This window comes from Sarcophilus harrisii, chromosome 1 (assembly GCF_902635505.1).
Source record: "Sarcophilus harrisii chromosome 1, mSarHar1.11, whole genome shotgun sequence".
Classification (NCBI taxonomy): Eukaryota; Metazoa; Chordata; class Mammalia; order Dasyuromorphia; family Dasyuridae; genus Sarcophilus; species Sarcophilus harrisii.
In genome coordinates, this window is record NC_045426.1 from 283727076 (window position 1) to 283799164 (window position 72089).

The window sequence follows — 72089 nt, forward strand, 5'->3', positions numbered from 1 at the left end:
TCTGAGGCTACATTTGAACTCAGGTTTTCTTGATTCCAGACTCAGTGTTCTATTTATTATGCTACCTAACTGCCTACCTTTAAAATTTTTTAGTGTATCATTTTATAGCTGGCAAAGATTTTGAAGCCTTGAATCTGGTCGTTTGCATCTGGTAAAGAGTATAAGAATTTGAGTGATTTATTTGTATAGAATTAGTTCAGTAAAAAACTGAATAGCCATTGAATTTTCCACCAAATCATCTGTACCCTTTCCATACATTTTTATCTTCCTGGATCAATGAGAAAAATTTAAACTTTGAACCTTAGAGATATTTAGTGATTGGTGAATGGTCATTGTTTGTTTATAGTCTAAAATGCAGAGATAAATATTTGGGAAATGTACTGCATAGTCACCATAAGTTAGGGTAAGGTCCCTAACCAAAGGTGCCTAGATACATTCAAAGGTGAAAGACAGCTTAAGATCACTAGTTTCCCATGTGCATCTATTTTCTGACCTCCTCCCTATTAGAAAGCACATATCTTTCTAATATGATAAGAGGAGACAAGGTTCTGAGGGTAAAATGAAGAGATTTCTGTTCCTCTTAGATTAAATATTCCTGTTGCTTCTTTTTTTCCCTAAGGCAGTTGAGATTGAGTGACTTGCCTATGGTTACTCAGCTAATGTCAAGTGTCTGAGGTGAGATTTGAACTCAGATCCTCATGACTCCAGGGCTGCTGTCCTAACCATTGTACTATTTAGCTCCTCCCTGTTTCTTTTTTTAAAAAAAATAAGTTTGTTATATTTCTTATATCTCCATAATTATTCCAACTATCTTTCATGAAAAATTGTCCCATATGATGAAAAGTAATTTTTTTGAAAGAAAAAAAATTGTCAGCACGACAGACTAATACATTGAAAAAGTCCAGAAACATGCATAATGTATAACTTCTATTGGCCTCCTAGCTTCATAAATTTGGCCTCCTACCTTCTCATACTTCTTCATTTAAGTCCAAATTGATTTTCATAATTTTGTTTCATTTACCTTTTGATTTTTTGTTCTGTTGTTCCTTATATTTACATTGTTGTGGTTACTGGGTATATTGTTTTTGACTGTGCTTATTTCACTCTGCCTAAGTTCATATAGTTCTTTCCATGCTTCTCTTTATTGATGATTATATCACAGCAATATTCCTTTAATTCACATACCACTATTTGATGTCATTCTTCAATTGATGGGCATCTACTCTATTTCCAATTCTTAGCTATCACAAAAAGTGCAAATATAAGTATTTTGGAATATATGAGGACTATTTTCTTATCAGTGACTTCCTTGGAGTATAAGGTCAGCAATGGCATTTTGGAATCAAAGGATATAGACATTTTAGTCACTTTATTTGCATAATTCCAAATTGCTTTTCAAAATAGCTGTACTATGTAGGTGAGAACAGGGATATCCTTACTCTTTCTGGAAAAGCATACAATATTTCAACCAAGTGTTGTAGCTGAGATGAAAACTTTCCTAAGGTAGTGAAAAGTACAAATGACTACTGAGAAGCAAGATCAGGGAGTCCAGTCTGATAATCTGTCCAGCATAAATGCTATGTCCTGTAAAGTGCAAACAAGAAAACACAATGAGAAGAGGAAAGGTCTTGGAGCCCTCTAACATAGAAGATATAAGTTACTTTGACTATGCATATTACCCTAAGTCTGTATCTCTCAAATTTGTATACTTGTTGAATGTACTCACTCTTCCTGTTGATGGTGTAATTGTTAGAGAGTGCATCCTAAAATTATGGAGGAATGTTTTATATTGGTAATGTTCTTACTGTGCCATTACAACAAATACCTTTGTTGTGAGCTATTTACAACTAGTTGACCAGTGAAGGTAAATCCATTAGTGAAGGTTCATAAGATGTGATTTTTGAAATGCAGACCTAAACTGTACCTTGAATCTCAAGTAGTCATCCCCCTGTAGGACCCAACTGGCAAATGTGAGTTGTGGGAGTGGTAGCCTTGAAGAGATCACATATATTATCCAATCCATAGGAAAAATGTTTTATAAATCCTCAAGTGCTCAAAAAGTATTTTGTCTTTTTTATTTATATCTTAACAAAGAAACATTAACCACCACTCTGAGGTTTGTCTCTGAGGTTTGTTTCATAATTCATTTGTTCAACAAGAATTTATTGAGTTCCTACAATAGACAAAGTCTTATACCCATAAACAATTTTGGAAAAAGTAATTTTTTGACACAAATAATATTATTTTGTATATGTGTGTGTGTGTGTGTTGTATATACACGGACACAATAATAAATTAAACATTTTTAATTTCCTATTTTTTTTACAGAAATACAAGGTGATAGGAAAGATGTACAGTTTAGACAAGGTATTGTCACTCCCTGGAAGAAGTCTACAGTTTAATGGGGGCTATCACAATAATGCAGATAATTATAACATTTACCTGAGGTTCAGGAGGAAGATCATTAAGAAGACAAATAGAAAAAGTTTCCTGGGTGTGGTGGTATTAGAGTTGAGCTTTCATGAGTCAGAAGGCAAAAGATTGGAAGAAGGAATTTCAGGCATAGAGAAAAGTCTTAGAATAAGCCATTGAGACTTAAGAGCATAGTGGTATTCTGGGGCATGAATTTTCCTATACAATCCTGGACAAGTTATTTAACCCACTGTCCCTTTCTCCCTCCCTCCTTCCCTCCCTCCCCACCTCCTTCTCTCCGTGTGTGTGTGTGTGTGTGTGTATGTCTCTCAGTCTCTTGTTCTCTCTGCTCTGTCTTTGTCTCAGAGACAGATAGCTCTTTGTCTTTTTTTCTGCCTCTGTATATATGTGTCTCTGTCTCTGTCTCACTCTCTGTTTCTCTCTGCCACTCCTTCACTCTGTCCGTCCACCCCCTTACTCTCTCTCTCCTTTCTCCCCATCTCTTTCTGTCTCTGTCTCTCTGTCTGTCTCACTTTCTCTCTTGCTCTCTCTCTGTCTCTGTTTTTTTTGTCTGTCTTTGTCTTCCTCTCTCTTTTTCTGTTTCTGTGTCTCTTTTTCAGTCTTTCTCTCTCCCTTTACCTTTCACTCTCTCTCTCTCTGTTTCTCTCTTTGTATCTTTAGATCTCTGTCTCTAGCTCTGTCTCTCACTCTGTCTCTTATTGTTATCTCATCTAAAACACCAGGAGTTGAAATCAGTTTATGAGGTATTATCCAGGTCTTACAGTGGTAATGCTAGTGATATAATATGCTTTTGGGGTCCCCCTTGCCCAACCTTAACACTAGGACCTCGGTTTTATCATCTATAAAATAAGAGGCTTGTTCAGATGCTCTCCAAAATCTTTTCCAATTCTATCCCTACAATTCTGTTATCTTCCTACTTGTCTTTTACTCTTTAGAGTAGAGAGACATGGGGTCTCTGAGCTATGCTTTCAAAGAGTGAATCACTCCAAATATGAACCTGGGTTAATAGCACCCCAGGATTCATCTAAAACTTGGAATTCAGAGAAATCAGGGAAATGAGGGGAGAGAGATACCATCTTCAAAGAAGGCATGGGTATATATGTACTATTTTCTTAACTAAAAACTGAGTCATGTGATCTGACCAAAAATATTCCTTTTGGAAATCCCTTTTATAGGTACATTTTCTTTTTGTCAAAATGGAGATTTCACTGTACGTATGTGCCCTGCTAGGGATGCTAGGAGAATGCTAAAAGGAGTAAAAGAAGTGGGAAGATATTACACAGAATTGATTTATCAGGTTTTAAAAATAGAATTGCTTTTCTGGCATCTGAACACACAGCTAGACTGAAGCCATCTTCAAGCAAAAACATGCTGAATGGAATAGAATAAGTTAAAGAAATGAGTGACAGATGTATTCATTCAATTTGCCCCATGTTAATGCTTCATAATTTAACTTGAGAATTAAAAAATAATAATAACCTATTGTTACTAAAAATGTGATTATATACCTGGAAGCATTTTAACTAAATGCTTTGCAGCAAATTCTATTAGTGTTGCCATTTTGTTCAGGAGTTCAGAACTCGGAATAAAGCTATATATTCTCTACTGCCACCTGGTGATCTGTAGCATATATTATAGGGGAGGACAAAAGTCAAGGGAAAAACAATGTGGTTTCATTTAAACCCCAAATTAACTTGAAAGTTATGCTAATAAAACTTCTGACACTTTTTTTTGGTAATCTCAGAATGTTTAATTTATTGCATTGTACACGATTTCCCATTGTCTTCCTGACAATTCCTGCTCTATTATTACTATCAGATAACAAGAATAATTCTTTGATCAAACCGGAAATAGGGTGAAGTTATCAGGTTCAGGACTGAAATTTAGAGGGCACATAATATAGTGGGTAGAGTATTGAACTTGGAATTAGGAAGGTCTGGGTTCATATACCACCTCTGATATCTGCTAGGTATATGACCTTGTATATATCAATTTCTCTAAATCTCAGTTTCCTCATATCAAATAATTGTATTCAGTGACCTCTGAGGTCCTGCTCTGCTCCAAATCTATGATCATATAATATTATGAATGTTTTCAGTCTTTCATCTGCAAAGAAACAACCTAACAATATATCTAGCTAAAGAGAATTTGTTTGACTATGAAATGACCAGATAGTATATTTCTTCCCTTGATACAGTCATGCTCCAGATAAGCTCTGTCATGCAACAGCATCCTCTCTGTTGTCCTAGTATCACAATGTCACCAACACCACACCACTCCTCAGATACACTAAATTAATGGCATTTTCATGCAAATTAATTGCTATGGCAAATTTTATGTTACTTTCTCTGGATCCAAAAATAACTAGTTATGCCTTTTTTACAAACATATCAAAACTTGTGATTTTTCTCATTCAAATTAATTTTCTTAGGAGTCACATAATGTTTCCTTTGCTCAAAATATTTTTGGTATTGTCTTCTGAGCTTGCATAACATTATTTTGAATATGCTTAATTAGTGACAAACTCATATCCTTTGGCTATAGATTTTATTTTTGGACCCACCTGAAAATTTCAAACAAATCTTGTGAATTAGGTAAATGACCAAACTCCATTTTTTGGTTAAAAATAAATTGTTTCACCAACTATCACCATTACTATTTAATATTGTATTAGAAATGCCAACTTTGGCAATAAGAGTTGAGAAAGAGATTAAAGGAATAAGAATAGGCAATGAGGAAACCAAATTATCACTCTTTGCCAATGATATGATGGTATACTTAGAGAACCCCAAAGATTCTACTAAAAAGTTATTAGAAACAATCCACACCTTTAGCAAAGTTGCAGGATACAAAATAAACCCACAAAAGTTATCAGCATTCTTATATATCACTAACGAGATCCAACAGAGTTACAAAGAGCAATTCCATTTAAAGTAACTACTGATTGTATAAAATATTTAGGAATCTATCTGCCAAGGGAAAATCAGAAACTTTGTGAGCAAAACTACAAAACACTTTCCACACAAATTAAGTCTGATCTAACCAACTGGAAAAATATTAAATGCTCTTGGATTGGGCGAGCAAATATAATAAAGATGACAATACTACCTAAACTAATCTATTTATTTAGCGCTATATCAATCAGACTCACAAAAAACTATTTTGATGACCTAGAAAAAATAACAACAAAATTCATATGGAAAAACAAAGGATCAAGAATTTCAAGGGAATTAATGAAAAAAAATCCAAATGAAGGTGGCCTAGCTGTACCAGATCTAAAATTATATTATAAAGTAGCGGTTACTAAAACCATCTGGTATTGGCTAAGAAATAGACTAGTTGATCAATGGAATAGATTAGGTCCAAAGGACAAAATAGCCAATAACTTTAATAATCTAGTGTTTGACAAACCAAAAGATCCCAGCTTTTGGGATAAGAATGCATTATTTGACAAAAATTGCTGGGAAAATTGGAAATTAGTATGGCAGAAACTAGGCACTGACCCACACTTAACACCATACACCAAGATAAGGTCAAAATGGGTTCATGACCTAGGCATAAAGAATGAGATTATAAATAAATTAGAGGAACACAGGATAGTTTACCTCTCAGACCTGTGGAAGAGGAAGGAATTTATGACAAAAGAAGAACTAGAGATCACTATTGACTACAAAATAGAAAATTTTGATTATATCAAATTGAAAAGTTTTTGTACAAACAAAACTAATGCAGACAAGATTAGCAGGGAAACAATAAACTGGGAAAACATTTTTACAGTCAAAGGTTCTGATAAAGGCCTCATTTCCAAAATATATAGAGAATTGACTCTAATTTATAAGAAATCAAGCCATTCTCCAATTGATAAATGGTCAAAGAATATGAACAGACAGTTCTCAGAAGAAGAAATTGAAACTATTTCTAGCCATATGAAAATATGCTCCAAATCATTATTAATCAAAGAAATGCAAATTAAGACAACTCTGAGATACCACTACACATCTGTCAGATTGGCTAGAATGATAGGGAAAGATAATGCGGAATGTTGAAGAGGATGTGGGAAAACATGGATACTGATACATTATTGTGGATCCAGCCATTCTGGAGAGCAATTTGGAATAATGCTCAAAAAGTTATCAAACTGTGCATACCCTTTGATCCAGCAGTGCTACTACTGGGCTTACACCCCAAAGAGATACTAAAGAAGGGAAAGGGACCTGTATGTGCCAAAATGTTTGTGGCAGCCCTGTTTGTAGTGGCTAGAAACTGGAAAATGAATGGATGCCCATCAATTGGAGAATGGTTGGGTAAATTATGGCATATGAATGTTATGGAATATTGTTGTTCTGTAAGAAATGACCAACAGTGTGAATACAGAGAAGCTTGGAGAGACTTACATGAACTGATGCTAAGTGAAATGAGCAGAACCAGGAGATCATTATATACTTCAACAACATACTGTATGAAGATGTAATCTGATGGAAGTGAATTTCTTTGACAAAGAGACCTAACTCAGTTTCAATTGATCAAGGATGGAAAGAAGCAGCTACACCCAAAGAAAGAACACTGGGAAATGAATGTAAACTGTTTGAGTTTTTGTTTTTCTTCCTGGGTTATTTTTACCTTCTGAATCCAATTCTCCCTGTGCAACGAGAGAACTGTTTGATTCTGCACACATATATTGTATCTAGGATATACTGCAACATATTTAACATATATAGGACTGCTTGCCATCTAGGGGAGGGGGTGGAGGGAGAGAGGGGAAAAATCGGAACAGAAGTGAGTGCAAGGCATAATGTTGTAAAAAATTACCCTGGCATGGGTCCTGTCAATAAAAAAGTTATTATAATAAATAAAAATTAAATTAAATTTTTAAAAAGTGTCAGAAAAACAAAAACAAGAAGCCTTATTAACTTTCTCTTTTACAAAAGTGAAAAACAAAAACATGCATTTTTGGAACATAGACCATTATTCACCTCATTTTACCTTGCTAACTTTCAACTGTAAAATGGACCTAAGAATATTCACCTTAGCTCTCTTACAGGCTTGTTGTTAGGCAGGCAACTTGGAATGCCATGTAAATATTAGTTATTATCAAGGAAATAAGACAATAACCTCGGCCATATTATTACTTAAAGAATTAAAATGATTTAAACACTTGCCTTTATTAATTCATTCACTTTTTATTTTGTTTCATTTTTTAAAACATTTTCTCTAGTTACATGTAAAACAATTTTTTAACATTTGTTTTTAAAACTTTGAGTTACAGATTCTTTCTCTTCTTCTCCCCCTTCCATTGAGAAGGCACATATGAAGTTATGCAAAACTTCTATAAAAGTTATGTTGTGAAAGAAAATATAGCTCTCCACCCCCAAAAAAACCCTCATGAAAAATAAAGTTTAAAAAAATCTGTATTCAGACATAATCAGTTCTTTCTCCGATTATGGATAGCATATTTCATAATAAATCCCTCAAAATTGTTTTGGATCATTGGATTATTGAGAATAACAAAGTTATTCATAGCTGATCATCCCACAACATTGCCATTACTTTGTATAGGGTACATTTCACTTTGCATGAGCTGATATAGGAAGAAAAAGAAAGAAAGAAAGAAAGAAAGAAAGAAAGAAAGAAAGAAAGAAAGAAAGAAAAAGAAAGGAAGGAAGGAAGGAAGGAAGGAAGGAAGGAAGGAAGGAAGGAAGGAAGGAAGGAAGGAAGGAAGGAAGGAAGGAAGAAAAAGAAAGAGAAACAAAGAAAGAAACAAAGAAAGAAGAAACAAAGAAAAAGAAAGAAAGAAGAAAGGGAAAGAAAGAAAGAAAGAAGAAAAGGAAGGGAGGAAGGGAGGAAGGAAAAGAAAAAAGCAAAGAAGAAGAAGGGAAGGATTTACTAAATACTTATTATGTGTTGGGTATCTAACTAAGTGCTGGTATATACAGAGTAAGCTCCCCAAAAATGCTTATTGACTGAACAACAGTCATTAGGCTTATGAACAACATATACAAGACCTAATTCCTCATCTTCTATAGCTCCACAATCTAAAGAATCCTTTGCTTCTTGCTGAAGCTAATCTACAACTTTATATCAGAGGAAAATTTTAGTGGTCAGTTCCATATTTGGGGGAAGAAATTGGTAGACTAATTTACTTAATCAATCAATAAACATTTATTAAATACTTACTATGTACCAGGTATTGTGTTAAGTTTTGGTAATGATACAAAAAGAGGCAAAAGACAATTCCTGTCCTGTCCTGAAAGAGCTTATAATCTTTTAATTAATTGGGAAGATAATGTGCAAACAAATATGTACAAAAATATCTATATACAAGAAAAATAGGAAATAATTTGCAGAGAAAAGTCACTATGATGAAGAGGGGCTAAGGGAAGGTTTTCTGTAGAAAGGGCAATTTAATTTCAATGCCTACTTGGAAAGCAATGTGCTAGACAAGTGATGCTCAGAACTCAGTGTATTTGGCTCTAAGGTTTTCTAGCCAACTTTTTTTTTTCCTGGAAGCAATCAAAGTTAAATGACTTAACCAGGATCACATAGCTAGTAAATCTGAGGTCAAATTTGAACTCACATCCTTCTGTGTCCAGGATTAGTGATACTCTATCTACTGTACCAGCTGGCTGCTCCCTATCTAACTTTTTTCATGATTACTTACCTAACAACATTCCTCATTGCTTTTAATTATGAATGTATTTGGCAATGGCCTATCAAAATGGAACTTCCTTCTTAGCAAAAGTGCTGAACTGAATTTAGCAGTCCACTGCAGCATCACCCCTGGCTGTGCACACTTGTTAGTTTGATGTGAAAGTACTTAAAATGCTATATGCTGACTATTGAAGACATTGCTTTTATTTTTAAATAAATAAGAAAAAGCCCATTTTTCAGCAATAATTTTTCAATGGAAAATTGTTATTAATGGATTTGATCTTTTCAGAACAAATGCATGAATTACTAGAGTCAAAATATAAGAAAATAACTTCAGATGTCAACATAAAGATTTTAACTCCTTCAATTCAGATGTGGAAAACGAGATTAGTTGACTGCCTCATTAAAATACCTGTCATCAACCATTGAAATTTCTCAAGTTCATCTATTTAAATGTATTTCTATTAGACATTATATTTTCCACCTTGTGCACTTAACTAGAAGATTCCATTAATGCAGAACCTTTTGTATTTTAGTAGTTGGCCATAATGTACTTTTTTTTTTTCCTTAAAGGAAAATCTTATGGTCTCTAATGGATAATGATTCTTAGAAGAAAATAATTTTTCTTTTTTTTTTTTTTCTGAGACAATTGGGGTTGTGATTTGCCCAGGGTCATACAGTCAGAAAGGATTGAGTGTCTGAGACTAGATTTGAACTCAGGTCCTCCTGACTTCAGGGCTGGTGCTCTATCCACTGTGCCACCTAGCTGCCCCATGAAGAAAATAATTCTAAGACAATGCAAGTACTTTCTCTGTAACTAAGACAAATTACATCAAGAACATGACAAAAATCTATTTAGTAGTCTAAATACAAAGCTCTTTTCTTTCTGTTGGGAGAGAAAAATAACTATTAGGGTTGATTACATATCAGCAGAGGAACTTGTAAAACTACTGGAGAGTTCAGTTGTGCTTAAGCCTAATGATTTTTTCAATATCTTTAATCTACTCCTGTGATGGTACCTTTTTTGAGGTTAGCAATGTCATTTACAGAATTTTACATATTACTTTAGAGTTAAGATTGGGATAACTAAACAAATACTGGGGAAAGGCAGCAGATTTTAGTATATTGCATATAGATTGATGTATTATTTTATTTTTTTATCCCCAGCAAAACATTATTGACTAAATTTGAATCCTACACCCAAAATTCTGAATAGTATCCTCTTCCTTAAAGATAGGATTATTAAATTAATGTCTTTGTATCCTCAACATTAGCAATGTAAATGCACAAAGTAAAGCATTTATTAAATGCTTGATTGATTGATTGATTGGTCTTCATAATTTCATCAAAATTTGTTCAATATACTATCCATACAGTGTAAAAGTAAAGAATCAAAAAATTAAATGATGGAGTAAAATTTAGCTTTCCTCTAAATATTTTCCTATTCTACCCTGGGTTCATTTATTTTTATTTATTTTAGGAACTTGCTTTTAACTGTGATGTGATTACACAACAGATGAGTAGAAGGCTGTTGCATAAAATTAACTGTCCTCTGAAAAGCAATTCAAAGCAACCCTACAAAAATAACAGCTGAAAAAGAAGAGAGAAGTAAGGGAAGAAATCATTCCCTTCTGCACATTAACATCAGCTTGTCTGGCTCCAAAAAGATAATACATTTTACAAAATAGGCCTCATAAAAATGAATCACACGTATCTGAAAGCCCCTACCCAATAACTTCCATATGATTGGCTAGAACCAGGAATAGGGATTCTCAGCCTATGCCATGGGCAAAGATGGCCCTAGTTACACTAGAATTTGACTATTCCTTCACTGGTTAAGTAATTTATTTAAATAATCAAGTCCAAATATGTCTAAACAAATTCTAAAAAATAAGTTGTAAGATCCATTACTCAGATTGACTCTCTCTTTTCTCCACCTTATCTTACAAAGTGTGGAAAGAATAAAAACAGAAGGATTAGGCAAGTTTTTAGTATTGTAGAAAATAAATATTTATTAAGAGCCTTCAAAATGTTAGGTGACACAATAAGCATTGGGGATACAATTACGTTTTTGTTTTTGTTTTTTTTTTAAAGACAGTACCTACCATCAAAGTGCTTAAAAGGGGAAACCAAAACACAAAAGGAGACAGATAGCAGAGGGAGGAACAAGACAACAGGAGGTACTTGGTACAGTGCTCAGTATCTGCTATATTTCATAGAAAAAAACGACACTGTACCAAGTGTCTGAGAGTTCAATTCCTGACTTCTATAAAGGAATACATTGGGAGGGGTTTGATACACCATCCTCCAGTCCTTCAAACAGAGAAGAGAGGATACTAAGGGAGGTAGAGTGAATCAAAGTTTGAATTAGCAGTATTCAAGATTTCCATAACAAATCTGAAGGAAAATGGAGAGAGAAAGCACCAGAGTCCACTCTACTTAATCTCAATATTGATGTCTCACAACAGGTACCTTGTTGTTTCTGGTCAGTCTCAAATCTAGCTATGCTTTGACTTCTTCTTAAGTTTTAACTTAATAGGACTGTTCATAGAGTCCTATAAACTCTCAGGGGTGATATGATTTCTTTCTTTTCTCTACCCCACTTTTGGTATCAAGGCAATATCATAGGGCTTTCTCCTTCCAGCCATCCTAGAGAAGAAAACCCTCAAAATATAGTCTCTCTCTCTAGACAAAATAGATTAATCAACAAAATCCCAAATAAAACAACTTAAGTGGCCAAACAAAAATCTGCACTGTAATATTTACTCTAAAATGTAATCTCTTGTTGGGGTTTTCTTGGGGTCCCTGGAGGCATCCTTCCTTTCAGTTCAGTAATCACCACAGAAGTAGCCAGGGGTTAAAGTCCAAATCCTTTATTGTCTCTTTCCAAGTCTTGTCTCCTTTCCTGCATCCTGATTAGCTTTCTTATAGTCCAGATCCTTTATTATCTCCTTCCTGGGGCTGGGCAGCTTTCTGGCCAGCCTTTCAGTCTGGCCTTGGTTTTGAGAGTTTGAATCTCGCCAAATGAATCCGGGCTGAGGCTCCTAGCTTATATATGCTCTCTTATCAAAGGTGTGAATCTAGTAGAACTATAGTAAATACAAAGTACATATACTGAACTAGAGAACAGTTAAGCACCATGCTAAATTAGATAACTATTGTCTCTATCACTTCCACTGACTTAGCACCTTGTTTCAAGTTCTGGCCTATAATATGCACAGTTCTCCTTCTTAAAGAAATGTGAAGGAAATATTCATAGTCAATTCAGAATATGTTTCGTGATTGGACAAGTAGTTTAGGATATGATTGTAGAAGACCTTGAAGATTCTATATCTCTCTACTAAATTTCCTTCTTTTTTATTTTTTATTTTTGGTCTGAAGCATCTGGTTTCTCTTGGCTTTTCTGCAGTGTAATTTCCTGAAGAGTGGTAGTTGAAGACTCATTGCTTTTGCCACATATTCCTAAATGATTTGAACCTGATATCTTTGCTTTCCTTTGTAACTTCTATGAATGTAAAATTTCATTAGTGGTAAGTACTCCCTTTACTAATGCAAATCATAGCTGATCCATTGCATCTTGTATGTTTCTCAACCACATCCGTAAATCCTTAGCTAGATACAAGAAATACAACTACATCAGAAGGGCCTCCAATAAAGATTATTTTGTGGGATGATCCAAATCAAACAACTATGATTTCTCCTATGTCTCAGGTGAAGCTAAGTTAGAGTTAAAGGGGGAAAAGCTCACTTTTAGTTCAATGGTAAGACAGCCATGAGATGTGGCCTCCTTTAGATCTTCTGCTAACATATTTGATTTTCAGTCCCTTTCAAGCAGAAGTGGTTGCTCTAAAATCTTAAACCTTTAGACCTTTTCATTCTACCCCTCAGAGAAAGACTTAATTAAGAGCATGAAACATTTATGCTTCATAAACACATTTTTAAAATTGAGGAATCCTTGCCCCTGGTAAACACTAACCAAAAACATGTTCAAATCAGCAGTTTAATGGTACCCATAGAGACAGTTTGGAAAGGGGGGGTAAATCTCACAGCTGGAGAAACCAGCAGGAAATTACACCACTGGAAACTTGTGAACAAACAAACAGCAACAAAGAAATATTGTGAAACTAGGCAATTTGCTGAACTGGCAAGATGATACAAATTGAAGAACATGACCTGCCTGAAAAAACTAAACTTTACTATGTAAAGATTCCCTGCTATTTCATTAATTATAAATTAAAATTATCCAAGTGGTTATTGCCATGGTCCCTTGAAATGTAATAATATAATTTTTTGTACAGCCCAAGAATCATTTAAAAGATGGTCTTTCATCCATATACATAATTGTACATTTTTGTAGAAAAAACTAGAAATAAAATGATTAATTATTAGTTAGAGAGTGATTAAACAGATTATGATATGTGAATATAACAAAATAATTGTACTGTAAGAAATTAAGAAATTGAGAAATTCAAAGGAACATAGAAAGACTTATTTGACTAGCTTCAAAGTGAAGTAAATAGAAGTATCAAGACAATATACATATATACATAAGTGGAAACAAATTATAAATAAGGCCAAATACTGTGTAGTTAGATTAACCAATCTTGGCCCTGGAGAAGAGATAAGGAAATGTATATCTTTCTTTTTGTGGAAAAGGTAGGAAGTTATGGGTTCAGAATATTACACATACTATCAGACACTGTGGCTTTGTTGATTGGTTAGTTTTGCTCAGCTATTTTTCTTCATTATAATGGAAAACTGGCTGAGATGGATGAAGAATAGTATATTTGAAAATGACTGTAATTCTATCTAACAAAAATTATGTGGATAGTTATCCAGAAAGCAGTCTTTTTAGAAATTGTGTGTAGGATATCTCATATCATGTACCAAGAAAAGTTCCCATTTAAATATGGAAGATCAAATTATAAATAAAATGTAAGAGTAAAGGAAAAATGCCTTTTTTATTTATGAAGAAACAGGGAGTTCAAGAACAGACATGGGAAACGGGGTCACAGAAAATAAAATGTCAATTTTGGATACATCTGTTTAAACATTTATACATAAACAAAACCAATGCTGTTAAAATTAGAAAGGAATCCTTTAACTGGGGAAATATATTCATATCATTTCCCTTATAAAGGTCTAATTTCCAAGATTTATAAGAAACTAATAAAAGTTTATGAAAATGATTCATTTCCCAAATGATATGTAGTTAAAGTATATGAACAGGTAGTTTTCAAAGAAAAAAAATTAAGTAATCAATAGACATATCAAAATGTTCCAAATTACTACTATGTAGAGACATACAAATTTTTAAAAAAAAACTACCTCATATTATCATATTTAATAAAATTGTCATATTTAAGAAAAAGGGAAAATTACAAGTGTGAGAGGAGCTATGGGAAATCTAGCATATTAATGTACCATTGGTGGAGCTGTCCTTGTGGAAAGCAATTTGGAACGATATTCCAAAAACCACCAAATCACAATGAACTAGCAATACCATTGGTAAGTCTATACCTCCAAAGAGATCAAAGGAAGAAGAAAAGTATTCATCCATATGTATAAAATATTTACATCATCTATTTTGTAGGACTATTTAAAAGTTGTAAACAAATTGAAAGCTTCTCAACTGAGGAATGGCAAGATAAATTATTGTATATAGATGGAATAAAAATTATTGTGCTATAAGAAATAGTGTGATTATATTGCTACAAGAAATGAAATAATTCAGGAAGAATCACAGACAAGCAGGACAGATTTGAAAGCTATAAACTGAATTTACTAGATGTTTAAAAAGCAAGCAAGTTGCATTTAATAAAGAGAAAACTGTAGTTTAAAGTATAGTTTTCTCTTTCTTCTATGGACATGTCACTTTTATTTGTTAAGTTCAGAATAAAAATAAATTTAATTTTAAATGACTAATGTAAAATAGAACATCTATAAAATTTTTAAAAAATAAAATTAATTAAAAGTAAAATTGTGAACAAAGAGATCACTAATGGATAGAATATATTAACAAGTATATATATATACAGAGAGAGAAAGAGAAAGAGAGAGAATAGGTAGACCAGAGATATTCATAGTTTTATAACTCTTTGGGCATAGTTCCAAATTGCTTTTCAGAATTATTGGGCTTCCCCCCCCCCCACAAGGGTCTGTATTAATACCACTATCAGAGAGCAAAAGCTACTCAATTTTCTGTGATCCAGTTGACAAATCTTGATGATCTATAAAATATCCTATTTTGAAGCTCTTCTTACCACATACAATGTTACAATTCTTGCTCATGTCATCATCACCTCATTACTGAGCTATTGTAATAATCTCCTAATCTGATGCCTTCTTTCCAGTCTCTACCCTCTAATCAGGCCTTCACACACCTGTCAGAAGAACTTTTCTAGGTCACAAGTTTGACCCAAAGTTACTCTCCTATTCAAAGATGTTCAACAGTTCCTTATTAATTATCCTAATGGATAAGACATAAATTCCTCATAATGGCATTTAAGGGTTTAGCATGCAACTTAAAGCAACCAAGCTACTTTTCTAATATTATTTTACATTATTCCCCTTCATGAATTCTGTGTTCTAGACAAAATAAAGTTGTTAACTAAATTTGACATTCCATTTCATAAACAGGATCCTGTTTATGAAATGGAATGTCAAATTTAGTAAACCCAATTAAGTAAATGGGAAAAAATAAAAGTGCCTACCAAGTTAAGGTTAAATTCAGGGCATTGTAGTTCAGAAGAGAAGGCTGATATACTCTCCTTTGCATTTCCTTATTTAGGCAGAGTACCAAATAAAGAGTAAGTACTCTGTGCATATAGAGAAACTGGCAAGAAATCATATGTAAATAAATATAATCTCTTGATGGTTTTTAACCATCCATTATAGGAAGGGAAAAAATAATCAGTGAATCTTCCTGAAAGGAACACTAATGCATACAACCTAAACAACTATTGGACATAAAAAACTATTTCTTGACAGTTAAATGAGGCAGAAGACTGAATCTTACTAAATATATTACACTTTTCATGTCTCCATGTCTCCAAGCAAAAATCAAAAACACATTTCTTCTCTATTGAAATAGAAGCCATTTCTGTTTTGAGTTTTCTCTGCATTTTCCATTTCAATGAAAATCATGCTGAAATAAACTGAGGTAGTAATGTCATGGTACCATATTACCTAAATATGAACCCTAATTCTTCTCTCACACTCTTTATTCAACAATGAACACATCCTCTTCAGTCATCTCCCCTTCCAGCAAGAAATGATGAGCAAAATAGTTTGACCTCCTAGGGAACTCATTCTGAATAGTGTCAGGGCTTCACTAAGTACTTGAAGTACCATCTATTTGTATAACTTGCTATGGTATAGAAGTAGAATAAAAGTCTAAACCACAAAAGATATTTGATTTTGCCTATGTCACCATGTTTGCACAATTTATTGTATTATGTAAGCTATAAATAGCTTTACTATACCTACTTTTTCCTTTTGCTTTATCAGCACTTACCATAATGTCATTTTATGTATGAGGTAAACTTAAAGAAGTTATGACAAAATTACAAACCACTGCTGTGTGGTTGCAATAAAATTGATTTTATAATAACATCAAAAATATTAGATAATCTTTTAGCAAAAATCTCAAATATCCCTTTAAGATTACTGTCTCTATGGGGACAAAAGAGGCTAAGTCTATAGTGTAATAGAGATACATGAGAGAATAATAATAGCTGATATTAATATAGTACTTAAAGCTTTCATAGTGATTTATAATATCTTATGCCATCCTCACAACAGTCTTATAAGGGAGATACCATTATTCATTCACCTCATTTTGGGGTTAGAAAACTGAAACCAAGAACTGCCAAATGATTTCCCCAGAGCCATTATTTAATAGATATTTTATGTCAGAGACAGAATTTAAATTCAGGTCTTATTGATGTCAATCCCAGTAAGTGCTCTATACACTGTGCCAACTAGCTGACCAAAGAGAACTTATCTGATAGAGTAGTTTCAAATTCAAATTAAAAGAGATTCTTAAGGGCCACATAGTGACCTAGAAAATCATGAATTAACATTATTGGGTTATATTTTAATTTATTCCGTTAAACATTTCCAATTACATTTTAATCAGGTTTAGGGAGTGTTGATGGTCACCTGTGGGTAGAGTCTGATACCTGACACTCCCTTATTTTATTGATGAAGATGCCTCTCTGAGGTATTAGAGAGATCAAGTATCTTTTTCAATTTCTCTTAGAACTGTGGATAAAACTAGGTGAAAAGGACTTCCATGTACTCACTTTACTTCAAAAAAATAATTTATTGATTATCAACATAGGCTGAAGTCTATGACAACTACTAACTATTCTCAGTGTCTCAGGAAATGCTAGATAAGTCAGAGAGCAGTTATTTGCCAGTCTATTTTGTTTGACATAGGGAGTTTCTTCACTATTACTTCTTTACATCAAAGAAATCACAAATGTGACTCCTACTTTCCCCCTGTCCCCACCAAAAAAGAAAAAAAATCTTCTTTAAAGTCAGTATAGGATAAAAATAGCAACACATTTATTTCCCATCATTAGGGAAATGAAAATCTAGATATGAAAGCAACTCAGGAACTAGGTAGTCTAAAAATTTCATGATTATGTCCCAAAATTACTAGAACAAATTAAATATCCAAAGACCTCTTTGTACCCAACAGCTAGAGGATGTTTCTATTTACAATAAGAGGTTTAACTCTTGAGCAACCAGTTCAGATATAGAAAAGGGAAAATCTGATCTATGATTTTCCATTCATATAACACCTCCACATCATAATAGAAGAAGTTTGCTGGTATTCCTTTGAATAAGTAAATTAATTTAGGTAGTATTATCATTTTTCTTATATTACCTTGGATATAAGAGGACTGATGACTGTCCATCTCATAACAAAGAGACTCTGGAGTAATATGTAGGATAAGAAATATATTTTTGGACATGACCAACATGAGAATTAAAGGCAGTTTGAAGATAATGTAGATAGAGTGCAGAACTTGGAGTCAGGAAAACTTCATTTCCTGAATTCAAATTTGTCCTCAGACACTTCTTAATTGTATAAGCCAGGGCAAGTCACTTAACTGTGTGAAGAACTCAGTCCTTTATCTTTAAAATGAGGTGAAGAAAGAAATGCTAATCCACTCCTTATCTTTGTCAAGAAAACACCAAATGGAATCACAAAGAATCAGATACAACTGAAATGATTGAATAATAGTGGCAAAAACAAAAAAAGAGAGAGAATTTGTTTTGCTTGATTTTGCTTATATATGATAAAAGATTCTGTATTTTGTTTCAATGAGATATGCGAGAGAGAAACAAAGTTTGATCATTGGAAAAAATAAAATTAGTTCCTAAAAAAGGAAAGAATTCTAAATCAGTTGTTTATTTGAGTTAGCAGCAAGAGCAACAGAAAACTGTGAGCTTCATTGAATGAGAGGAAAATATTCTAATAATTTGCCAAGGTTTTGCTATTCTTGTGTTTATGTTAATATTAAGAAAATAAAATCCATGGCCTCATTAGTCATGAAAGCAAAGATAGAACTTGGGAAGCAAATTTAAAAAAAAAATATCCTAAGAATCAATTTTATTCCCCTACATAAATTAACTGAAACAGAGATTAAGACAGACACAGAATGATAGAGTGATAGACATAGAGAGAACTATCCTCAGAACTCAAGAAAATAATACTTAAGTAAAACTGCAAATTCCAGAAATAAAGAACTTTCAGTTAACAGGATCTAAGAGTGTCCTTTTATTGCATATGCTCTACTTGTGTGCTTCCTTGTCCTATTGTACTTTAAATTTGAGTTCATTCTCCTTACAAACTCTGTGCAAAGGGGAGAGATTATTCTAGCTTTTTGGGGGGGTGGGAGTGGGGGTGTTGTTTCAGTTGTTCTTACTGTATACCAATTTAGGAAATTAGGAAATACCTTTTCTAAAAGATATTGAAATCTAGATAAAATTAATGGGAAATATACAAGTCTGGGCTTAGAAGCTACAGAGTTAGAAGCCAAAAAATCTACAAAGGAATTTCTAGAAACTTGAAAGGGTAAGGATTTTAGTCACTGTCTTATACCAACACTAACCTGATAATATGAACCTTAAGTTGAAAAAGTAATTTCAGAGGGTGTGGTGCATCATCATTGATAATTGTTATGGGCCAGAACTCTGAACTTGAAACAAAGGTACTAAACAAAAAACTACTGATTGATTTAATCCTACAAGGAGATGTTATGGGCCAGAACTTGAAACAAGGTACTAAGTGGAATTGAGAAAACAATGGTTAAATCTAGTTTAACCTTGATTTAATCCTACAACAAATAATGGTTTCCTAGTGATATAATGATTGGTTTGTACTCAGTATGTAGCATATAAACTAGAAGCCTCAGCCAATAAGATTGAGAGATTCAGACAAGCGAACAGAAGGCTGGAGGCTGAAAGCTGAAGCACAAACCCTTGGACTCAGACAGATTCATCTCATCTCACACCACCTTGGTGGAAGACTCTCTTCCTTTGCTTCCCCACTGAAACCAAGACTCTGGAAGGCCTCCAGAAAACTAGCTGAGCCCCAAGTGAAGGAGACAAGACTTTGAAAGAGATAATAAAGGATTTGGACTTTAACCCCTGGCTACTCATGTGGTGATTACTGAACTGAAACGAAGGCTGTTCCCAGAGACCCCAAGAAAACCTCAACAGAGAACATTACATTTTTTCTTTTAATAATTATAACTTTTTATTGACAGAATCCATGCCAGGATAATTTTTTACAACATTATCCCTTGCACTCACTTCTGTTCCAATTTTTCCCCTTCCTCCACCCCCTCCCCCAGATGGTAAGCAGTCCTATATATGTTAAATATGTCACAGTATATCCTATATACAATATATGTCTGCAGAACTGCATATATATGTTAAATATGTTAAATATGTAAATATGTCTGCAGAAGAATTGGATTCAGGAGAACATTACATTTTAGAGAGAACATTACAGATAATAATTTATAAGTAAATTGAATTTTTAAATTTACAAAGCACTTATCCAAATAGAATTCACTTAATAAATATGTTATTATTAAATGTCTACTAATAATGAGGAAGCAGCCAATATAAAGAGAGACTGAAAATTAGGGAGAGAGGTGGGGATGATCCAAAGGACAGTTGGAGGAGAGAAGAAGGGAGGGGATGGGTTAACGGTTATAGAGAATGTGACATTGATAAAAGATGAGAACTGTCAGTCTTTCAAAATGGAGCAAAGGGGGCAGAACCAAAATGGTGAAGAGCAGACAAGTCTCTACCTGAGCTCCTAATGTCTCTCAGATCAGCACCAGATCAAGCCTCTGAACTGGTTTTAAAGTGACAGATATTTGTAGTATAACAAATTTCCAGAAAAATATGCTTTGAAAAAACTTCAAAAGAGGACTATTTCAATTGAGCAGGGGGAGAGGATGCCAATCCCAGATGCAATCCAGCAGGGCAGGCAGCAGGGCACTGTGGTGTGTACACTGGGGAATCAACTACAGGCTCTTAGGATACTCTGTACTGTTACAAGCCAGTGGTTCAGCAGATAAGCATGAGATACCCAAAGTAAGTACAAAAGGCAAAATTATGAGCCTCTGAACCCCAGAAATATATGGGACCTGGTGACACCTACCCAGCACCAGAAGTCAATCAGCAGTAGCAGCTCCACAGCAAACTAAAGTGGTTGTCACCCCTTTGACTTAAAAGCAGACTTCAACCTTTAAAAAAATTGAGCAAAAAAGCAAAAAGATCTCTGACCATAGACAGCTTTTATGGAGAAAGAGGACAGACCTCAAACCCTGAGGATCCTAAGGACAAATCATCTCCAGGTGAAGCCCCAAAGTGTGATATGATTTGTTCCCCATTTCACAAGCCTCTCTTGGAAGAATTTAAAAAGGATCTTAAAAGAGAATTAGAAGACAAAAGGGGAAAGGAAAAGAGATCTTTGCAAGAGGGTTTGGAAAAAGAAAAATGGAAATTATCTGGAGAAAACTCTAATAAACATAGATTTGATGTTGTGGCAGCCCTTTTTGTAGTGGCAAGAAACTGGAAACTGAATGGATGTCCATCAATTGGAAAATGGCTGAATAAGAGTATGGTACATGAATGTTATGGAATATTATTGTTCTATAAGAAAGAATCAGCAGGATGATTTTAGAGGCTTGGAGAGACTTACATGAACTGATGCTAAGTGAAATGAACTAAAGTAGGAGATCATTGTACATGGCAACAAGACTATAGGAAGATTAATTCTGATGGATGTGGCTCCTTTCAACAATGAGATGATTGAGGTCAGTTCCAATGATCTTGTGATGAAGAGAGCTGCTATACCCAGACAGAGGACTGTAGGAAGTGTTCTCATTCTTTTTGTTGTTGCTTGCTTGCATTTTGTTTTCTTTCTAATTTTTTTCTTTTTTGATCTGATTTTTCTTGTGCAACAAGATAATTATATAATTATGTATGCATATATTGGATTTAACATATATTGTTACCATATTTAGCATATATTGAGTTACTTGCCACATAAGGGAGAATATGGGAGAAAGGAGGAGAAAAATTGGAATACAAAGTTTTGAAAGGGTCAATGTTGAAAAATTATCCATTCATATGTTTTGAAAATAAAGTTTTAATAAAAAAGATATTGATTTTGTGGAAATCCATGTGTTAGTCTTTAGGCTTATTTGCAGTTTACAAAAATAAATTTAAATAAATGTTTGACAAATATGGTAATATATTTATAGTGTATCTTGTTGGAAAAAAAGAAAAATTATCCATGCATATGTTTTGAAAATAAAAATCTGTAATAAAATAAGAAGATGGAGGAAAAAAGACAATGGGAAATATCTACTAGTTTTATTTGCTACAAGCTTGTACAGTTGAAAAATCCTTAATTTTCTTGATGATAATTTAATATTTTCAAAAGTAAGAGGAAACTGGGTGCCAGAGTAGAAATGAACTTTCTGGGAGGAAATGAACATACCATCTTGAATTTATGAATTATAGGAGGTAAAGGGGCCAATATTATCTAAAATACTTCCTAGTACTGGGGAACAGAGAGATGTTAAAGAAATCTAAAGAAGGAATGCTAGTATCCTGTGACCTAAAATTCCATTTGAAAAGCCAACTCAAGAGAGAAATCTCAAAAGAGAAACTATGATAAATTAAACCAAATTCATCCATTATGGAATAGAAAGAAATTAAGTATAAAGTGATGGATATGGATCTATCAACCCATTTACCTATTTGAAAGGAACAATATAGAAGTTAAAACAATGAAAAAGCATACACATTACTGAAATACAGAAGTCACATCTGATAAAATAAATAACAAAGAGCAGTAGCGGAATGAGGAAAATTTAGAGCTCATTGTGTTTCATATAAATGGAATGATTTTACTTATAGACCATAGATTTTGATTTGGAATGGAACTTGGAGTTCAGCTATTCCAACTCTCTTGTTTTACAGGTAAGGAAACAGGCTCAGAGAAGTAAACAACTTACCCATGTAAAGCAGCAAATGGCAAAAAAAGTAGATTTGAATCTATATCATCTGATTCCATGTCCAACACTTTTTCCACTACACCAAATTGCACCTTGTTATTTTGCCATTCACCAAAAAGGGAAGAGAGTATATTGATTCATTTAAAATAAATAGGTTTAAAATAAAATAAAATAAATAGGTTGTATATAAAATATAGCTATTATTAAAAAGTATATACATTGAAGATATTAAGATTACAAATATTTAGCATATTTAAATTAACTACCAAAAATACAGAATGCAAAAAATAACATCATACATAGCTAAATTCAAATAAGAAAACATTAAAAAAGATTAAGAGAGGTATAAAATACTTAACAATGTCAATGACATTGAGAAATACCAATATAAAATGTCCATGCTCTTAATTGGACAACAAAATTCATATAAGAAAAACTAAATTGTTTGCAATGAATTAGATATAAAATAGATAATAATTAGCAATCCACTAATGGATTGTGATAAATTGTTTGGTTTTTTAAATCAGCAAATCAAATAGAGGCCATATACTTTAACATCTATCTAAAGAAGTATTCCCTCTACAACTTATTTAACAAAGCAGACTACCAAAATGACTCTAAGATGTCTTCCTCCCAAGGCAGATCATTCTATTTTTGGACAAGTCTAACTGTTAAAAGATTGTTTTTACCCCTTACACTAAGTCTTTATGAGGGTGCATACTTTGATTCCTTGATCAATATACTAGAGACATTTTTCCAGGAAGACATCAACATTAATAATTACCCTTTGGTTCCTCCCATTCAGTCAATTCCAAATACAAACACATAATCATCCAGTCTATATCACTCCATGTTATCCACAAAAATAGTATTAGATTTTATTAATGACCGTAATGTAAGTGAACAATGTCTACAACATCCCCCTAACTTTTTTGCCTTTTGACAGAATCCTAACAAAACAAAGGAAATCAATTTACTTTGAACATCATCTGTTCTTGAGGAAATCATGAAAGTTTTTCTGATCACCTTTTGTTAGAATCCTAGTGTTAACTCAATGGAATTGATACAATGCTTGTGTTCACACCTTTAGAGAGCTCATATAAGCAAGAAGTATTTAAGTACTCATTGGAGTTCACAAGTATGGGAGATTCACAAAGTTAACTTTGCAACTTTGTGAATTCACACCTCCCTTGAAGCTCTTAGGGCCAGAGAGCACTCTGGGAGGAAACCCATAATCCACTCTCATATCCCACAATCCCACTCTTGGAGAAGGAGCATAAATAGAGCTTCAGGGAGCCAGTCAAGTTAGTTACTTCGGAACATTGCCAGGGGTCAGAGAGAAGCACTGTGGGACAGACACAGAGCACTCTGGGAAATTGAGAGCCAGGAACACTCTGGGAGGAAACCCACAAGCCAACTCTTTCGGAAGTAGAGTCAGATCCATTCCATCTTCCACCTTTGTGCTAGCTAGAGGCTGAAGAAAGCAGAGGCAAAGGACAAGCTGCAAGAGCTCTCAGAACCAAGGAAAGCTGAGGCCTCTATTAAAGCTACCCGGGCCAAGGAAGAAGAAAATTTGCATTTTATCAGCTGGCTGCATTTGGGGTGATTATTGATCTGAACTAATACTAGGAAAACCTCCCCAAAAAACTTGCTCCTAGAGAGAACCATTATATTTTAAAGAAGAGAACACCACAATCTTCTTGCTTTCAATATATTCACTTTGAGAGTTTTCCACTTCTCCTTGGCTAACTTCCCTTGCAGAATTTTAGTCCATGGATTTTTCACCCATGCTATCTCTAAACTCTTTGAAATGTATTCTCTAAAAATCTAGATTGCATAATATTTCCTCTCATTATCTATTACAAATTCTATGGTGGAATGATTGCTTTCCCCTAAGATTCATTTCTACTTCAGTAACAAATTCTTCCATGTTGGTTATCAGGCTCAGGATAAGTTTCCTCCTTGATATTTTTTGAAGAATGAAATCATCATTAAGGTAAATCAAGATATTTGTAGTTATTTTGCTCCAAAAGATATGTAAAATTCTGCCTTCCATAATTAGTAATTACTATATCATGTCTCTTTGGCAGGCTTGAGATCTATTTTCTTAACTTTCATCCACTTTCTCTTTTTGACCAGGTGGTTTATAGTATACTCTGATGGCAATATTATTTCTGTTTATTCTTACACTGATTTTCACTCAAATATTCTACACCATACTTATCCCACTCTAGTTTTTGGATTTTCCTACATGAGTTTATAAATAAGCAAACAAACATACAAATGAGCAAATAAATAAAGAAATAGATGGGTAAATGATATCTGAGTGTATATGTGTGTAGGCAGTGTCTTCAGTGTCTTCTTCACTCTTCTTCTCTTTGAAACTCTTTTAATTAGTCTTGTGAGACTCAAATCAGCTCCTTTTCTTTTTACCAGTCCTTGTTATATATATTTCATCTGTAGTCAAGAAACTGCCATTCTCATATTTTAAATGTTTTCCCATAAATCCCAACCTTATTCTCAAACACTATCTTCTTAACCGTGTGTTGATTCCCCAAATTTGTTTCTTCCTCCAAAGCCATTGATGTTGATCAGCAACAGTGAGGGAAATCAAGCCTGTGCCCTTCAAGTACTTGGCTGCTTGTCTAAGACTTCATAATCATTAGCTGCACTGCCAAGGTTTCTTTTGGGTGGGTTTTTTCATGTGATAAATCTGTGGAGATTCTCCATTACATCCTGGATATTTTCCCCAGGAAGTGAACAAATTTCTCTACTGTTGTCAGATCAACAAATTGTTGTCTCAATACTGCTCAGCAGGGAGATGAATGAATGAATAAATGAATCATTTATTAAATGCTTCTTATGTACAAAGCACTGGGGATACCCAGAGAAAAGTAAAGCATTCCCTTGTCTAATGCTGCATATATTCTAATGGAGACAATAGATATGGAAGGTTTCAACTGCAAGTCAGATGAAAAGATTCCAGGGTCTTTAGAGTAAAGTGGCAAAGCAGATGGCCATGCCTCTTCTACAAGTCAGGTCCACTTATAAAATCATATCTGTTTCTGATATTGTACCATTTGGCAGTGCCAAGTGCCTTTCTTTTCTGAGTTTTCAGCAGCTATTGCTGTAGCACCTGCAGGAACAAGTTTCCTATACTAATCACCACTAATGATTTTTTTTTTACCTCTTCTTCCTTGGATTTAAGCACTCTTTCTACTATGTCACTTTTTCATCTTTTAACTTGAAGAATAACTAACAGAGATATTAATTTTTGTAATTGTTATACTATATCTTGATTATTCACACTTGTCCATCTATTCTATGACAATGAAAGATTTGGCAATCAAATGAATCATAGTCCAATAAAGCATATACCTTTATTGATGATGTTTTGTTTTTTTTTGTTTTGTTTTTCTAGGGAAGTACACTGAACATGATGTTCAAGGTGGTTGGGGGGAAAATCTAATATTAGCCAAGGGGTAAAGATGTTTTCTTAGACATTACTTGGACCAATATTTCTAATGAACATTTGTTTTACCTTTTTATGTCTTAAAAAAAAAAAGTTATATGGAAGGGCTTCCCCTTTGGCAACTGCCACAAAGATCATTGACCTGACTCTGCAATGTCCTACAGGTCTTAGATTCATTTAAATTTAATCCATTAAAGTATAACTCAAGTACAAAGCATTTAGAAAACCTGTTATTTCTACTCTGAAGTGAGAAAGTTTACCAGAACACAGAATCACACACACAGTAGGAAAGTTTATCAATGCCATCCATCCTTTCCTATGTGACTTAGGAATTATAAAATATATTCCATAAAGCTTAACACTCAAATTTCCTCTGAGGGAATTTCTAAATTCTGAACTCACCAGGAGATAAAGAATTTTAATTGGTTTTGCATTAGCAAAACTACGATTACTTTTTTCTTAGGAAAAAATTATATGAATTCCTCATGAAGCTCCTCAAGTTTGAAACAGCTCTTAGAAAACATTCAAATGAACAAAATGTAAATGAAACAAACCAAATTTCCCTTAAAATATAATTGAAAATTATATTTTCAATATATTGAATTGAAATTCAATTTCAAATAACAAAAAAATAAAATAACAAAAAGGATAATTCATTTAGATAAGCTTCTTGAGTCATTTCTAAGTATGACTAATTTTTGTTTTAAAAACAGGACTTCCAGAAAAGAAGTGAGTGCAAGGGATAATGTTGTAAAAATTGTCCAAGCATATGTTCTGTCAATAAAAAGTTATAATAATAATAAAAAAATAAATTAAAAAAATTTAAACATTAAAAAAATAGAACTTCAAAGGAGACAATAGTAGCATAAAAATATCTTCGCTATGCATATAATACAATCCATTGCATATATGGAATCTATAAATATTTAAAATTATTCTGTAAGTACAAATTTAAATGTATAAACATTTTTTCATATGAATATAGATAATACAAATGTAAAATATGTATCTACATATGTATTTTTGCACTTATGTAAATATATATACATGCATACACATATGTACTTAGAAAAGATGATATAATTAGTATGGAGACAAAGATATAGATATTAGATTTGCAATTTTATTTGTCTAGTGAACTCTTAGTTTGGAAATTCTTTTTACCAAACAGATCAAAAGTTCTTTGCAACTTCTGTTCTTAGAGTGTCACCTAAAACATTTCTTGCTTGAAAGACTCACCCAGTATTACACAACCATTATGTATTAGAGGCAGATCTTGAACCTATGTCCTCCTAAACAATCAAGGTAGCTGGCTATGCACCATATGACACTTTTACAATAATAACAGAAATGAACATATATATGTAATATTAAGGTTTGGAAAGCACTTTATTAAAATGATATAATTAATCCATTTAATGTGAGAAGAATTTTTTTTTTCTGTACTGGGACTGTGAATTTATTTCTTCTAGGGGACACCTAACTGTTGATGTGTATCAACAAGTACTCTGCAACTTAAAGTCTTAGAGAGTTAAGAGCACTTGAAGTTATATATCTTGTCCAGGATACCAAAGCCAGCATGTAACAGACAAAAGATCTGAATCCATGTATTCTTGATTCCAAGATCAGCCTGTTCCTTATCCCCTACCTCAGGTTCCCTTACAACAAAATTGCAACAAATAACAACTGACATTTATATCACATTAAGGTTTGCAAAATACTTTACACATAATATAGGCCTATCTCAGAGATATTTAAGGTTCAATTCCAGACCATCACAATACAGCAAATATTGCAATAAAGCAAGCCATATGATATTTTTTTTGTTTCCTAATACATATAAAAGTTATGTTTACACTACATTGTAGTCTATTAAGTATGCAATAGTACTATATTTTTGAAAATGCACACATTAAAGTATATTATTGTTAAAAATGCTAATTATTATCTTGAGCCCCAGCAAGTCATAATCTCTTTGCTAGCAGAAGGACTTGACTCAGTGTTGATGGCTGTTGACTATTTTCTGTGGTGACTGTGGAAGGTTGAGGTGACTGTGACAATTTCTTAAAATAAGATAATAATGAAGTTTGCTGTATTGATTCACTCTTCCTTTCACTTCAATACTTATCATTGTAACTTAGTGAATATAGGCCTGAGAAAAAGGAAAATAACTGTTCACTGAAGCAGTCCACAGCACACACCAGCTAGCAATTAAGTTTGCCATTTTTTATGGGAATGGGTAATGGTACCTCAAAACAAATACAGTAGTAACATCAAAGATGACAGATCTGCAGATCACTATAACAGATATTATAATAATAAAAATGTTTGAAATAGTTTGAGAATTACCAGAAATGTGACAGAAACATGGTATGAGCTTGTGCTGTTGGGAAAATGGTTGTTTGATAGACTTGTTATAAACTTTCAATTTATAAAAACAAAATGTACTATCTGCTTTAGCCCAATAAAGTGAAGCAAAATAAAATAAGTTATGCTTGTATCTAGTTTAATTGCTCCATCCCTTTTGAGAAAAGAATTACTATTATTATAATCTTCATTTACAGATACAGAAACTGAGGCTCAGGTGTTTAAGTGATTTGCCCATAATGACATAAGTATCAGAGGAGATTTGAACCTCAGTTTTCTGACTACAAGTCTAATAATCCTTAACTGTACACTAGTTGCCATACTTTGCTGAAAAAAATTACCTTTGAAGAATTTTTTATGATACTATGATTAAATAAGTCAACTCAGCAAAGATAAAAAGTTATAAACCTACTTTATAGATTTTAAGTTTATATTTTAACTAGCTTATAAGGAAGGTTAGTAAACATAGTTTCAGTGTTAACAAAAAGAAATACTACAATCTTAGTAGCATCTCCAGTTGTGTTTGATTTACTGTGAAGTAAAGTTTTGCATAGTGACTCTGATTTTCTCTACACTCTACCTTTGTCTTCCCAAACCATAGGATTTTCATTGTCTACAAACAGAGAAGAATCACTTCTGAAAGCAATCAGATACTAGTCAGCTGTTTAACTGAACTCAACTTGCTGATACAGAAATGCACAAGAGGATACTTAATGATCATTGATCTTTTTCCTTTATGTTCTTATAAATTTCATTGTTAGGGATCATGTAATAACAGAGGGTTTTCTGCTCCAGCTCCATTTACCCAAGCGGACAAAATCATTCTGGATGGTATCTGGGGATCCTAAATCATAAAAGATCTCAGAGTATGATGTACTTTGATCTTTTCAGGGACCTTCATTTTCTTTGGATCATCATTGCACCTTGTTCCCATACCAAATTAATAAAAGGGTCAGAGTAATGCATCCACATCATTATAAATAACAAACTATGTGAGGAATTGTAATTGGGTTCTTTCTCTTTCACAATGATGGTAACGAGAACTGAAAACAGCAGAATACAAATCCATTCTTGTGACAAAGATCATAATAAAAAAAATGGAAATTGTATAGAAGTTGCTATTTTTAGCTATCATAGCCTTAGCATAGACTTGTAATCTTATTTTTTGTTAAATGTTGATCGCGGCTTGTGTGCAAATCTTGGTGGTGGCATTTGATAAAAAAAAAAAAAAAAAAAAAAAAAAAAAACTGTCAGCCATAAAGAAAACAATCGGTTTCATCCAGCATTAAAGTTACAAAGTTACATTAACATTGTTACAAAATGCCCAAGATAAATTTCCTGTTAAAATATTTAGCTTTTCTTTTTGTACTGCTACAAGTTAAGGAATACAGTTAGACTCTAATTCCTGATTAGTATATTTTACATCTTGTGGCTAAGATAATGCTCCTGAGAGAATATCCAATATTTACTTTTTGCTTCTTTATTTAATTTTATCACCTTAACACATCATTAACAAATACTTTGCATCTCATTTCCTTAGGGTTTATTTTTTAAAATGAGGGAAGGAGAAAAGGGAAATTGTAAAATGGGAAATAGGAAAAATATCTCAAATTATAAAAGCAGAAAGCTCAGGCAACAGTATTAACTAAATAGTAGTTGTAGATTATATGTTTATAACACTATAACACTAATTTTCATAATGTGTGTAAAGTGACTAAAAATAGATTTGCTTTTTCGATTTATTCTATTTCAAGTATAATATTTACTCCAAGATTATCGAAGCTTTTTCTCAAGTAAAATTAGACAACAAAAATTTTCTTTTACATAATTAAAGAGGTGGGAAGGAGGAGGGCAGAATAGAGGTAATAGAGAAGGGGACTAGAAATAAAACTATCACAAAACCTGTATGAAAGAAGAAGTGACTCATTCTTCTCTCTTAAAATAAAATGATTATGTTGGCCTTTCCTTATATGACTCTGAAAGACCAGCATAATTTTCTTCAGCTTTCCAACTTTCAGCTCTCTGGAGCTGAGACGAAAGCAGAAGTAAAAATTAATGAGAAAGTTTTGAATAACTGGACAAAGAAAGTTGTAATGGAAATGTTTTTGGTAACATCTTTAGGTCAGGAAGGGATTAATGTAAGCCAGAGAGTTCAGGAAAGTTGGGGGGAAAACAATAACACAACTGTTATTTAACACATATTTTTTTAACACAAATATACTTGAAATAGAATAAACCTACCCACAAGAACACAAAGCTCTTAAGACCAAAAGGCCATCCATTTTACATTGATTTTGTTTTGACACACAGTATTCCTTGGTGCTACAATAAAAGAAGCCATGTAATATCAATGGTTAGTTCCAGAGGATGCACATACAAGGTCACAGCAATAGCAACTGAAGATAAATCTTTAGGGTGGCTTGTTCATTGATAGCCTGACACTTGCATGACACTAGTTGTCTGATTTAAGGATTATTTAAAGAACCGATTTTGAGTTTGCTCAGAGTTTCTAATGAATGGCAATTATTACAAAGTGAAGATATAGAGATTGATCTAATTTCATTGGATATTTCATTATAGAGCATTGCAAGTATAACAAGGGATCATTTGATTGTAGTATGCACCTCTGGGAGAGCCTCATTTCTATTAAGCATTGTCTTACCTAATTTGAGTCAAAATATAAAGAAATTAAATGTTGGGCTTCAGGGCTTCCATGAGGTTTGCCTATCCTGGCAAAAGGATATGAGGATATGAAACAAGATGAAGAGAAATTGAACAGAGTTGGAAGAGAATTAGGAGGAAGACAAGATAGTGAGATACAGGAGCAACAGAAAAATACACTAGGCTAGTTGGGTTTATATGTATGGTCTCCTTTCCTGGTTATAGAACCACAAAGGCAGTAATTTTTTTCACATGAAAAAATGAATAGAACTAGGTTAAGTGACAGTTTCTGCATGATACAGTGGAAGAAACACTGATTTGAGAATTGTAAGATTCAAATCTTTCCTCTGGTGCTTTCTATAATGCTTCACTTCTTTCTTTCTTACTTTCTTCTTACTTCTTTCCTTTCCTACAAAAAGAAAAAAAATGGCATTTGATGAAGGTGATCAACAACAAAGAAAATCATCATTAAGATAACAAAGTGACATTACATATACAAAATCAGAAAACACCAAAGTTACACTTTCTGTTCCAAAATTAACCTTCTTCCTTTATGCATAGCACATGTTAAAGAATACATTCTACCCTAAATTCTCAATTGATGTATTTTGGATCTTGAGGAGAAAAACTCTATCATGTATATATCTATGATTTACTTTGCTACTTTCTTTAAATCTATTTCCTTAAGACTTCATGAACAAACGCTTTGCTGAAAACAAGTATAACAAGTAGAAGTTTTTGATTTTTTCCCTTTCCAGCTTAGAAATGATTAAGAATAAAACAGGTTATGGTTTTCACCTGGAAGTGGTGAGAGATAGAAGTTGAGTTAAGGCATGACATAAATTTTTCTATTACAGATATTACTATGTATTCTCCTTAAGCACACTAAGAGGCAGAAGTATTATAAGTTCTAAATCTTCAAGGAGTTCCTTAGTGGAATAGAGGCAAAAATTAGAGCAGTGAGAATGGAAGAAAACATATATTTATTAAGTGTCTAGAACAGTCCAGGCCTTGTGCTGAGCACTTCACAAATAATTAATTAATAATTAATTCACTTTTCCAGGGTCACATACTTAACATGTCTGAGGCTGGATTTAAACTTAGGCTTTCCTGACTCCAAGCACAATATAGCTACCTTGGGTTATACTGATATGATACATGTTGATTTAGTCTATTCATACAGTTAAGTGAAAATTCTGACTAAAACTAAGCTGTCTTTAAATTGGTAACAATTGATAGCTTTGATGATACCTCTCAACATTCATTTACCTTTTTCATCTTCTTTGATCTATTGTCACACTTGACATTATTAATCATATCCTCTTTCAGATACTCTTTTTCCTTAAATTCTGAAACATTACACATACTGGTTTACTTTCAATTTCCATAGTTGCTCCTCTGTCTCCTAACTAGGTTTTTCAGTTTCTTCTCAATTCTTTATAGTTATCCCAATGGTTCAGTCCTCCTTCAGATTGATAGTTTCTGGTATTTGTTTGTTTATCTCACTCATCTCACTCACCCCACAGCTTGATTTCTAGGTAGATGACTCTCCTAAATCAACACCTCCAGTCCTGATCTCTCTCTCTCTCTCTCTCTCTCTCTCTCTCTCTCTCTCTCTCTTTTTCACATTCTAGCCTTGCATCTAGAATATACTATAAAAATCTCCACTTTGAGCTTATTAAAAAAAAATGCCATTCCCATAACCTCACTATTCTTTGGATTTAATTATTTTAATCAATGATATCACCTTGTCTACAATGTGCCAAAACTGAATTTTATTTTTTACTTTTCCCTTCTTTTATTTTAACATCCAATTACTAAGACATGCCAATTTTATTTCCAGATTATCCCTTACATACAACCTCCTCTTCTCTATTTCCAGTACTATCATCCTAGTACAAAGTCTTAAAAGGGCTATCACAATATCCTCCTAAAAAGTCTTTCTTTTTTTTAATAATAGCTTTTTATTTTCAAAACATATGTAAGGATAGTTTTCAACATTCACCTTTGCAAAATCTTGTGTTCCAAATCTCCCTCTTTTCATTCATTTCCTCTCCTAGACAATAAGTAATCCAATATTCGTTAAACACATACAACTTTTCTATATACATATTTCCACATTTATCATGCTGCACAAAGAAAAATCAGATCAAAAAGAAAAAAATGAGAAAAAACAAAAACCAAGCAAACAACAACAAAAAAGGTGAAAATACTATGTTGAGATCCACACTCAGTCCTGACATTTCTCTTTCTGGATGCAAATGGCTCTCCCCATCACAAGTCTATTGGAACTGGCCTGAATCACCTCATTGTTGAAAAGAACCACATCCATCAAAATTGATCATTGAACAATGTTGCAGTTGCTCTGTACAATGTTCTTGGATATACTCACTTCACTTAGCATCAGTTCATGTAAGTATTTCCTGGCCTTTCTGTAATCATCCTGCTGATCCTTTATTATAGAACAATAATATTCCATAACATTCATATAACATAACCTATCAGCCACTCCCCAATTGATGGGTATCCACTCAGTTTCCAGTTCCTTGCCACTGCAAAAAAAAGTATGCTACAAACATTTTTGCACATGTGGGTGCTTTTCGCATTTTTATGATCTCTTTGGGATACAGACCAGTAGAGACATTGCTGGATCAAAGGATATGCACAATTTGATAGCCCTTTGTGCATAGTTCCAAATTGCTCTCCAAAATGGTTAGATCAGTTCACAACTCCACTAACAGTATCCCAGTTTTTCCATATCCTTTCTAACATTTATCATTATCTTTTCTTGTCATCTTAATCTGAGAGGTGTGTAGTGGTACCTCAGAGTTGTTTTAATTTGCATTTCTATTAAAAATAATAATTTAGAGCATTTTTCATATGACTAGAAATGGTTTTAATTTCTTCATCTGAAAATTATTTGTTTATATCCTTTGACAACTTATTAATTGGAGAATGGATTATATTCTTATAAATTTGAATCAATTCTCTAAATGTTTTAGAAATGAGGTCTTTATATCAGAACCTTTGGATATAAAATTTCCTCCCAGTTTTCTGCTTCCCTTCTAATCTTGTCTGCAGTAATTGTGTTTGTACAAACCTTTTTAACTTGATATAATCAATATTATTCATTTTGAATTTCTTAATGTGCTCTAGTTCTTCTTTGGCCATAAATTCCTTCCTTCTCCACAGATCTGAGAGGCAGACTATACTATGTTCTTTTAATTTGCTTATAGTATCACTCTTTATGTCTAAATCATGTACCCATTTTGACCTTATTTTGGTATAGGGTGTTAAATGTTGGTCAATGCCTAGTTTCTGCTATACTATTTTCCAATTTTCCCAGCAATGCTTGTTGGATAGTGAGTTCTTATCCAGAAGCTGTGGTCTTTGGGTTTATTAAACACTAGATTACAATAATCATTTACTATTGTGTTGGGTGAACCTAATATTTTCCACTGATCGACTACTTTATTTCTTAGCCAGTACCAGTGGAGGGCTTGGCTTGGAGCAATAGAGCTTTCGCAAGGGGATTTGCTTCTGGACAGAGACTTCCGGTCTGAGCCGGGCTCTTTGATGGTCAGCTGCTAATACCCACAGCTCCACAAGGGGCTCTGGCCTGGGGCAGATACTTTCATCTCTTAGTCTCTAGCTTTAGGGCAGTCGCTAAACCACACAACTCAACTGGGCACTTCGATAACTTGGCCAGTGCTAAATCACTTCTGGTTGGGGGAAAGGGAAACTTTCACTCAGAGCACTCCCATACTTCCAGCCGGAAGCTGATTTACATCTCTCCCTGCTCTGCAGAGGAAGCTGGTAACCCCTTTGCCCTGAAGGCATACCCTAAAGGTTTTAAAAAATTAATAAAAAAATGAAAAGGATGATGGACAGTTTCTATACAGAAAAAGAGCAAATCTGCAACCCCAAAGAGACTAATAGCAGACAGGCACCAGACAATACCCCAAAGGGGAATGTTATTGTCCTCTTTTACATAATGCTCTCATAGAAGAGACCATTAAAAGTCTCAAAAGAGAGTTAGAAGAAAAATGGGGGGAAAAAAGAGAAGCTTTGCAAGAGAGCAACAACTTCCTGAAATATGAATTGGAAAAGGGAAAAAATTCCCAGGAAGTGCAAGGAAACAAAATTGGTGAATTGGAAAAAGTAAAAAAAAATCTCTTGAAAGTAAGATTTGTGAATTGGAAAAGACAAAGAACTCGCAAGAAAGTAGGATCTCTGAATTGGAAAAGAAAATAATTCACTAAAAAAAAATAGTGAAGTGGAAAAAAATTCCATAGAGTAAAACAATTCATTTAAAAACTGAATTGGAAATATACAGAAAGAAGTAAAAAAAAAGCTAATGAAGAAAATAATTCATTAAAAATCAGAACTGAACAAATAGAAACTAATGATTCATTGAGACAGCAAGACTCAGTCAAGCAAAACCAAAAAAATGATAAACTGGAAAAAAACCATGAAATATCTACTTGGAAAAATGACAGACCTGGAAAATAGATCTAGGAGAGATAATCTGAGGATTATTGGACTTTTTGAAAATTATAATGAAAAAAAGAGCCTAGATACTATTTTACAAGAAATCATCAAAGAGAACTTTCCAGAGGTAATAGAATCAGAAGGCAAAATAGGCATTGAAAGAATTCATCAAACACCTTCTGAAAAATACCAAGGAATATTGTGGCCAAATTTCAGAACTATCAGATTAAGGAAAAAATTTTACAAGCAGCCAGAAAAAAACACTTTAAATACCGTGGTGTCACAATAAGGATCACCCAAGATCTGGCTGCCACCACATTAAAGGACCAAAGGGCCTGGAATCTGATATTCCAAAAGGCAAAAGAACTTGGAATGCAGCCAAGAATAAACTACCCAGCTAAGCTGAGCATTTTCTTTCAGGGAAGAAGATGGACATTTAATGAAACAAATGAATTCCATTTGTTTCTAAGGAAAAAACCAGAACTAAACAAAAAAATTTGATCTCCAACCATAAGACTCAAGAGATGAAGAAAAGGTAAAAGGAACTCTTGAGAATTGTATTTCTATTGTGGAAATACAAAAAGACTACATGTATAATTAGATTTTACTGATATAAAATAAAAAAGGGAACTAGATATGGAAAAGGGATAATGGCAGGAAAGGAGGAAGGGGAGATAAAAAGAGGGAAACCACATCCCACAAAGAGGCAAATGAAACTAATCATATTTGAGGGAATTTGGAGAGGGGGAGGAACATGGGGTGAATCTTACTCTCATCAGAGTTAGCTCAAAGAGAAAATAATTGACATACTTGTTTTAGAGAAAGTCCTCTCTCACCTTGTTAAAAAGGGGGAGAGGAAAAGGGAAAAGAAAAAGAGTAATAAGGGAAGGATACAAGAAAGGGGAAGAGAGTCAAAGGCCGGGAGGGAGGGATTCTAAAGAGGGTGAACATCGTGATACAAGTGGGGCACATAATTTAAAAATAGGGAAAGAAGGTTGGGGGGAAAAGAAAAAGAAAAGCATAATGTGGGGATATTAGGATGGCAGGGAATACAGAATTAGTAATTTTAATCGTAAATGTGAACAGTTAACTAGATAATGGATGAACTCTCCTATAAAGAGTAGGCAGATAGCAGATTGGATCAAAAATCAGAACCCTACAATATGTTGTTTACAGGTAACACCTTTAAAGCAGGGAGATACATAGAGTAAAGGTAAAAGGCTGGACCAAAATCTATTATTCTTCAGGTGAAGTCAAAAAAGCAAGGGTAGCCATCCTTATCTCAGACCAAGCAAAAGCAAAAAAAGATCTAATTAAAAGATACAGGAAAGGAAACTTTATCTTGCTAAATGGTAGCATAGACAATGAAGCTATATCAATACTAAATATATATGCACCAAGTGGTATAGCATCTAACTTCCTAAAGGAGAAGTTAAGAGAGTTGCAAGAAGAAATAGACAACAAAACTGTAATAGTGGGAGATCTCAACCTTGCACTCTCAGAATTAGACAAATCAAACCACAAAAAAATAAGAAAGAAATTAAAGAAGTAAATAGAATATTAGAAAAATTAGGTATGATAGATCTTTGGAGAAAATTAAATGGAGCCAGAAAGGAATATACTTTCTTCTCAGCAGTTCATAGAACCTATTCAAAAATTGACCATATATTAGGACATAAAGACCTCAAAATTAAATGCAAGAAGGCAGAAATAGTAAATGCTTTCTTTTCAGACCATGATGCAATAAAAACTACATTCAACAAAAAGTTAAGGATAAATACACCAAAAAGTAATTGGAAATTAAACAATCTCATCTTAAAGAATGATTGGGTGAAACAGCAAATTATAGATATAATAATTTCACTCAAGATAATGACAACAATGAGATACCAAAATTTGTGGGATGAAGCCAAAGTTGTAATAAGATCCTTAGAGGCTTACTTGAATAAAACAGAGAAAGAGAAGATTAATGAATTGGGCTTGCAACTAAAAAAACTAAAAAAAGATCAAATTAAAAATTAATTAAAAACCCCCAATCAAATACTAAATTTGAAATTCTAAAATTAAAAGGAGAAATTAATAATATTGAAAGTAAAAAAACTATTGAACTAATTAATAAAACTCAGAGTTGATTCTATGAAAAAGCCAATAAAATAAATAAGCCTTTGGTAAATTTGATTAGAAAAAGGAGGGAAGAAAATCAAATTAGTAGTTTTAAAAATGAAAAAGGAGAACTTTGCACTAATGAAGAGGAAATTAAAGAAATAATAAGGGGTTACTTTGCCCAACTTTATGCCAATAAATTTGATAACCTAAGTGAAATGGATGACTACCTCCAAAAATATAGACTTCCTAGATTAACAGATGAGGAAGTAAATTGCTTGAATAGTCCCATTTCAGAAAAAGAAATAGGACAAGCTATTAATCAACTCCCTAAGAAAAAATCCTCAGGACCAGTTGGATTTGCATGTGAATTCTACCAAACATTTAAAGAACAATTGGGCCCAATGCTATATAAATTATTTGATAAAATAGGAAATGAAAGAGTCCTACCAAATTCTTTTTATGACACAGACATAGTACTGATACCTAAACCAGGTAGGTTGAAAACAGAGAAAGAAAATTATAGACCAATCTCCCTAATGAATATTGATGCTAAAATGTTAAATAAGATATTAGCAAAAAGACTACAGAAAATCATCTCCAGGATAATACACTATGATCAAGTAGGATTTATACCAGGAATGCACAGCTGGTTCAATATTAGGAAAACTATCAACATGATTGGCCATATTAATAACCAAATTTACAAAAAAACCATATGATCATCTCAATAGATGCAGAAAAAGCATTTAACAAAATCCAACATCCATTCCTATTAAAAACACTTGAGAGTATAGGAATAAATAGACTTTTCCTTAAAATAATCAGCAGCATCTATTTAAAACCATCAGTAAGCATCATATGTAATGGGGAAAAACTGCAACCATTAGCAATAATATCAGGAGTAAAACAAGGTTGCCCATTATCACCATTAATATTCAATATTGTATTAGAAATACTAGCTTTGGCAATAAGAGTTGAGAAAGAGATTAAAGGAATTAGAGTGAGGAAACCAAATTATCACTCTTTGCTGATGATATGATGGTATACTTAGAGAACCCCAGAGATTCTACTAAAAAGTAATTAGAAATAATCCACAACTTTAGCAAAGTTGAAGGATACAAAATAAACCCGCATAAATCATCAGCATTCTTATATATCACTAACAAAATCCAAAACTCAGAGTTACAAAGAGCAATTCCATTTGAAGTAACTACTGATAGTATAAAATACTTAGGAATCTATCTGCCAAGGGAAAATCAGGAACTTTATGAGCAAAATTACAAAACACTTTTCACACAAATTAAGTCTGATCTAAGCAATTGGAAAAAATATTAAATGCTCTTGGAAAGGGCAAGCAAATATAATAAAGATGACAATACTACCTAAACTTTGTTTAGCACTATACCAATCAGACTCCCAAAAAAACTATTTTAATGACCTAGAAAAAATAACAACAAAATTCATATAGAAAAACAAAAGGAAATTAATGAAAAAAAATCAAATGACGTGGTTTGCTGTACCAGATCTAAAATTATATTTTAGAGCAGCAGTTGCCAAAACCATTTGGTATTGGCTAAGGAAAAGATTAGTTGATCAGTAGAATAGGTTAGGTTCAAATGACAAAACAGTCATTAACTATAGCAACTTAGTGTTTGACAAACCCAAAGACCCCAGCTTTTGGGATAAGCACTTGCTGTTTCACAAAAATTGCTGGGAAAATTGGAGACTAGTATGGCAAAAACTAGGCATCAACCCACACTTAACACCGTACACCAAGATAAGATCAAAATGGGTTCATGACCTAGGCATAAAGAATGAGATTATAAATAAATTAGAGGAACACAGCATAGTTTGCCTCTCAGACCTGTGGAAGAGGAAGGAATTTATGACCAGAAGAACTAGAGATCATTACTGATCGCAAAATAGAAAATTTTGATTATACCAAACTGAAAAGCTTTTGTACAAACAAAACTAATGCACACAAGATTATAAGGGAAGCAATAAACTGGGAAAATATTTTTACGGTCAAAGGTTCTGATAAAGGACTCATTTCCAAAATATATAGAGAAGTGACTCTAATTTATAAGAAATCAAGCCATTCTCCAATTGATAAATGGTCAAAGGATATGACCAGACAGTTGTCAGACGAAGAACTTGAAACTATTTCTAGCCATATGAAAAGATGCTCCAAGTCATTATTAATCAGAGAAATGCAAATTAAGACAACTCTGAGATACCACTACACACCTGTCAGACTGGCAAGAATGACAGGGAAAGATAATGCGGAATGTTGAAGAGGATGTGGGAAAACAGAGACACTAATACATTGTTGGTGGAATTGTGAATACATTCAGCCATTCTGGAGAGCAATTTGGAACTATGCTCAAAAAAGTTATCAAACTGTGCATACCCTTTGCTCCAGGAGTGTTACTACTGGGCTTATATCCCAAAGAGATCTTAAAGAATGGAAAGGGACCTGCATGTACAAGAATGTTTGTGGCAGCTCTCTTTGTAGTGGCCAGAAACTGGAAACTGAATGGAAGCCTATCAATTGGAGAATGGCTGAATAAATTGTGTTATATGAATATTATGGAATATTATTTTTCGATGTTGGTGTTCTTTTTCCAAAACACAGCCAGGTGATAAAAGTTCAGATCTTTTATTGTGTCCTTCAATATAGCTCAGTTAGCTCAGAGGCCTATCTCTCCACTTGGTTCTAAGAGATCTTGCAGCTTTGTCCTTGGCCTCTGCCTCTGTTTTCTTCAGCCTCCAGCCAGCACCAAGTTGGAAGATGTAATGAATCTCTTACCTCGAAGATAGCGCTTGTGGGCTTCCTCCCAGAGTGCTCCTCTCCAACCCCAGTCAATGTTGACAAGAAAAAATTCTCTCCAGCTCTAAGAGCTTCCTATATATATATGATCTCCCAAAGGTTAACTCCTCCTTCTGGAGAGAGAGGGATTCTGGGTTATCTACCAGATTGCTCTCTGGCCCTAAGGGAGGTGTGTATTCGGATATCTCATACTAAGCCATACTAAGCCCTGAAATCTCCCAAATGTGTGAACTCCATTAAGTACTTAGATACTTATGAGCTCTCTAAAGGTGTGAACATAAGCATCATTTCTATCAGTTGTACTTAGTACCTTGTTTCAAGTTCTGGCCCAAAATATCTCCTTCTAAGATCAAATTAATCATATTGAACCATGCCAAATTAGATAATTATTGTCTCTATCAACTCCGATGGCTTAACAGTTTGTAAAGATTCCAATAGTTCGGTAAGAAATGACCAACAGGATGATTTCAGAAATTATTTTGCAGATCTAAAAAAATAATAACAATGTTCATCTGGAAGAACAAAAGGTCAAGAATTTCAAGGTAATTAATGAATAACAATGCTAATGAAGGTGGCCTAGCTATCCCAGACCTAAAACTATATTATAAAGCAGTGGTCATCAAAACCATTTGGTACCGGCTAAGAAATAGAGCAGTTGATCAGTAGAATAGGTTAGTTTTGCAGGACAAAGTAGTCAATAACTATAGCAATCCAATGTTAACAAACCCAAAGACCCCAGCTTTTGAGATAAGAATTCACTATTTGACAAAAACTGCTGGAAAAATTGGAAACTAGTATGGCATTAACTAGATGTTGACTACACTTTTAACACCCTATACCATGGTAAGGTCAAAATGGTTTCATGATCTAGACATAAAGAATGAGATTATAAATAAATTAGAAGAACATAGGATAGTTTACTTCTCAGACCTGTAGAAATAGTGTAGTTGATCAGTGGAACAGGTTAGGATCACAGGACAAAACAGTCAATAACTTTAGCAATCTAGTATTTGACAAACCCCAAAACCCCAGCTTTTGGGATAAGAACTCAATATTTGCTGGGAAAATTGGAAACTAGTATGAAAGTACTTAGGGCTTGACCCACACTTAACACTGCATACCAAGATAAGATATAAATGAGTTCATTATTTAGACATGAAGAGTGAAGAAAATTAGAAGAACATAGGATAGTTAACATTTCAGATCTGTGAAGGAAGATTTCCTATTCCTATTTGTGGCCAAAGAACTGGAACTTATAATTGAACACCAAATAGTTAATTTTGATTATATTAAGTTAAAAAAATTTTGTACAAACAAAACTAATGCAGACAAGATCAGAAGGGAAGCAATATATTGGGAAAACATTTTTACATTTAAGGCTTATGATAAAGGCCTCATTTCTAAAATATATGGAGAAGTGACCCAAATTTATAAGATTTCAAATCATTTTCCAATTGGTAAATGATCAAAGAATATGAACAATTTTCAGATGAAGAAATTTTAAAAATTTCTAAACATAGGAGAAGATTCTCTAAATCACTATTGATCAGAGAAATGTAAATTAAGACAACTCTGAGATATCACTATGCATCTCTCAGATTGGCTAAAATGACAGGAAAAATCAATAATGAATGTTGGAGAAGATGTGGGAAAACTGAGACACAAATACATTGTTGGTGGAACTGAACAGATCCAGACATTCTGAAGAGCTATTTGGAACTATATTCAAAAAGTTATCAAACTGTGTATACTTTCTAATCCAGCAGTGTTTCTATTGGGCCTATATCCCAAAGAGATCTTAAAGGAAGGAATGGGACATATGCAAAAATATTTGTGGCAGCCCTTTTTGTAATGGCAAGAAACTGGAATCTGAGAGGATGCCCATCAGTTGGAGAATGGCTGAATAAGTTATGGTAAATGAATGTTATGGAATGTTATAGCTCTATAAGAAATGAACAGGAGGATGATGTTAGAGAGGCCTGGAGAGACTCACTTGAACTGATGCTAAGTGAAATGAGCAGAACCAGAAGATCACTATACACAGCAACATTAATATTATACAATGATCAATTCTGATGAACGTGACTCTTTCCAACAATGAGATGATTGATGCCAGTTCCAATGATCTTGTGATAAAGAGAGCCATTTTCACCCAGAGAAAGGACTATGGGAACTGAATATGGATCACAACATAACATTCTCACTTTTGTTGTTATTCACTTGTACTTTGTTTTCTTCTTCATTTTCTTTCTTGTTTTTGATCTGATTTTGTGTGTGTGTGTATAGCAAGAGACTTGTATAAATATCTTTACACATATTGGATTTACCATATATTTTAACATGTTTATCATATATTGGATTGCTTGCTGTGTAGGGGAGGGGGTGGGGGAAAGGAGAGAAAATCTGAAACACAAGGCTATGCAAGGATCAATGTTGTCAATTATTCATGTATATGTTTAGAAAATAAAAAGCTTTAAAAATTAAAAAAAGAAAAAAAATTAATAAAATACATATAACAAAACTTTGTTATTTTTCTAGCTCTGTAAAATAATTTCTTGACAGTCTGATAGGTATGGCACTGAATAAATAAATTTAGGTAGAATTGTCATTTTTGTTATATTAGCTTGGCCTACATATGAACACTTCATATTTTGTTCAATTGTTTAGATCTGACTTTGTGTGCAAAGTCTAACAAGTCTTTCTAATGGATTTTCCTTTCCCTCCAATTCATTCATATTCACACTAGAACTAGTGAATTACAATATTAAATTAAATCTGAGTTTAAAACAGGACACGTCTTTTTTACCTTGCTTTAATGTACATTTCTTGCTGGTTGTGACCAGCTCTAATTTATATTTATTTAAAAAGGCATGTTGCAGGTCATTTAAAGCATCCATTTTACTTGAGAGAATGAGGTACCTGCAGAGAGAAACATCTTGAGCAACTGAAAAATAAGTTAAATGTAGCTTCTGATTCCAAAGAAATTCATACATATATAGCCTTGTCTGACTTTCCTGAGCTTTGTAGATTTTTAAGAGATTCCAACTACCTTTGACTAATTCACTATAAATCAGTACAAATCCTAGACTCTGTAAGCCATTTGTGGTTATGGTTGGATAAAACTTACCCTCTGAAGGAATTACATGTGCAATCTCATTTTCTCAGGCCACACAAAACTGGCTGCTTAGAGTCTGGTAGGGGGATATTCCAAGAGTGTTTATTTGTGTGTCTTCCAGGTTTGGGCTTTCTACTTTTACACTCAATGTGAATTTACCATTATCAAATTATAATATTTTCTTCTTGGAGCCTAATTTTTTAATTTAAAATTTAATTTTCCCCACTTATATATAAAAACAATTTTTAACATTCATTTTTAAAACTGAATTCTAGATTCTCTCCATTCTTCCCCTCACATCTTACCCTCATTGAGAATGCAAGCAATTTGATATATATTATACATGTGTAGTCATGCAAAACATTTCCATGATAGTCATATTGTAAAAGAAAACAGACAAAAAATCCTCAAGAAAAATAAAGTTTAAAAAAATAAAGTTAAAAAAAATTGTATTCAGATACCACCAGTTATTTCTCTGGATAGGAATAGCATTTTTTATCATTACTTCCTCAGAGTTGTCCTGAAACATTGTACAGCTGAGAATAGTAATATTATTCATATTTGATCATCTTATAACATTGCTATTTTTTTTGTACACTTTGTACACTTTGCCTCAATTAATGGAAGTCTTTCTTTATTCTTCATGTCTTATATATACTTGCTTCAATTTTTTTCACAATCACTCTTGCTAACTATATTCTCTCCATTTATTCTACTCTCTCTTAGACTTATTAAAATGCTATATTCACTTCTTTTTTTCTGTTTTTTAATCTCTCCCATGTTTTTTTTTCACTTTTGCTTTGATTTTTCTCTTCCAACATGATTCATAAAGCAATGTATATTAAAAATTAAATAAGCTTACTACAATAAAAATGTGAACTGTCAAAAAGGGAATGGGCTGCCCGATGAGATTCTTCTTCATTAGAAGTCTTCAACTAAAATCTGATTACTATTTGTCAATAATGTTGTAGAAGAGATGCTCGGTTATGGATGATCTCTGAGGTTGCCTCTGTTTCAGAGATACTGTATGAAAATGGAATTTTAAATATCTGACCTGCCATTTCCCAACTTGTAAGGTTCAATAGAAAATCCTTCATAACTGAGATGCAGTATTCAAATAGATGGTTTAAAATATTAGATGTGAGATTGGAAATAATTTTATACAAATGGAACAACAGACTATCAAGTTGCCTATAGCCACACTATAGAACAGGTGGAAAGGAACTTGAAAGTCATGGAATATATTGCTGCCACTCTCTAGATCCCTGTCCTCACCTGGCTTGGGAAATTAGGCTACATATGTAATTGCCCTCAGGTCAGTTCTATCCATAAAGTAAGCCAGATTTCTTTGACTATCAATCATTCCAGCTTCTACGGTCATTTCATTCCTTCCCTCAAGTTCAAACATGTGGGAATCATAGCAAAGAATCAGTGAAGCATTTTCCCTGGTCCACCTACCCTTAATTTGCCTCTACCATGTAAAGATTTGGAAATGCTGGAAAAGGGAGAAGGGAATAAAAGAGCTTGGAGCTAGATATTCAGGGCTTACAAGGTCACACATCAGTCAACAAATACAGCTGCTCTGGTCCTGACTCACACTATCATTACCTTACCTCTTGAAATTGAATAGAAAGGCTTTCCTACTGCTGCCCTCCAAATCACAGCTGCATAAATTAAACTTGTTTGGAGATAGAATTACTCTAATGTTTCCTTAACCAGCACTTCATTAAAGCATTGTGTAGTCTATCAGCTATGTTTTCCCTAGGGCTATCTGGATGAGATCCAATCTAGGATACCAGATACACAAATGCACAATTATACCAGCAAGGAAATAAACCTCATCTGCTCAAGACACCTGCTTTATTAATTGTTAGGTTTGTGCAAGAAGAGTTGCTTTGTGAAACACAGGTTTTCCAGGAGACTTGTGAAAGTACCATATTCTGTGATCTAAGGCAAATATCAAAGGCTCAAGATTCAGCTTAATACAGACACTCTCAATATATCTTCAAGCTTTTGACATCACTGGATTTAGATGATAATGCAAATTTTTCATCAATGAAGAGATGACCTGTGTTCATACAAATGAAAGTCATAGAAAACTATACCACATGGGAGCCATTACTTATCTTCTTGGAATTGAGTTGCATTTTGAATTTTGCTTTTGTTTAAAATTAGTACAAGAGTCATTCAAAAGACATATAGCTGATCCTACTGCCTTCAAAGAGCATCCAAATTAAATGTTCTGAAATCAGTGAGACCTAATCCAGTTGTTATAGATTTGATTTTGAATGATAGTATTCACAAGGGTATGATTGCTAGCATAGCAAATACCATTTTATTCCATTCTCTAACTAAACAAGATTTTTTTTGTGTCTTTCTCCCTGAAATGTGCCCTGTTTCTTATGTCTTCCTATACTAGAATGAAATATCACTAATTAGACAAATTGGACAACTATTGTGGTATTATGCTTTAAAATATATAAAGTACTTTCATATAACAACTAATGAAAATAACTAGTACTATACAGCATCTTGAAGTTCACAAAGCACTTAGCAAATGTTATCTCATTTGTTCCTTACCACAATTATGAGAGATAAATGTTATTATTATTCCCATTTTACAGATGAAGAAATGAAGACAAATTGACTTGTCCAGAGTCACACAGATAATATCTGGGGCCAGATTTGAATGTGAGTCATCCTGACTCCAGGTTCAGCATTCTATCTGTTGGTCCAGATTCAGTTTCTAGATCTGACACAAACTATCTATGTACCCTAAGCAAATTACTTTACCTGACTAAGTTCCATTAATACACCTGGAGTATAATCTGTTTTACAGGGTTGTTGTAGTATTTGTAAAAGAAAGTGAGAGAATCCAAGATTGAATACTAGCTCTGTTTCTTACTACATTTGTGACCTTGAGCAAATCCCCTGAGTTCTCCTAATTTTAGCTTGTTACAAAATGAAAATTGGCTCCTTCTCATTCTAAATCATGATCATTTCTAAATCTTAAACCACTATATAAATATAAACTATAATGATGGTGATCTTGATACCCTGGAACTTTGGACTATGCTTCATGATAATTCCATGCCTACTATACACAAATGAATAAATGAGCAGCCACCATTTGGAAATTAATGATATGCCACAATATGTCTGTTTATTACTCTCCCTTTCCACAAATTGACAGAACTGTTTAGTTTCCTCCCCCCTTCTTTAGAGAGTCTCAGTTGCTTTGACTAGTAGTGTATCAATGGGATTATTAGGCTGCAGTCTGATGCTTGCAGAAACACAAATCCTGTGTCAGTTTCCATACTTCAAAGGTGCACTGGGCTGCTTTAATTCACAGAAATTATCCATTCTGTCAAGGGAGCTGTCCTCACAGAGATAGAGGCAATTTGTTATTGCCGCATAATTTCCTCAAGGAAGAGCTGCTGAGTTGCTCTTTTTATACCATTAATGGACTGTTTACACCAAAGAGCACAGCTTGCTATGCTATGATTATATTAAGGATCTCTAGAAGAGCTCTGGGCCAGAACTATCAAGGAGGCAATGGGAGGTATTAGTTGGGAATCCTATCAAGACTTCAGGGAATCCTTAACTTATGGGCCACTTTTGACTACAATGATATCTCTGGCCAAATGAGGCACTTCTGCTTTTTTGCACTTCTAATTGGTTGGTTTCTGAACACTCCCCCCCCCCCATGCATATATATTTAATGTCTTCCCTATGCATATGGCTAAGATGTCAATGACACGTAAAAGAATCAAAATTGAATATTTCAGAAAATGCTAGTGCTTTGAAAATCCTTTCTTATACACACACACACACACACACACACATACACACACATGCAAATGAATAGTAAAATTCTGACTTATTTTGTCCTTCTTCCAAAATATCTAATTTTATAGAAAATGTAATGATATCTCTTTCCTTCTTCAGAAGTACTTTTCTTAGACTGACATTATATTAGTTATTTTTTTCCTTCTTAGGTCAAATCTAAAAATCATCATTTATTAAGAATGCTGAATGAAATTCTTAGCATTTTTCAAGGCAAAAACAAATATAGCAAGATTCTTGTTTTGGCATATGAAGATGTGAGATTGCAAAAAGGAAATAAATGATTGTCTTTATACCCACATAATAAGTTTCTTTCAGAGCATGAAACAGATGTCTGAATTCACTGAAATCTAGGAAGACGCCTAAGGGTAGATATAGACCTGGGGAAAAGAAGTAAGAAAGCCAGGGAGCAAAACTAAATATTGATACAGAAATGAGGGTATACTATAAAAAACACTATGCCCTAGAGTCAAAAGATCTTATTTTGAGTCCTACCTCTAGCAATTCCTAGTTATCTCCTCATAAAAGTGATCTAATTCTTATCTTACTCATCTGCAAAATGTGAATAGAAATATTAACACTGTTTCATTGGGTTATTGTAAAAAAAAAAATTCTTTGTAAGCAGTAAAACAAATAAACAAGCAAAAACTATGCAAAAAGATACGGATAAGACCAGAGTCAGGTATTGACTATAATTTTTCTGACATAGGTAACTTCCAGATGAGAAAAACTCCCTTTACTAATTCAAACTTTATTAATCCAAACTGATTTAAAACTCCTTTTACTAATTCAATTCTGACATAGATAACTTCCAGATGAGAAAACTCCCTTTACTAATTCAAGTCAGCAATTTATCTGTGACTTATCCACAGCACCGAGTCATGACTTTTCTAGAATCACACAATTAGTGTATATAAGAAAGCAAGCTCTGAAGCCAGGTTTTCCTATCTCCAAAGCCAGATCTCAATCTATTACACTATACTGACTTTCACTATGTAAATTAGGTGGTACTGATGTTGGAGCTGATACTGGTGGTGGTGGCACATGATCAACATACCATGGTCTTAGTTTTATAGTAGGAGAGGTGGGTTTTAATAACAGTTAAATTTAAAACTGCACTTTAAGATTTGCAAAAAGTTTTTTCATTTTATCTTTACAATATTCCTGGAAAATAGATATACTTATGCCAATTTTTCAGATGAAGAATCTGGGGCAGACAGAAGTTAAATGAGTTATGTCACCAAGGTCATACAATTAAATAAGTGTCTTAAATTCAGGTCTTCCTAATTTCACATTTAGCACTTTGCCATACCATTTATCTGTAAAAATTTTCATTAATCCTTGTATACTCTCTGATTACTGCCTTTATTTTTTTTAAAGTACATTTGCAAGCTTTAAAGCTAGACTCAAAGTTAAGTTTTATGGTCATGGAACTTATTGAAGAGGACTAGTCCAAAAAATCGACCCATTACCTCTAGCTAAAAATTTGTAACAATAATTTTTTTTAACTTTACAAACTTGTAATGATTGCATTTTTTATAAAGATATATACAAAATATTTTGTATAAGTATTCGGCTAGCACTGCAATATCCTAAGACTGCTGGTCCTTTTAAGTGAAGATTTTATCCACTAATAATTATGTATCTTTATTATTTCATGTATAAAAAAGTTTGTGGCGGGGAGGGGAGAGGAAAGGTGGGAGCAGAACAGGGTATCTATCACTAAGAAAGCTAAGGATAATGCTAATCAATTGCCCTATACAACCAAGCACCTCTTTTTTTTTCTTATTTTACTGGTCACTACCTCCCTATATGTATCATCTTTTCTTATTAAAATGTAGTCTCTTTGAGAGCAAGGATTCTCTTGCTTATATTTGCATCTTAGTACCTAGCACATAGTAAACATTTAATAAATACTTTTTCATTCATTCATTGGAGCTTACCCAAAGAAACAGGCTTTGAAAATGTACATTGCTGATGATCATTCAGTGTTTATTTATTCAGAAGTGAACTAATGATAATTAGGTATGACAAATAACCATTTCCCAATGAGGACTAATCACAAGAACTACCAAAAATGATAGAAGAATGAGAGTCTCAATTCTTGCACTTCTATAGCCAGTATAAAGTCAAGGGAAATTTTACAATAAATCAAAAAGGTGTATTCTACATATGTGGTTCTACTAATGTCAAGTAACAGCTATTTGATTAAATAGAGAAGCAGATGAGAGTAATCTAGGAATGCTTCTCTATTCTCCAGATTATCAGGGTAAATGAATGGTTCCTCTAAAGAATGGAAGAAGTACTTCAAGGGTAAAAAAGGAATCTAAAGAGGCAAAGAAGATTATTTACAGGTCTCAAAGGTAGAAGGATTGAATATGGCAAAGAAGAAAGGGAGTAAGAAGTAGTATGGAACACTTGGAATTCAGTAATAGATATAAAATGTTCTTAAGAGAGGAGAGTTGGTAAAGAAAATACTTTATTAATCTCAAGGAAATGATATTTACATTAAAAGGGTATCAACAAGACACATTACAAAGGCAGGCTCCTAGGAAAAAGAGATGAATAGTAGTAGTTGGTGACTTATAACTGAAGGATACTGAAGCAACCATTTGTCAACCTGAGAAAAATAATAGAGAAATTATAACATGTGTTTGGATGTGAAAGTGTTCCTAAACTTGTCAAAATTGAAAATAGGTAACCATACATAGTAATTTATATAAGGACAAAAGATGATATCCATAAGAAACTTCAGAAGCATCATTATAGATTATGTTGTACTGCTTGGACAAAAAACTGAAAACTCAGGGCCACAAGCATTGTTTTTAATCAATGTTAATTTTCCACATCCAAGTTCACATGTCCCCTGAATTTATATCTCTTTTTTAATTTATTTTTTATTATAATAACTTTTTATTGACATAACCCATGCCAGAGTAATTTTTTTACAACATTATCCCTTGCACTCACTTCTGTTCTGATTTTTCCCTCCCACCCTCCACCCTCCCTAGATGGCAAGCAGCCTATATATTTGAATATGTCATGTATATCCAGATACAATATTGTGTGCAGCCAAACAGTTTACTTTTAAGGAAATTGGAACAGAAGGTAAAAATAATCCAGGAAGAAAACAAAAAGTAAACTGTTTGCATTCATTTCCCAGTGTTTTTTCTTTGGTTACTGTTCTGTCCATCATTGATCAATTGAAACTGAATTAGGTCTCTTTGTCAAAGAAACACTTCCATCAGGTAATTTCAACAGTATTGTTGATGTATATAATGACTCTTGGTTGCTCATTTCATTAGCATCAGTTCATCATCATCAGACTGCTGGTCGGAACCGGCAGTTTAATAACTTTTGGGGAAATTCAGGTTGTCTCCCGAATGGTTGGTTCGTTCACAACTCCACCAAAAACAGTGTATTTTCCCTCTCCCCAACAATCATTATTTTTCCTTCATATTAAATCTGCAGGTTGATGGTATCTCAGAGTTGTCTTAATTTGCATTTTTGATTAATAATCATTTGGAACACTCTTTCATATGAGTGGTAAAGTTTCAATTTCATCATTGAAAATTTCGTTCATATCCTTTGACCATTTATCAATTGGGAATGGTTGATTTTTATAAATTGAGTCAGTTCTCTATTTTTAAAATGGGCCTTTTTCAGAACCTTTTAACTGTAAAATTTTTCCCAGTTTTTGCTTCCCTTCTAATCTTGTTTGTATTAGTTTTGTTTGTCAAACTTTTTAATTTAATGTAATCAAAATTTTCTATTTTGGATCAGAAGGGTCCAGTTCGTCTTTGGTCACAAATTTCTTCCTCCTCCACAAGTCTGAGAATAAATGTCCTATGTTCCCAAAATAATCTCGTTCTTTATGTCTAAATCATGGACCCATTTATTTTATCTTGGTATACTGTGTTAAGGGTCCATGACTAATTTCTTCAACTTTTCAGTTATCCCAGCAGTTTTTGTCAAATAAGAATTCTTATCCCAAAGGGATCTTTGGTTTGTCAAACACTAGATTCAAGTTGAGTGTTCTGTCTTGTGAACCTAACCTGTTCCACTGATCAAATTCTATTTTTAGCCAATACCAAATGGTTTTGGGCTTTTAAAATTAAGTTTTAGATCAGGTACAGCTAACCACCTTCATTTGATTTTTTTCATTAATTTTTTGGATTCTCGACCTTTATTATTTTAATGAATTTTTTTTTTTTTCTAGATCATTAAAATATTTTCTTGGAAGTCTGATTGGTATAGCACTAAACAAATAGATTAATTATTATTATTATTAGTTATTATTAAATAGATTAAATTATTATTATGCTGGGGATGGTTTTCTGTAATCTTTTTGCTAATATTTTATTTAAGATTTTAGCATTGATATTCATTAGGGAGATTGGTCTATAATTTTCTTTCTCTTTTCAGCCTACCTGGTTTAGGTATCAGTACCATGTCTGTGTTATAAAAGGAATTTGTAAACTCCTTCGTCCCTATTTTTTGAAATAGTTTAATTAGATTGATTAATTGTTCTTTAAATGTTTGATAAATTACATGTAAATCCATCTGGTCCTGGGGATTTTTTCTTAGGGGTTGGTTAATAAACTTTTTTTTCTTTTCTAAGATGGGACTGTTTAGGCTTTACTTTTTCCTCTGTTAATCTGGGCAATTTTTCTGAATATTCTTCCATTTCATTTAAGTTGTCAATTTATTGGCAAAGTTGGGCAAATAATTCCAATTATTCTCTAATTTCCTCTTCGTTGTGGGAGTTCTCCTTTTTCATTTTAAGACTAACAATTTGATTTTCCTCTTTCCTTTTTTTAATCAGATTTTGGGTTTGTCTATTTTTTGGTTTTTTCATAGAACCAACTCTTAGTTTTTATTAAAACAAAGTTTTTTTTTATTTAATTTTTTGATTCTCCTTATTTTTAGAATTTCAAGTTTAGTGTTTGACTGGGAGTTTTTAATTTGTTCCTTTTCTAGCATTTTTTTAGTTGCAAGCCCAATTCATTGACATTCTCTTTCCCTATTTTATGCAAGTAGGCCTCTAGAGATATGAAATTTCCTCTTATTACCTCTTTGGCTGCATCCCACATATTTTGGTATGATGTCTCATTATTGTTGTTTCCTTGGGTGAAGTTATTAATTATGTCTATGTTTGTGTTTCAAATCATTCTTTAGTATAATTATTTAGTTTCAATTATTTTTTTGGTCTACTTTCCCCGGCTTTTTATTGGTTAATTTTTTTCATCGTGGTTGAAAAAAGATGCATTTACTATTTTTCCTTACTGCATTTGAGTTTGAGGTTTTTTGTCCTAATATATTCTATTTTTTGTATAGGTTCCATGAACGCTAAAAGAAAGTGTACCCTTTCTGTTTTTCGTTTTCCAGAGATCTATCATATCTAACTTTTCTAGTATTCCATTTATCTCTTTGACTTTTTTTCTTATTTATTTTGTGGTTTGATTTATCTAATTTGAGGTAAAGGTTGAGATCTCCCAATATTATGTTTTGCTGTCTATTTATTCTTGCAGCTCTCTTAATTTTCTTTTAAGAATTTAGATCTCGCACTTGGTGCTTATGTTTAATATTGATATTGCTTCATTATCTATCTCCCTTTGCAAGATATAGTGCCCTTCCTTATCTCTTTTAATTAGATCAATTTTTTTTTGTTGATCGGTGGGATGGCTACCCCTGCTTTTTGACTTCACCTGAAGCATAGTAGATTTTGCCCAACCTTTTTACCTTTACCTGCATTTCTCCCTTTTCAGGTGTGTTTCCTGTAAACAACATATTTGGATTCCTTTTTTAATCCATTCTGCTAACCACTTCCTCTTTATGGGGGAGTTTACCCCTTTCACATTTATGGTTAAAATGACCAATTCTGTATTACTTGCCATGTTGTTAACCCTGTTTATGCTTTTCTCCCTTCTTTCCGCTTTACCCCCCTTCCCAGTATTAAACTTGTGAGCCCCACTTGCTTCACAACCCTCCCTTTTTAGGATCCCTCCTCCCCACCTTAGAGTTCCTCCTCCTATCTTACTCCTTTCCCTCACAGTTTCTATATTCCCTTCTGCTTAGCTTATTCCTTCCCTTTTCACTTTTCCCTTCTCATTTTTGAATGAGATGGGAGAAGTTTCACCATACATTGAATATGTCTAAAATTTTTTCTCTTAAAGCCAATTCTGATGGCAGTAAAATACCCACTGTATTCATCCCCCTCCATTCTTTCTCTCAGATATAATAGGTTTCCTTTCCTCTTCGTGAGATGTAGTTACCCCCACTTTCCCCTTTTTCTGGTACAATGTCCTTTCCACTTCTAATTTCTAGAACAAGGTATACATATATTCTTTATACTTCTTTATAGCAGAAATATAGTTCCCAAGATTTCTTTTTATCTTTTTAGGTTTCTCTTGAGTTCTATATTTGTAGATCAAACTTCTTGTTAAGTTCTGGTTTTTTCATCAAAAATAGGTGAAATTCACTTATTTCGTTGAATGACTATCTTCTTCCCTGGAAAAAGACGTTCATTTTGGCTGGGTAAGTTATTTTTGGTTACATACCGAGTTCCTTACCCTTTCGGAATATCATATTCCAGGCCCTTTGATCTTTTAATGTGGATACTGCTAGATCCTGGGTAATCCTTATTTTGGCTCCTCTGTATTTGAATTGGGTTTTTCTAGCCGCTTGGAGTATATTTTCCTTCATTTGAGGGTTCTGGCATTTGGCCACTATATTTCTTGGTGTTTTGATTTTAGGATCCCTTTCAGTAGGTGATCGATGAATGCTTTCAATGTCTATTTTACCCTCTGTTTCTCTGACTTCTGGGCAGTTCTCTTTGATAATTCTCTGGAAAATAGTGTCCAGGCTCTTTTTTTCATCATATTTTTCTGGGAGTCCAATAATTCTCAGATTGTCTCTCCTAGACCTATTTTCCAGGTCTCTTGTTTTCCCAAGAAGGTATTTCACATTTTTCTCCATTGTTTGATTTTTTTTTATTTTGCTTGACTGATTCTTCTTGTCTCCTCAAGTCATGCAATTCCATTTGCTCGATTCTGATTTTCAATGAAGTATTTTCTTCATTCACTTTTTTTATATCTTTTTCTAATTGTCCAATTGTGTTGTTTTGTTCTATGGAATGTTTTTCCCTTTCACCAGTGTTGTTTTTTAGAGAGCCATTTTCTGTTTCCAGTTCACTAATCCTATTTTTCAAGGATTTGATTTCTTTATCCACTCTGTCTTTAAATGAGTGGGATGACTTCTCCAGACTCTCTTGCCAAGCCTCCCTCTCCTTTACCAATCTTTCTTCTAGCACTCTTGTGAGAGCCTTTTTAGTTTCTTCTATGAGATTCATCTGTGCTGAGGAACAGATGATTTCCTCCTGTGGAGATTCACCTGGAGACAGTCTGTTTTTAGTCTCCTCAGGGTTTAGAGTCTGCTCTCTGTCCGTATAAAAGCTGTCAATTATTAAGGTCCTTTTCAATTTTTTGCTCATTTTGTGAGAGAAGAATCAGAGACAAACTAGCAAAAAAAAAAAGCCCAAATGGAATCTGCTTTTTTGGGGGGCAGGGCTGGGTGGTGTTACAGAGCTTCCTCTACAGACTGTGGGGGCAGCAGCGAGGCACTAGCAGGACTGTGCTGTGCCTGGGCTCAGAGACTCTGAGAGCGTGCTGGGATTCTGTGGGGGGGGGGGGGGGCCCAGGTCCTGAGAAACTCCAGCTGTTTGGGGTTGTATTCTTCACCCCTGGTGTTTTTAGCTACTCTGTTGGGCTACTGACTTGCTGCCAGGGCAAAGTATCCAATCCTGTAGCAAAGCTCTCCCCACAGAGATGGCTGAGATCACACCCCAACCCCCTCCGGTCTGCTTGGCTGTGAGCTGCCTGCCGAGCTCTTGCTGCCACTGCCCTCAGCCTGAGGCCGATCTAAAACCATGCCGCTCTTGAGCAAAAACAGACCTTTCCTGGCGAATCTCAAGGATGTCTTCTCTTGGTAACTATTTGTGGGTTTTTTTTTTCAGTCAGGCATTAATTCAGAGGCTTGTAATGATCTGGATTCTGAGAAAAAATGCCAGGCTTACACAGCTGTGTGCCTCCTCACCGCCATCTTGGCCGGAAGTCCCTGAATTTATATCTCTTTGGTGTAAATATACCCCAAGTTAAGAACCCCTACTTTAAAGAAATAAACTAGTTTGAAATGTCTCTCATCCTATTCCAAAGTAGGCAAACTTACTCAGCAAAGCTGACTACTGTAGTAAGTCACTAAGCTTTCACCCAGGACTCAATCTTCATTTCTGATTCTAGAATAAAATCTATTTTGAAGATTTCAGCTTAAGCATAATTATCTCCATCATTTTTAAGAATTGTTGGGAGTTCTTAAAATCTTTCAAACTGTTTATATATGACTGCCTTTTCCACCTAAATATATAAGATTCTGTTTTGACTACCTTTCCTATATTAAGTGCTAAGTACACGTACTGAACTAGAGAACTATTAATCACTATGCTAAACTAGATAATAATTGTATTATCAATTCCACTGATTTAACATCTTGTAAGAATCCTTGTTTCAGAGTTCTGGACCATAACAACATTGTAAATCAAAAAACCATCCCTAAATCAATTTTGTAAAAAAAAAAAAAAAAATCAAAAATCAAAACGTAACCTTCCTAACTGGTTCTTTGCTTTAAAAAAAAAAAAAAAGGATTATCATGGAATTCACATAAATGTAAATATATAATTAATCAATATTTTTGCAACTAAAGAGTAAAGAATCACCCAAGAAATATAATATATAGAGATGGAGAGATAGAGACATAGCTATCTATGCTTATTTACACATTTACATATATAATATATGTGTTTAAAAGTTATTAAGTTATTTGGAACATACTGTAAATATATATAATTAATGTTTATCTATATACATACATATATGTGTAGATATGTATGCCACATGGAAAATCTTATCATTTATTATTTAGTAATATTATTTAAACTTACCTTTATTTAACTAGAAAATTGTCTAACCTAAAATTTATATTAGAGATCAAAAGTGAACCCAGAAACTCTCTGGGGATGGCTGTATGGAACACTAAATCTCACCCAGGTCTTATTGGGGACCACCCAAAGCTTTTTTTTTTAAGTACACCAAATCTGAATGTTTATGATGTTTTTGTTTTATAGCTGATAACATGCTGTTAGTATTCAGCCTTCATTTTTTAAGAGGACTAATTACATCACAGGTGATGGTTTCACTTGCTCATGAATTAGATTTAAGTGCACAGTCATCAGCCATACGCTCTCTTTCAGAGTTATTGAAGTCTAGTGACAAGATAAAAGTCAATACAACAGTCAATAACACAAGATGAAGTGGATGATGTTGGCATCTTCTATGCCTGAATGAGCTCTAAGTGTTGCACAAATGCTATGCACAGCATTTGTTTCAGCCTCCTTTGTAGTCATTGGAAATAATTGGTCCCATCCACCCATTCTGATATGGAAGTCTTTATATCTTTGAGATAGTCATTTCCCTAACTCACCAACAAGTTTGAGGCTTTTTAATTATCTTCAACCTGGTTTTAGCCTGTCTCCTGAGATAGTTTATCACAGTGTGGCCACTGCCATGCTACAGGTTTTTTTGATCCATAGGTGAGAGTTAGGTGAAGACAGGTCCCAAAGGTAGATAAGCAGGCCTGAAAGGGACTTGGCAAGGCCTCACACCAGAGGTACTAGTCGTTTCTGAACACTCCATACATACCACCTGTTAACTTTGCCTGCCTGTGAACAGCCAAACAGGTAAGTGTTCTTGTTTCTGTGTCTAAATGATATAACTTCACAAAGAAGAAAAGAGTCATGTCTTCTTCTAGCTCTCTCCTTTGGAATTACCCTAATTTTTCCTAAAAACTATTTCAGGGACTTGTTCCCTATTGACAATTAGCAACAATAAATAAAATGTAACTATGTTATATACGCATGTACATATTCACACACACAAATATATAGTTAGTCCTATCTACTTCTGATCATGGGCCAATAAGAAGGGATAAATTTTCAACTGTGAGGTGGTTTAATCTCTACTTGAGGCAACTAGGTGACCTGGCAGATAAAGCCCTGGGCTTAGAATCAGGAAGACTCATTTTCTTGAGTTCAAGTCCAGCTTAGACATTGACTGGGAAAGGCACTTCACCCTGTTTGTCTAGATCCTCATCTGTAAAATGAGTTGGAGAAGGAAATGGTGAACCACTGCAATTTCTTTGCCTAGAAAACCCCAAATGTGGTCATGAAAAGTCATACACAAATGAAAATGACTGTACAACAATCTCCACTTGATTCAGCATAGCCAAGGGAGTATACAAGACCTTTGGATCTCCAGCATCTCAGGCTAACCCACAACCTCACAGGGATTATATGCTACTCTCTCCTAGACACCTTACCCCTACTGTATTTCATATCATGCTCCATATCCCTTTGATTTACTGTATATATCCACTTCCCTCACTCATATTAGAGATTAATGCTCATTTGAGCTTAGAATTTATGTCATAATAAATTCACAGAGTTTATTCTCAGAACTGTCAGACGAGTGAAGAAAGACATTTTAAAGCTGCCACCAGGATTTTTACATCAAGATCTATTCTCCAGAGTCAATAGGGTACTAGCTATTGTTTCTTTCTCAGTTTGGAGAATCATGTACAACAAAGGAACTTTAGTTTTGCTCAATTGAGGAAGATCACTTATTATTATAAAATTGTATTTCAATATAATGTATATAATTTATATTACTTTGGTGATTTATATTAATTAATTCATCATAATAGCAGAACACAAAAATTCAGTTTTTAAAAAGTGACCAATATGCAAAAACTAACCTTATTGCAGAAAGTACACTTCTAAATGGGCCCCTTTGCCTTTGTCGTTACTTTAGACAATGCTTTAGTGAACTAGTCACTAGGACCACCCCTTCCCTGGAGAATGCCACTGATTAGCTAAGCAGATCAAAGTGAAAACAGTAAACCACATAGCATGCACCATGTTGCAACAGCTAGATTGGTGGGCTTGAATGACAAGATCTTAGATACAACCCTGCCTATTCCACTTACTAGCTTCATGACCAGGGGCAAGCAACTTAACCACCCTAAAATTTCCTTAGTTATGTTATAGGGATAATATGACCTAGGATTCCTTCATTACCATCTTGGTTTTATGATAGTTCTTAAAAGAAATAATGTGCATAAAGTACTTTTAAAAATTTAAAACACTATATAAATGTCAGTAATTATTATATAAAGAACTGGTAGGAGGCTCTCTTATCTCTTGCTTACTTCCAACTCCTCAAATTATGTTTCCTTCCCCTGTTTATACTGTTTCTTTCTCGTTTCCAAATAGACAGAATGACTAATTATTGTAACAACATTAATGATTACTACTGACATTAGTATTTAAAGGTTTACAAAGTACTTTTCCCACAACAATTATGTGTAGTTAATAAAAGCAATTGTTTTCACATATTCCTTTTACAGATGAGAACACTATTTCAAGAGATTATTCAAGGCTTTATTACCTGTAGTTAATAAATATCAAAGGCAAGAAGGTTTCCTAACTCAAGTCCAATTGTCTTTGAAAATGTGATTATTCCATACCACTGTTCTATACTCTGGTTATCTAAGCCTCAGTTTCTTAATATTAAGATACATATAGTAACAAGTTCACAAGATTGTTGTGAGGTTCAAATGAAATGTATGCAAACCTTAAAATATATGTAAAATAAATATGAATTAATAGCTGTTGTTGCTACAGGGAGTCAATGATGAGAGTTATTCAACAAAGCATGTTGAATACCTGAAACATGAGGGATTTTGAGTCTGCACATGAATTAGAAATCCTAAGAATGGAAGTTTGTGAAAGCCTACCGACAGTGCTGAAAAAAAAACCCATAAAAACTTTTGCAAATTGTCAAAACCATTGGATGTTCAATACCGATTCCATAGGAGTATTAGCAACTGACCATCCTACCCTATTATACCCTTTGCAACATGCTCAGTTGACATTCTTGATGACCACATGCAAACTTGGGGGAGGTAAGCTTGTGACCATATATCGATGGGTTGAGTAACCTAGTGGATTATTAAGCCTGAATAATATATAGGAAGCATTTTGTTCTCACTTTGACCTTTTCTTTCCTACTTCAAAGTGTAAGAACATCTGTTGATATTATTCTATGAAAAAAAATTATCAGAAGAGTTGTTATAGAGAAATATGTGACCCTTATGCTAAGTACTGGGAATATAGAGAAAGACAAAAAAAAAACAGTCTTGGTTTAGAGGGAGCATACATTATTCTAATTAGGGAGACAATAATATGTATACCTAGAGATAAACAAGATATATATGGAATAGATGATATATATAAGAAGGAAAGGCATTAACAACTGGGAAATAGGAAAAGTCCTTCTACTGAAAGTAGACTTTGAGATGAGTCTTGAAACGCAAAAAAGCAAAGATGACATGATTTCAGAAGAATTAGAAAGAGATGGAATTGTGGTGTTCTCTTCTTTAAAATATAATGGTTCTCTGGGAGCAGGTTTCTTGGAGAGGTTTTCCAGAGGCAGCCTTAGTTTTGGTTCCAAATAATAATCACCTCAAATACAGCCAGTTGATAAAATCCAAATATTTATTTTCTCCTTCCAAAATAGCCTGGTTAGTTTTCTTAGAAGCCTATCTCTCTGCTTGGTTCTAAGAGCTCTCTTGCAGCTTGTCCTTTGCCTCTGCCTCTGCTTTCTTCAGCCCCCAGACAGCATAAAGGTGAAAGATAGAATGTATCTGACTCTACTTCCGAGATTGGGCTTGTAGGCTTCTGTATCTCCCAGAGTGCTCTGTGGCCCTCTCAATCTTTTCAACTGAACCTCCTAAACTGAAGCTCTAAGAGCTTCTTTATATATGATCTCCCAAAGGAGGGATCCTCCTCTGAGGGAGGGATTAAGGGAGGTGTGAATTAACAAAATTACAAAGTTAACTTTGTGAATCTACCATACTTTTGAATTCCAATGAGTACTTAAATACATTAGTGAGTTAGAGAATTTATTAAGTACCCTGTTAAATTAGACAACTGACTTATCACTTTGTAAGGATTTGCTCTAATGTGTGAACCAATAAGCATTGTATCTATTCCACTGAGTTAACACTAGGATTCTAACATCTCCCTTGAGTTCTTCTCCTTTTTATTCATCACGATCATTCCATGTTATGAGCCAGAACTTGAAACAAGATGATAAATGGCAGTGTTTCAAACAAGGGAAAAATGGAAAGAATCACTAGTGATTATGAATAAAAGCTAGCAACATAAGGAAAGGAACTTAGTGGGAAACTTATGAGAAACTTTTTTTCTGTAAATATAGGGAATAATGAAAGGCTTTATACTATGTCTACTCAGGAATCCCACCCATTGCTTTCCAACTTTTTGCTTCTTTATTGGTGGTTAGCTGCTCTCAACCAAAAACTACTACTAAAAAATGGAAAAAATAAGACCTCAACTTATTGAGGATTATTTGTTGATTTCACTGTTTTTGTTGTTGATATCACTATTGTTGGTAATTTCTTGTTGATATTACTAGATTTTTCCCTTGCAAATTTTCTTCCTATACTTTACTATTATTATTATTATTATTATTATAGCTTTTTTATTGACAGAACATATGCATGGGTAATTTTTCAACATTGATCCTTGCAAACACTTCTGTTACAACTTTTCCCTTCCTTCCCTCCACCCCCTCCCCAAGATGGCAGTCAGTCTTATACATGTTAAACATGTTAAAGTATATCTTAAATACAATATATGTGTACATATATATACAGTTCTCTTGTTGCACAAAAAAATCAGATTTAGAAAAATAAAAACAACCTGGGAAGAAAAACAAAAGTGCAAGCAGTCCACACTCATTTTCCAGTGTTCTTTTGCTGGATGTAGCTGGTTCTGTTCATCCTTCCTATACTTTTTAAGTGCCATGGGATTTACTTGTTTTTCCACATTATTTCTGTTGGTCTACTAGGTGTAAACAGTATATATGAAGGTTTATATATCCCTTAACAACTTCTAAAGTAGACTCTATTGCCATTGCTTGGTCTTACACAAATTCATCTGTGTAAGCTTTTAATATATCTTATTTTTCTGAGGGACAAAGGAAAGAGGCCAGACTGTCAATTTCATCTATATAGGTCATTCTCAGAGTAGAAGCTGTCTGCACTGATGATATAGATAAGTAAATCTTCTGTAACAGTCTTTGAGAAGTGCCTGGGGACACTGAATTATTAAGTGACTTGTTCATGGTTATAGAGTTAATATTAATCAGAGGCAGGACTTGTACCCATGTATACATGACTCCAAGTTTGGCTCTCAATCCACTACACCATGCTGGATATAAAGGTCCTTAAGGTGTTTAACTTTTTTTCTTTCTGTCTCCCACACTGTATGTGATACAGAGAAGAGTTTTAAATAGTCTTCATTAATTGATTTTATAGGAGCAGAATTCATCTTTTTTTTGCAGCTCCAAACTATCACTAAATTCTACTATATTTTAAATTATCATAAATATTATTTAACAATAGTAAAAAATTACTTTTTCTTTGAAGTGAGACAGAATAGAAGACACATAATTCCTTGGTGATTAAGCTGTTTAGATTTATTTTTATTTACTTGTTATCTACTAACAAAGATAATGAAGCAGTTTTGTATCATTTCTAAATAGGTGATGAAGATCAGATTGGCTCAGATTTCTCTACACCTACATTTTTTTTGTGAATTTTCTTGACTGGCTTTATGATCTCCTCCCCAATGTAGCTACTGAGATATTACATAGGACTAGTCATAAATGTTGATCTATAATTCCATCTCTTGTTAAAGGGTAGGGTTTTGCAAAGTTTTATTTTTGGTTGGATTTGGCAGAAGTTTCAAAATATATCAAAGTAAATAAGCTGGTCATTCTAAAATTCATCAAAATGAATTTCAACCAATAAAATATCAGACAATACCCTATTTATGGAGTGCTGTATGTTGTGTTACTGCTGTGAATATATATGTGTGTGTAAAAAGTGTAAGTACTTTCACAAATTGTCAATGAAGATATTAGTTAACCTAATTATCTGCTTTACTAATTAAATAGTTATTATTGAGTTAATGGCATATCAAAATGACAGTTGAGTTTGATCAAGTCATAAATAGTGCTTTCACTCATTCTTTGGTCTCAAGGAACAATATTTGTTTTTAAAACTCTTCAACTCTAAAATTCTGTGATTCTTTAGGATGTTCTAAGACTTCTAATGACACCCCTGGAAATTCTTTATGTTCTATTTCCTAAATATATGTTTGTGTGTGTGTATGTGTTTATTCTCCTGTACAGTACTTGTTTCCCATAACCAGCTCCTGACACTATACTTTTAAATCACATCCTCTAATTGTGATACTCATATGCATTGTTCTCTCTTTAATCAAGGCTAATATCCCTTCTTTTTCTAGGCAAACTTTATATGTATGAAGGTAATCAATGACAATAAATATTGATTCTAGCTATCTCTTTCTTTTTATGTGGTTGTTGTTCAGTTATTTTAGTCATGACTCTTCATGATTCCATTTGAAATTTTCTTGGCAAAGATATCAGAATTCTTTGCCATTACCTTATTTAGCTAATTTTCTAGGAAACAAAGGCAAATGGGGTTAAGAGACTTGCCAAGGCTAAATTTGAACTCAAGAAGCCTCATATTTCTCATTTCCAGGCATGGCATTCTATCCATTATGCCCCTTAGTTGTCCTGTCTTCCTAGTTGCCTAGTCATCTTTCTACATCCAGGTCCAAATCTTTTCTTTATTCTGTCTCTATAGTTCTACTGAGTCTACTGAGTCGTGATCAGAAAATGCATCAGAAGTGCTATGCTAGATCAGGTCACTAATCCAACTGGACTCAACATTGTGAACATCACAATTAGAGGATATGATTTAAAGGTACAGTATCAGGAGCTGGTCATGGGAAATGGATACTTGTATTCACTCCCACCTGGTCTGCTTAAAATTATTTATATATGGACACAGATTCCAACCACCAAGTCAAACTCTCTGTAGAGGAGAATACACACAAACACACACACACACACACAAACACACACACACACACAAGTATATTTAAATTGTCTGGTATTCCCCCTTCCACTTCTGGAGGCAGAAAACAAAAGCAAGCTCAGATGATCTGATTTAGATAAAAGCACTACTAAATCAAATAGAGGGCTTTATTGTAATCATCATCACTTTTTCTCACAATGATATATATGGGAGGAGGGGAAAAGATACTAAAGCAATCAGGTTATGAACCCAGTGTGGTAAAATAGAAAAAAGGACTGCTTTAGGAATCAGAAGATGAGAGTTCAAGACCTGCCACAATTGCCACCTGTATGACTGAGTAAAATATTCTCTCTAGGCCTCAGTTTGTCCATCTATACAATGTAAAGTTTGAATTAGACTGCCTCCCAGGCCCCTTTCAGCCCTAAAGTTATGATCCTATGACTCTTCCCCCCCAAAAAAAAACCCTACTCAGTAACATCCCAGACACATTGAAATTAAAATACTTAGAAAAGAGACTACAAGCAGGAGAACCAAGAGAGAGCAATGTATTTAAAACTCAGAGAGAAGACAGCATCTAAGAGAATCAACAAAGTCAAATTCTGTAAAGAAGTCAAGAAGAATGAACATTTAGAAGAAGACAAAAAGAAGCATTGATTATTTGAAGAACTTGATCCACACAAGGCATTATCAGAAAAAAAGAGATGAGCAATAGGTAATAACTCTCTGCTAAAGGACATGAAGACAAATATTCCTTTGTTGGAATCCTTACAAAGTGTTAACTCATTACAGTTGATAGAGGCAATAATTATCTAATTTAGCATGGTTCAGTATGATTGATCTGATCTTACAAGGAGATGTTATGGGCCAGAACTTGAAACAAGGTACTAAGTGGAACTGATAGAAACAATGCTTGTGTTCACACCTTTAGAGAGCTCATATAAGCAAGAAGCTCTTAGGGCCAAAGAGCACACTGGGAGGAAGCCCACAAGCCCACTCTCAAAAGTGGAGTCAGATTCATTCCATCTTCCACCTTTGTGCTGGAGGCTGAAGAAAGCAGAGGCAGAAGCAAAGGCCAAAGCTGCAAGAGGAATTGGAGAAATAAACGTTTGGATTTTATCAGCTGGCTGTATTTGGAGTGATTATTACTCTGAACTGAAACTAAGGCTGCCTCCAGAAAACCTCTCCAAGAAACCTGCTCCCAGAGAGAACCATTATATTTTAAAGAAGAGAAACCACATTCCTTGAAGTGACAAATTAGGCAGTCTTCTATTTTATCAGGTCTTAGTTCAGGACATACTAGATAGTTTCCAAGATTCATCAAATCTAATGGCTTTTCAATTCATAAAATTACAATTAATGTTGTCAAAGAAAACCTGGAAGGAATTCTTATACATTATAAAACTCTGGACAGGAAACTGAAGACATTACAAGAGTGTGTGTTTGTATCTGTGTGTATGTGTATAAATACATACATATATATATATATATATATATATATATATATGTAACCAGGGAGGATTATGTATTTATCACTTACTCCAACTGATTAAAAATAGAAGGTTCAGGTAAAAAGGCAAATTTGGGGGTTAAGAGCTTGCTAGGAAGATGGTATCTAATAACCCAGGATTCTGGATTATAGATTAAAGTATAGAAATGATGTAGTTTTATCCCTATGAAATGCTGAGAAGTATATTTACCTGAAATCTTACAAATATAATTTTTAAATGTAAAAAGGATGAAGGAGAGGGAGAAATAGCCTGTATGTATGTATGTGTGTACATCTGCTTAGATACAAGACAAAGTATATTATAACATAACCACCATCTCCTCCTGGATACTCTCTCCTCTCTAGGTTTCATTAAGTGTTCTCTATTGTATTTTTCTACTACTTACATTGGGACTTTATTCAGTATCACAATCTCAATGTTTATGGAGTATTTGTGGGTGTTGAGTTTTGTCTTTATTGTTGTTATTGGGAGTTCATAGAATCATAGATTAAGAACTGAAAGGGATTTAGAATTGACCCAATCCCCAGTTTTTTATACTGTAGTTTGCAATCTCATATGAGGTCTTATAGCTATGGAAGTCATGAAGTCAGTCAGTGAATGTTTGATTTGTATACCTATTTTATATAGCTATATATTCAGGGTCACTTAAAATTTCTCAGGCAAAAAGAGAGCATGAGTGGAAAAAAAGTTGAAGAAGCCCTAATCTAATCCAGCCTCTCTCTATTTTTTGTTTTGTTTTGCTGAGGCAATTGGGATTAAGTGACTTGCTCAGGGTCACACAGCTAGAAAGTATTAAGTGTCTGAGGCCAGATTTGAATTCAGTTTCTCCTGACTTCAGGGCTGGTACTCTATCAGCCTCTATATTTTACAGATGAAGAACTAAGGCCCAGAGAGAAGTGGCTTGCTCAAGATCACAAAAGTAATGACGGATACACAAAAGATAGTGACAGAGCTTGAACTTTCATCTTCTGTCTCTGGAGATATTCAAGATGAACAAAAGTTTTTTATAGGTATCAATGAAACTTCAAGGAATTAGGCTCCTAAGAGTCTAGAATATGGTTTTTGAAGGTTAGAGCTTGTTTAAAAGAAACAGAATAGATCAAAGAGAGATCTGTTTAGCATTTAATATCAACATTCTACATACATGAAAGGGAAGGGATGAAAAGGAACAGACAATGATTTATAAATATATTGTATAAATAAATTACATTTGATCTTCACAACAATCCTCAAAAGTGACTACTATTATCATGCTTATTTTAATGAAATTGAGGCAGACCAAAGTTCAATGAGTTGCCTAGTATCCAGCTAAGCAAGTGTCAGAGACTCAATTTGAATTTAGGTCTTGCCAGCTCCTGACCCAGAGCTCTATCCATGATTGAACTCAGAATGCTTTCCAAGAAAATTCAAGTTTTAATTAGTGGTCTCTCCCATATTTTTAATTGTGGATTCCTAGTAAAGAGCATACTATGAAATAGATGGCTTCTAATGTTCCTTGCAAATTGGTATGATATATGACTTTTATTCAATGCATATCTTATTCCATCTTTCTCACAAGAATACCAGGAAGTAATTTATCAAAAAAAAATTTTTTTGGTTAAAATACAAGTATACTATAATTAGATTCTTGACAATCTACCAATCCAATACACTTATGATTTTTTATGATCCGACAATCTTCACGATTACTAATGTCATCCTGGAAAACTGGAAAAGAATGATCTTTAGAGATAATGCATCATATCAAATTGGCCCCATTTCTTTATAATATTCTTATGAAATAAGATATTTTTGCTTTGTAGTGCTTTCAGTTTATCTATTGCTGGTGCTTGATCCTATCCACTTTCCCTCAAAGGCATGATATCGCCACTTTCTACTGTGGGATAGATTGAAATCAATGCACACAACCTTGGATTTGGGTGCTTTGTATATTCAAGATGGGGAAAAATATCTTTCTCTTAGAATTAGCCTACCTTTTTTCTTTTACTTCTTTTCTTTACTGGTAATTATGTGCTTGTGGGTTGCTTCATTCTGAAAGGTATCTTTGTGTGTGTGTATATGTGTGTGTGTGTGTGTGTGTGTGTGTGTGTATGTGTATGTGTGTGTGTGTATAGTTGTTGAGGCAATTGGGGTTAAGTGACTTGCCTAGGGTCACATAACTAGGAAGTGTAAAGTGGCCAGATTTGAACTCAGACCCTCCTGACTTCAGGGATGGTGCTCTATCCACTGTGCCATTTGGCTGCCCTAGTATCTGTATATTAAAAAAAGAAGAAGGGGGGGCATAAAAAAATTCCACAGAGAAATTAAATAATTTCCTATTCAGTATTCTCTGGAGGTTTTGCCTAAATAAACATACACAACATAATTGAGGCTTCCAGGTTTCATTTAAGAAAGGACTAGAAAGCTCAATTACTTTGTTTCTACTCTTCCTTCACCCCAGGACTCTAGTTAATTTTTTTTATTATTGCCATTGTTATTTCTTAGAAAAAATGTTACTAATTAGGAAGCTCCTCTACACTAATCGGGAAGGCAAAACTGTACATGTACTTTAGGTCTACCATGTATGTTGTGCAAAACTTCCACTGCCTTGAAAAGAGACTAAGCTTCTTGTAATCTGTCAATTGCAGAGGCCCACAAAATGCCAGCAGCACTTTCAAGATGTTTGAATGCTCTGAATCTAAAAGGATCTCCAAGTCATTGCTAGATAACAGAGAAAATCTGCTCAAATGAACAGCTACTAGGTTGACAGGGTGGTGAACAAGGTGACAATCAAGCAACCAGGAGGTTAACAGCTGGTAGGGAAGACTGCACTTTACTGAAAAAAAAACTGACATAAAAAGGAAAGACCAAAAAAAAAAAAAACCTGCAAGCTATATTCTGAAATATGAAATCAAATCTCTTTTAAGTGTTATTCTTTGTAACAAGTTCAAGAACTACCCATGGAAAAGTTTCTCCTCGAGCTAGGAACTAAGAAGATAAAATTGTCTGCCTGGATTATTGGAAGTGTCTACTGACTGGCTGATGATTAAGTGAGGAGAATACTAGGAGCTGTTTTTTATTACCCAGCCAAAGATACTGAGATCACAAGTTTCACAGAGCATAAGAAAGAAGAAGCACTGGCTCTTTTGAAAATAAGAATAATTTTCTGATCCTTTATAGTATTTTGATGATCTCTGAAATAAATATATGATGTAGTTAGGGATTTTGTTAGGTAGTTAGGTAGCAATGTCAGGAAGACATGAGTTCAAGCCCTATCTCAGATATTTATTCATTGTGTGACCCAAGTAAAGTTACTGAATCATTCTCTGCCTCAGTTTTCACAACAATAAAATGAGGACAATAATAATATCTATTAATAGTAATAGCTAATATTTCTGTAGATGAGAAAACTGAAACAGAAAGAAATTAAGTGATATACACAGAAGTAATTATTATTAATAATAATGTTATGCCACAGTTCTCTTTTATTGTCCTGACTCAGTCCCTCTAAATTGTCCTGCCTCGGTTTCTAATTGTTCTGCTCAATCCTGCAAAACCACCCCTCTCTCTTAATCATCAGAATATTTAATAAGGATAAAAGATCTTATATTTTAGAATATCAGAATGCCTCTCCCCATCTTAAACTATCAGAATATCAGATACCATCTTATCAAGATGCCTCTCCCCATCTCTGGGGTGCCTCCTCCCATTATGTCATCCTCATCTCCAGTGGCTCACCCCACCCTGTCAGAGTCCTGTTCCCACTCTCAGCACCCTGACTTGGCCCCTGCTTCGGTCTACCCCGTGTCTGAGCCATGTGTATATATGTCATTGAGAATTCACATTGTTTTCTGGATTCTTGGAGACAATAATCTCATTCAGCCCTGGGACCAAACCATGGATCCATTTGGTCCCAGTAAATCTCTCCCTTTTAAATAAATTATTAAATATTCTCTAATCTCTATCTTGGCTCAGTTTCTCCAGCATTACATTTTGGAGATTCCACCAAGACATTAGGAATGAGAGCAGGATTAGAGATTAGAGACTACTGGTTCTCTACCTTGGGCCTCTGAGTCAGCTGGGTCAGCTGAGGATCTAGGATCTTTTGTTAGGGAAGGCTGGCCCTCTGGATTTTTTTCAGAGTTTCCAGGAAGAGAACAGTTTCTTAGTCGAGACAAGACCTACTAAAGATATCTCCATTTGGTCAAGGGAGAATCTGGTTTGAAACTCCTGCAGTGTAAGTTTTCTGTCTGGTCTGATTGCTAGCAAATCCGGGTCCCCAGAAAAAGTTGGGCTGACGAACCATACAACTCTGGGAAGTACCAATAGGATGCTATGTGGCACTATCTGGTTCAGAGTACCTTTTGGTACTAATTGGCTTTTCTCTGAGCATTTTCTGTGAAGGCAGAGAAATGTACCAAACTGGGGCCTGGAAGCTTTAAAAGACTCCCTTTGGATTCTGGAAGGGAAGACTCTCAAGCTGCAACAACTTTCCAGATAGCTCCTAGTCTCTGTGTTAAATGTTTTGTTTAATGTTATAACTGCGCAGTCTATCTGTGTGTTGTGTTCTGTGTGATTTGTCTGTCTGTTCTGTTGGTTAAGAGCTCTGCTAAAATTTTAAGAATAATGATTAAGAAATTTGGGAATTGGTTATTTCAATGTTGCAACTGTATTTAGTATAAAATTTGCTTGTGATTTTAAACTTTTAACTTGTTGCAATAATTTGTAAATATTTTTTAAACTGGCTAATGTTTTTCCCCCCTTTGGAACAGGTTTTCAGAGCCTGCTAGAGTAAAAAGCAATAAACTTTAAATCAACTTAAGTTGATTGAAACTTAGGCTGGAGAAAACATTTGATTAGGGATTTTAGGATGATTCTGAAATTGTGGGAAATAATTTTACTATTGCCTTTGCATGCCAGATTTGTTCTGAGTATTCTTTTGGGCAGTTTTAAAATTGTGGGAAATAATTTTATTGTTGCCTATGCAGGCTAGATTTGGTTATCTTTGAATATAAGATCTTAAGAACTTATTAAAGTGAAGTTCTCTTAACTTGCCTAAAAGGGGTCATGTGCCTCTAATTGGGTAAAGTATATAGCAAAAAGGGTCTGACTTTTCTGAAGGTTCCAACTCTGGCCAAAGTTGGAGCTTAGGAAAAGTCCATTAGGAATAATGGCCATGTGGGGCCAGAGGGAGAGAAAAGAAAACTAGGCTGTTTAGTGAAATTCATTAATTGAAATATGATAGCAAAAGCAGTTTTATATTATTAGGAATTTAAAGCTGTATTTAGTTTGGTTCAGAGTTTGTTACCTATATTATAACATTGTAAATTATGCTTTAAACCCAGTTCTGCTGGACATGTGAGTTTTATGGAATCATTTAGCTATCCACTGTATATTTTGAAGAAGATTTAGGAGAGACTAGAAGGAAAATTTGCATGTGGTAAAAAAAAAAAAAAAAAAGGTTGGTGGGGTAGGGTAGGATCTTTTGACAATTAAACTCGCCTCCCCCAACCCCCTACTATTCTCTGCTACTTTAGCAATAGAGCATCTAGTTAACCTGGAATGCAGTTTAGCTTGCCTTCCCTTCCCCCTGTCTCTTTGGAGTTGGAGTGGGGGGAAGAGCGGCCATGTGGAATCTTTCCCCTACCCCATTAAATGTGTTCCAGTCACTTTCTGCAGAGACTTGGTTTTGGCAAATAATTTCAAGAGATAGGCCCATTTTTAAGTTAATTAACCAAATATTTGTTTCTTTTGATACATGATGGTTTCCTTGGTTGAGGAATATGGTCATAAATGTGATCTATAATTTGATAGAACTATATTTCTGAAAGTTTAATTGATATTTTTAAGAATCTTTCAGATTCTTTTATGTAAAATTGGGTATTCTGTATAAGTTTAATTGATTGTATCCTGAGGTTATGCCCATTATTTAAAGGGCTTCTGAAAATAATAGTTTTTCTTTATCCTTTTGAAAATGTTTCTGTTAAATATGAAAGATAACTTGTTAACTTACTGAAACAAATTTTTTACTGTTATCAATATGAGGCTATGGTATTTCTAAAAGTTTAATATTTTTAAGAACTGGTTGGATTCTTTTATGTGGTATTAGAATATTCTGTATAGGATATTCTATCTAAGTTTTAATTGGCTCTATTGGGTCAGCCTGAGATCATTTAAAGAGCCTCTGAAAATGATGTTTTTTTTTCTTTTTTGTCCTTTTGAAAATGTTTCTGTTATGGACAATATGTAATTTGGGATATTTGTCTATGTATTGGTTATCTTTAAAAGCAAATTGATTTTTGGTATAATGTTCACTTATGGAAACACCTATTTAGATATAAAAGAAGTAAATTTACTGAGAAATTCTTCCTGTTATAAATATAAGGTTATGGTAAATATCTGTTTAGGATTTGTCTGAAACTTTGGTTAAAGGGATTTGTTATTGGAAGTAAAATTTCTTGGGCTTATAGTTAATGCTATTTGGGAGTTTTAAAGCTCCATCTTCTGACAGTTAGTGGGACAATTAACTGGACTAAAAATGAATTAAAGCTATTTCATCCTGTTTTGCTCAAAGTTAAGTTTTAGCTGCTCATGTTATAGTTATGTTCCTAAATTTTTTTTCCTCCTGTTACAGATTTCTATGATCAGAGCAATGATCAATAGGAACTGTTAATGCAATTCCATTATGTCATACCTTGCTATTTCCAATCTGGTTTTATGTCATCCTTAGCTGTTTTCAACCTGATTATATGTAATCATTGTATCCTAAATACTTGGGCAAATAAGTATTTAGTCTGATCATCTATCTGTTACTAGATATTGTGTCTGAATATTCAAGTTTTTTTAAAGGTTTCTAACTAATGAAAGGACAAAAACCTAACTGCTGTTTTATCTATTGGGACTATAGCTGACGACCATTTGCCTGTCCTGTGAAGAAAACCTATTAAGCTGCTAGCCAATTCATACTGGCCTCTTC